Below are 72,089 nucleotides of genomic sequence, written 5' to 3' on the forward strand. Positions count from 1 at the left end.
TAGAAACACACAACCTGTGGAAATTTGTTCTCCCCATTGTGCAAAAGTTTACGTGACTGTTTCGGCATATTATTTTCAAAATTACTACTAAAACAATGAAAGATCTCTATCTGAAAATATTTCAGTTTCTAACTAGTTGCTTATTTCAATGAATAAAATGGGCAAAATAAGATTGTCAACCCGCAGACCCCATTTATATCTTATTAGCAAGAACTAGAACTATTTTTAAAAGTTCATATTTTCTTTTTAAATATAATAAAAATATTGAAGGAATACATAGTTTCATGAGTGCCAAGTCCAACCATTAGATTAGTAATTGTATCATCATCAGTTCTTTCTTGAACCGCAAAGGATCCTGCTTCATACAATCATACCAATTGTCAAATCTTCAGCAGATATATAGTGGCATTACCAGCAAGTTGAAGAATCTCTTTGTGGGATATAGATGTTCATTAAACCTTTAAGGAAAAATTTAGTATTTTTTGTTAACTTCTTATCCTGAGTTAGTTGATATGGAGAACTCTGGTTATTAATAGCTAACCAAGATAAATAAGCATAATTTCTCAAGGTTCTTTTTAATATATCTGAAGACTAGTACCGAAAAGTGAAAACTTGTCAATATCCATAGTATTCATGTATAGTCAATCTAATGTACAGCTCATAGGGTCTTGCTTGTATCATTGACATGACACATATGCTCACATAGCCAACATATTTGACCTAATTGTAAGCAAATGTCAATGAATTAGCTTCTCTGACAAAACAAAAAGCACCGGCAGGCTTTATTCCTCAATCCAACTTAACCTTGAGCACTCTGACTCTAATAACTATATCCAAACACATTAATAATAATAACTTTGGTTATCTTACACACTTGAAATACTGCTAACCAGGACCATATATCAGTGGTTAACTGGTTGTTCAAATACTTAAAACCAGAACTAGATAGTTTGTCTCAGTCAACAGATGGACATGTCATGTCATGGTATGTCTTTTGGAACTGCAACAGTTTCTTTATTCTCTTCTTCTGCCTTAAGCAAGGGGTTTGTTAGTGATGGCTCAGTCACTTTTTTTTCATTGGTTTTGCCCCAAAGGACCAAGTATAGACCAAGCACAATGAGAACTGCACCAATAAGCCTGCAATAAAAATTTAGTAACTCAATTAGGAAATTTCTGTACTTCAGCCAACTTCATTTATAAATGTAAAATTGATAGAGAAAATATTCCACAAATGATTAGCAAATTTGGCGCGTACCCTCCAGGGTATAGCTGATCACCAAGAATTAGGGCTGCCATGACAGCAACTAGAATAGTTTGCACTGGCTGGAAGACAGCAACAAACACAGGACCACCCTTTTGAATACACCATGTTTGGAGAGATATGACAACACCAGATGCTATAATTCCCTGCAATTATCATCATGCAATAGTGAATTGAATTAATTTCCAACACTAGGGACTAGATGTGTCGCGTAAATCAAATTTAATGTTATTTGAGAATTAAGTAGCGAATATTACAGCATATAGAATGATAAAAAGCTCCTCTAGTGATTGTATCTTCCAATTTTCCAAGTCATTTTCTGCAAAGGCTGCTATGATCAAGAATTGGATCAATCCAAAGAAGCATGTAAAAGAGGTGAGGGTTAGTTTTGCTGGATACTTCTTCACCACTGGAGCCTGCACCAAATTTTTACTTTACCATTCACGTCATAAAATTGGTGATATTAAACAAGTAATTTTCACAAACATGTGTCTGGTCAGAAACCCTGCCAATTATACTATAATATATTTGTATGGATACGTTTATGTTAAGTATGAAGCAACATAATGGTTATCTGAATTCTGAAATTTCAGTTTATATAATCTGCTTATGTCATGATTATTGACAAAACCTGAAAAACTATCCAGCCAGCCCATGATAGACAATGTCCAAGCAAGTATATGCAACCCCAAGTCCAATTTTGCACTTTTGTTGACTGATCTACTTCTAAAGTGTCTCCTTGTATTTGGTCCATCTGCAGGTGAAGAAGAGGAGGACCTTTGTAAAGAGTTATTACTGAGGCACCCCCCACACTGGCAATGGTTCCTAGAACTTTTGCCAATCCATGTCTCCTTCTGATGTTGACTTCCTCAAGCCTGGTACAAATCAAATGAACTTATCAAGTCTTAACAAGATTAAATCATAAAATAATAAAGAATGTTACAAGGAGATGAGGTTACCTTAAAGCTAAGGCCAAGACAAAAGTGATCGCAGGAACCGAGTTTTGCAAGGCAGAAGCAAAAGTTGGAGAAGCATAGTATAATCCCAACAAGTAAAACCCTTGGTTTGCAGTGATCCTACATTGCCAATGAAAATTTTGGAAAGAAGAAAATATTAGAACTCATAGGAAGGAAATGTTAGTATGGAAATCAGCAACTTCTATACATTCTTACCCCAGCAATGCAAGTAGGAAGAACTGAGCCAGTAAAGATAAAGTGAGGGGTGGTCTTTGATTCCTGATTATAAAGATATTGACATTGCTCCATGTTAAAATTATGAGTAAATAATATATGCATTGACACTATTAAGGGTTTTCATACTATCAACTAATTAGAAATCACTATGTAAGGTAAGTTCATTAACTTTTACAATAACTACCTCAAAACTCATGCCTAGCATGATTTCTAATTGATCGAGACCATGCATAGAAATTAAACTAAAAATATGTATAGCTTTAAGGAAAACAAATTCAAAGGAAATAACAGAAAGATTTTGTTAGGAAAAGTGAAAAGTGAAAACAAGCTTCATCTGGAAACTCACTTCTCTAACACATAAGCAAATGGGCTCAACAAAAGCACGGCAATCAAATTTCGGTAAACTGGGTAAACGACTTGGCTGACACCAATATTTAGTGCAAGTCTAGACACGATGTGATATCCTGCAAAGCACAACTGCAGGGTAAGCAATGCCACAAGAAGCTTCACTTTCTTTGTCACAACACTAGCCATTCTTGTTTAACTTGTTGGTGAGGGGCTATAAGAGTGAAAGGTGCTTATATAGAGAGAAAAATGTTGAAGAAATATTAAATTATATAGCCCTTGTTATTGTTAACATCAGTAGTTAGTTATGTTGTTTGATGTATCGGAATAGCTGCTACTAAGATATGTAAACGTTTAAAATACACGCTAAGTTATTCATGCACTACAAAATCTTGGATATAATACAATTTAGTTTGCTCTCGTTGACTATGAATTGAATAATTTAGTGAGACAGAGTCAAGGTGCATCACGTTACTCTGGTAGATAGAGAGTAACCAACCTCTATCATTTGAATGAACATGTTGCCTCCATCCCTTTTTCATACTATGTTTATTAGTACGCTGTCCCCAACTCTCTATCTTTTTTAGAGATTAACCATTGCATTTTTTTATGTTAATCTATTCATTTAGTTCATATAGTTGTCCTCATTTTAACTTTTAATTCCCATATAAGAAAATCATGCATTTTAGTCCAGTTTTTTATAGCAGTTTATCACTGCCAAAAAGTTTTATAGTTGTTCTGATGTCAGTGTTAAGGACCAAAACTTAACTTTTATGCATATATAGAGACAAAAACTAACCATTTTCAAGTATAGAGGCTAAAACTTAAAATAAATATAATTTAACCTTTTATTTTATTATTCTCATAAATCTAATCCAACCGGGATTTGATTATTTTTCTTACATAAAATTTGAAGCCACATATCAACCATGATAACGATGATGATTGGCTGCTCCAGACTCAATGATTCTTTTGAATGCTTTTAAATGAGGGGAATAATGAAAATATGAATCAAAGATGCATGTGCTACTGTTTACAACTAGGCATATTTTATGATTAAACTTACCATATTGCACTGAAAATTGGCATAAATTACTACTGAGTTTTTCTTTTGGTCTTCTTTGTTGAGGCAATTTTTTCCATGAATTGATGTTTTTTATTAAGTCTTTATCAGATGTAATGCGGTTTTCTAAAGAATGAAATTATGAATCCTGATACTTATTTTTTATTTCTACGCATAAAAAAAAGAATGAAGCTATGCATTATATTCATCCTAGACAAATAGCTTAGTTAGCCTTGAGATAATTCAGTGTTGTGAGACATGAAAGAAAATGTGTGGGTTCAATCCTTAAGAGGTACTCCAACCCTTTCTTTTTCTTTTTAAGACCTTTCAGTGAGCTTTCTCAGAGTTCTTCAGTGGTTGGTACTCCCTTGAATAAAAAATAATATCTTAATCATTGCATCAACTAGATCATGAGAGGAACATTATTGACTCGATGTACTTATTCATGAACCTAAGGTTGGATTGGTTCATACAAATGTCAAGCAAGAAAAGAAAATGAAAACAAACATGTAATTGGAGAAGTGGGAGAATATTCGGGATTGAGAGGCTACTTGTGGATGATACATTATGTATCAGCTGCACCGCATAGGAGAGAGGCAACAAGATTTGTTTAATAAAAGTATAAAATCACTTATTAATATGCGGTTCGTTGGTAGCAAACCTCATCATTTGTTTTGATTGCATACTTTAATATAGTATTGCGTTATGATTGGCTACATCTATCTCTACCAAAATTTCAATCTTTTACCGAAATTTAATACAAGTGCTTCCACATTTGGATCCTTTAATCAAGGTCTACGGTTTGATCTCCAGTTTGGACATAGAATCATAACTAGAGATATCACTGTACTTCAAAATGAGTTTATCCGATGAAAATAAGATTAGCTAAATGTCAAATAAGAAGTCTTAAATACCTACTGATTAAAAAAATGTCAATCTTTTAAAATCAATTTCACCGTGGATGAGTCTTGTCCTACTCAAATTTAGCCCGTTGTTTTTCATCTTGTTGCATTAATCTACTGCTTGAATAGAAGGCATAGACCATCAGTTTTTACTTTTCAACATTCAAATTGTATCGTGTCTTTCTGCACAACAGTGGTGAAGAGGATTGGTAGGGCCACAAGCACAAGCACTTACATTAAAATTTTATATTCAAATTAGAAACTACTTGCAACAATTACTTGAATGTTCTAAGAATTTCATTTTAATTAGACACTAACTTGAAGAAAAAGAAACAAGTGACTGACATAACTGCTAGTGCTAATCGGAATCAAATTTCAGTTTAGAAAACCATATATGGCCACATGCTGTGTCCAAATCACAGCTTACTCGATTTGTTATTAAATTAAATGTTTGTCCTACTCATTTTTAAAATAAAATAATAATTCGATGGTGATTGGCATATGTTAATTTTGTCTCTATCACGAAAAGTTGAGACTGCATTCTTAACTAGGTTGTTGATCCATCATTAATCACATAAGAACTTGTATTTAAGGACTTTGTTTACTTTTTTCATTTCAAGAGTTTGTTTTAATTTTATTAACCCACAATATATTCAAGTCGAATGAACATGTGGGGTAGCAGAGCTTCAGGTGTAATGGCCTGAAATTTCTCAGAAATTGTCAATATCTCCTTTCGGAGTTCAAATTTAGATGCCTTGTAAAGCAAGTTGATCTTCACTACACTTCAACATGTATTACAAAAAGTTAACAACAACAATCAGTTTTATAAGAGTAAAAGACTAGTTGGTATGCGTTTAGTGCCACCATTTAGTTTGCAGTGAGAAGTAATGCACATATTTTACATTGCTTTTGAAAGCAGAAACTGAAAACAAATCACATCTCTATTGGTACCCCACCTGGTATTACACACACATGGAGATGGTGCCTCAGGGATTAATTGTGCTTGAATACAATGATAATGGCAGAGCAGTTATCTTTACAGCGACGCTCACGAACAGCCTCCCTTACAAGACGACGGCTCACTGTGGCAACAGGTAGCCCCTCCTACAAAGTTTCAATTCAATTTCTCATGTAAGGAAGACAGCATCCTCAGTAAATGAAAAAATAAACATAAGAAAAGAAAAGAAAATCCAGAAAAGAAGGTGAGCCTATTTTGTGTTTCACTAAATAAGAAGTCCATAGGATGTCAATAGTTGTAAACCCTTCATTGAATGGAAATTGGAAAATTATATTAAGATATTATGCCGATTGCAATAGTTCTTGATTCGTACTCCTTTACTTGTGATAATTTTATCGACATTTTTAACAACTTTTTAGCAAGAATAATAATAACTTCAGGTATAAATATTGCAAATTATAAGTGCGGCAGTTGACAAGTCATCAATCAAATCAAGTCCAGTGGTAAAAGTTTAACCAGTCACTACAAGTACCACCTTACATCACCCCTATTGTAGGGACACAGATGTAAATTGCAAAACAAAAACACCTTTTTAGTAACATTAAATTGACTAAAGCAATGCATTTAAATGGAACCAAAAATGCACTAGAATAATTCAACAGAGGTGAAAATGCTGTTAAGAGATTCCCAAATACCAATGATGTTAGTTGCAAGTTAATTACAGTAGAGTATCAATAGTTAGAACAATTAGCTGGTTAGTTGTTGGAAGGAGACATAAGTTTAGCCTTAATATGAGAGATAGAAGGGTGTGGCCTTGGAGTTTTTTAGCTTTGTGAATTATGCAGGTAGCTAGCTCGATTGTAAAAAGGGCTCACACAGTCACACTTTGTAAAAAGGGAAACCCTTGAAAGATTTGTCTCCTTTTTCTGTTCAGATTTCATTCAGCAATAATAGATTCATTCTTTTCCTTTCTACCTCTCATTATTCAATTTTGGTTTTTAACAATTGTATTCTTCTTTGTTCGGGTTGCAAGATAGAAAAAGATGTAACAAGCTCTTACATTCAATAACTTCTGAACAAAATCAACAGCATCACTGGGACCAAATACCTGACACATAACCAAAACGCCATGTTCATCTCAAAACAGTAAAGTAAATTCAAACCAGCAAAAACGAGTAAAGCAATGTTTATGGATACAAGAGACATACCCCCCACAAACCATCACAGCCAAGAATGATGAAATGCTCTGTATTATTAACTTCAAAATTATATATATCTGGGGTTGCAACAACACCCACCTGCAAACAGAATTATTCCTCAAGATTACAAACATTTTTGGGCCCATAAATGCTCTTTTTCAGGTCTAGTTGATGCTATAAAGAAATTATCTTTGGATAACTAACAAAAATAACGAGTAGCCTTGAATCAGGCAAACCTTTTTGAATTGGCGATCTCCAAAAGCCCTAGAAATTTCTAGACGTGCTAGTAATCGTCCATCTGGGCACACAAAACCACCTGCCTGTAAGTAGAAAATATCATGTTAGAAAATGAATCACGTATCTGTGGAGATAAGTTCACTCTCCAATCACTGATTCTAAACTAAAATGAATCACAAAGAATGAATACTTCCACCAATTCTGATAGTTCTTCAAAGCACAATCCCTAACAAGCAATATAAATAAACCGGGGCTATTCAAGATAATTATCAACAGTACATCAAGGTTGGGCTGTTTAATAATTCATTTTAAAGCTAGCCTGAACTTGGCACCTTACTAGTTAAAACTGGTCCTTGTAGGTCCTGAGTAATTTGAGCCATGTTTGGATTAGTTTATTTTGAAGAAATAAATTCACTTTTTTTCATATTGAAAGAGCTTTAGAAAAAAAAGTGATTCTTTTCCCATAAATAATCCCAACCAAACATGCACTCAATCTGTTGGCAACAAAAAACGATGATTCACGCAACAAATCATAATACAGGTGCTCAATCTCAAAATGCTCCATTTTAATGCAGCAGCAAAGCTCTGTAAAAAGAGGTGGTAATGGTAACTTTGATGTATTACAGATGGAAGTCAGGGTCTTATTTGCCAACTGCATGAATTAAGTATTATCAAATAATTCTGGTGATCTAATCAAATCATTATTGAGGAGTTTCATACCTTCTCAATGCGTGCACGCTCCAGTGGGAAGATAGGTTTGTGTTCTCTAGTCAAAACAATGGCCTTCAGCTGTGTCTGGACACCATCTGGGTGGTTTTGGGATCCATCAGTTGACCGAGCTAATACTGCCTTGGCATCTCCTAAATTTGCAACCACAACCTAACAAATACTCATCAAACAGGAAAGGCCAAAACAAGTTACGACTAACTTGAAAAACACTGAAACAAACCAAGAGCTGAATTCATCAAAAGAATACAATATCAATAGGGAACAGCACATTGACTTTCCCAATTTTGTTGCAAGATTGCTCAACAAAATACCCATAATTATACTACCTATGAAGTTTATCTGCAGTTAGCATCAGAAAGCAGCAGTGTAAACTACTAATACGGTAAAAGGAAAATAAATAACAGGAAACTTACTCTTTGTCCCAATACCCAAACACATACAGCTGTAGCACCATCCTGCCATCCCCCTGGAAACAGTAATTAAAAGTCAGCAAGATATAAATAACATCAAAATATCTCTCATAATTATTATTAGTACAGGAATTGAGACTGCAATGCTAAAATCAGAATAAAGAGTGCAAATGACCTTAAGCACATTGTGCGGTACATTGTTGCCAAAGCACAAAAAAAGAAATTAGAAGGACTTGAAACCAGTAAATTTTAAAATGGAAATAAACACTTCATTTATCCACTTATATAAACGAAGTTTACACTAGGTTTAACATTTGTATAACAGCATATCAACAAATTTAAAGCATTGAATTTGAAACTGCACCTTCAGCACTTTCTTGAAGAAGAGACTCATCAGTTTTAAGGAAACCTAAATCAGAATAAAAATATCAAATGAAAACTTATTATGACCAAAAAGAAAAATAGAATAGAAAAATTCCATGAAGATCCAACATAGCAACTTACAAAAATGGGGAAGCAATAGTGAAATTGTAAACTGAATGCTTACCATTCAAAATAGCTCGTCTAGCTTCCTTTGCATCAAACTGAAATATACACAGAAAGGAAAGAAGAGGAGCGAAATTTATAAGATAGTAAGAGAGATAGATGAAAAAAGATCATAAAGAAAATTGTTCACATTTTTAAACAAATATCCCCAGAGAAGGACACAAGAATTAATTTCAAACATTTGATTTTTCAAATGATCAGGTCATCATCTGCTTCATCTGTAAATTGGGCTATTTTTTTCCTTATTAGTTTATTGAGACTCATTGCATCAACTTAATTGTGGGGATCTTTAGACTAATTTGTCTAACAGACAAAATTCAGAACCTACAATATCCTACCCACTTCACACCATTATCTGAGATTGATAACTATGTTCTCAATTCTCCATCATATACATTTATGTCTTATTTCCTGGTGCCTCAACCAACCAAGAGATAACTAAATCTGTGTTCCAAACCATACTACTTCAGTTAAGAATGGCTGCACAGTTGTCCTTAATTGGTTCTTATTATGAACTAACAGGTAAACAGAGAACAACCAAAATCAAGCAATAGATTTTTCAGTTTGCCACAGCCTTAAGAGCCTAATTGATCAAGTATACATGAAATTAGACCAAGTAAACACACCAACTCACGTGGTAATCCTGCTGAAAGAACATTCCGATGCAAATGCTTTTGAGCATATTCTGCAGCTAACCGGCCTCCATGTCCATCATAAATAGCAAAGTGTGCACATCTGAAAACCAAGCAGCCAGAGTTACCAAGAGAATAAGTACATCATAAGTCCAGAACCACACACCTCCACTAAATGAAGAGCGATTCTTGCATGAGGACATGAAAAGCTAAAACGTTAGAAATAACTTCAGCAAGGGCTTTGCTGTCTTCTTCAATTATAATTTTAATGCATCTAGAGTTTTTTTTTTTTATTGTTTGTGCATACATGCTTGCACATTCACGTGTCTTTCACTCATGAATTGCACACTACTAAGATATATTGCAAATCCTGAAATTGCTAAAATTCACTCGGTTACTCAATTGACATAACTTAGTATCTTTTTCAATTTTAAATAAGCCACTAACTTTTGAAGTGACAATGTCAAATCCTAATCCTAAAAACATGAACATTGCAAAAAGTCGTTGACAGTATGATACAATAAATTTGATAAACACATGGCAGCTCACATCAATTTTTTGCTTTTTTTTCAAAAAATAAGAAACTTTAGCAATAATAAAAACTAAATCATTATAAACAAAAAAAGAACCTCAAATTTCCAGGGTAATCTAAACTTGCGTCAAGAAGCATGACGGACGCATCCTCCATGGTGTGCCTGGCGCCCTTATCTTCAGCTGCATCAGCTTCAATGAGGAAAGATGGTTTCTTTACGGCATTACCATCGGTACCCGTTCCACAAGATTCGACCTTTGGTTTCTTGGAAGCAACAGCATTCTCCTTGCTCTCTGAATCAGCAGCTTGGCGCTTCTGGGTCTCTGTGCTTTCGCTCATTTTTCTTCCCTTGTTTTCCAGCCACGACTTGGGGAAGTGCTTCAAACCCTAGAAATCAAGTACTCTCTCTGGTGTATTATTGTTCCACCTTCTCTCCTTTAATTATAAGAAGAAAAAATGGTTTAATTTGAATTTTTAGTTATAAGTTATATATCTGTAATTTTGATTTTTCTTTTTTACAAACCTGAAAGTCCACATCTCAACGATACATCCTATTATACACTTCATCATATATTTTACAAAACTTGTTGGTTTGTACTCTTCTTAGTAGGTAATTATTTTCGAGACAATTAATTATGTATGGCAACACTAGTAATGTTTGACTATTTTTAAGAGTGATGATTGTTCTCACAAATCAATACAAGATTTTAACTTGTTTTATCATTATTTATGCTTTATGATAAACTTTTAAAAGATAACGCATCATGAAATTATTTTAAGTCAAATATATTTAACGGTAAAATTCTTATTAAATCTAGTGAATTAGTATTGGTATGATTACATCCTACTCAATTAACTAGTCTAAGGATCAGAGACAGAAATCAAATGCATGATACAACTCACATGCTTTACTCCAGTAGGAGATCTCATTGATGTGTAATTTTGATTTTTAAGTTTGAGTTTAACAACTCTTCTTTTTACACTTTACAATATTAATCAATAAAAAATCATTGTTGATATGACCATAGTTATGAAACTTAGCCTGGTTTGTGAACCGGTTGAGGTAATGAGTTAGTGGCCCAACTGGTGGGTCAGTAATTGACTCGGTTTGACTTGGTGTATATTAAAAAATTTAAAATTATATATGTATTTATTATATATAAATATATAACTAACATTATTTGATTAAGAAAAGTTCATTCATACTTCAAAATTTAAAATAACAATTGAAGTATTAAAGTTAATAACATAACTTCACAAATAATAATTCAATAACACAATTACACAAGTTCCATGTTTTTTTGGAGCATTTTTTTTTTGTATTTTTTTACGCGAAACGAGTTTTAAAAATTAGTCCAGATAGCCAGGTTTATCCCAAACCGCTCGAGTCATCTTAGCCCAAAAGCATGGTCGATCCAATAACCAAAATGGTCTGGTTATGTCACCAAGTCCCGATTGAACCCGTTTGACCCGGTTGATCAGACCAGGTTTTTAAACTATGGATATGACTTTTATAGTTACTGTAATAATATAATCATATATTGCAGTTTCTAGATTTTACTTAAATGTCAATACAAAATTGATTTACATTTTACAAGGTTGATATATAACCTATTTTCTCATATTAATATATATTTTAAGAGAGTTTAACTCAATTGATTGAGTAAGGTGTATGAGTATTGTAAACTCTCTGATACTAATATATAGGTTATTTGCACTTTTTTAAAGTTGGGCAGTGTAAAATTCATAATTTGATGGCAAAATTTATTAATATGTGAATGATGAGTGGCAAAAGATGCATTTAAGCCTAATATATAATATGCAAGAACAAAGACTTTAGTCTTTTTGAAAAATAGGCGGGGCTAGATTTTTCACACAATCATGGGATATGAAAGAAATGATGATTCCGAAACCAAACAATATAGTTATTTTATTTTCTTTAATAGAAACCATACCTTGAATAAACTCATTAGACTCATTCACAATTTTCCCTTGTTGATTTGTAATACTTTGACATATTAGAAAATGTCAAGTGCGACATAGATGTTGAACTAGTATAAATCCTAATGCATTCTCTTTTATCCCTAAACTTCTTAGGACTATGTATGTTGTGTTTTAAGCTGTCATATTTCGTTCATGCATCAATCACGATGGTTATAGGTTGAGTTATATTTTGGCGCACCATTAATAGGGGACATTTGTTTAGGTAACGAATTTGATAGACATATACAACATTCCTTGTTAGAGAAATGTTAAAGTCCCCGAAACGCATAAGCCAATTAATCGTCCGTCCCACTCAAAGTTTGACAAGTGTCAACTGATTTCATTATAAAATATTCATTTAATTTAATCTAATATAAAAAACTCTTTTCAAACTTCCCTTTTTTTTTCTCTCACCAACACACCTACCCGGAGTCCACCGAAAAAAACTTGCTTTCCATGCCATCTCTTCTTAAACTCACTATCCAAGGACACTCTCTCACCATCAAATTGTATAGGGGTTATGTTTTGGGACACGAATCTCAACCACAAAAGTTGATTTTCATGCAATAACAAATTAAGGTTGTGTTGTTGCTAAGACAACACATGACTGAGACTAGAAGCCCCATAAACACCACATCATCACTCCCATTCATCTTCTGTCTTTGCTCCGTCTTCTTCGATCTCTAAGTTGTTCTCCGCATGCATGCCTTCTTGTTCCGTACCGGCAACAACTTCAATGCCTTAGAGCCCATCATGTTCCACCGCTAGAGCATCATAAAGCCCTCGTGGACGTGGGTCTTAAGGGGTGTGTGGCCATGTGTGAGCAGAGGTACTTTTGAAAACAAATGAAAACTTAAACTATCAAATTAAATAAATATTTTAAAGTAAAAATAATTGACAGGTGTCAACTTTTAACAGGTTGGAGGATTATCCCACCTCTATGTTTCGGGCTCTATAGCATTTCTCTCCTTTTGTTACTATATTTGTTTTTTGTGTCACTAGATTTTCCTTAAATTACAATGATCCTTTGCATTATTATCATCGTAATGATCCATGCCATTGTGCTATTAATTTGTTCTTCTAATAGATGGAATGAAATTTGACATCCATCCTTGGGAATGATATAATAATAAAAGTAATTTTTAACTGGTTATCACTTTACTTCCTTTTAAGAGACTTTTTTTTATCGAATCGAAAATAAATACTAAAAGATTTATAACAATTTGTATTCACTCAATTAAGTTCAATTTCTTCTGTGCCAGGAGTTTTGTTGGCAACAAAGTGTGTTGAAAACACCTTGCCCTAACTCGAAACTAGTGTTTTTAATGACATAAGAATTTGGTAATAGAGAAATACTATTCAATCATAAAAAAATTTCAAAAATGTTAGTTTATGAATAAGTGAGAATAAAATTTTCTCAAAAAAACTTTATCGTAATATTATTATCAAGAAAGTTAAATAATAACCAAATAAATATTATATTTTTTTTCTTAAAATTCTTATTCCTAAAAATCTCATTTAAAAAAAAAAAACTAAGGTCCGTTCAAAGTGACTTTGAGTTACCTTTTTTCAGTTTCGAAATGCTATTTTTAACCCAAAATTTGTTCAGGTAAATGTATTGTGAGTTTATGTTTTACTAATTTTTAAAACACTTTTTACCATATTTACAAAATAATAAAAATAGGTTTTAGAATTTGGGAGGTGAATTTTAAACAGAAAGAAAAAAAATTGTGGTCTCTCTCTGGCGTTTTCGACCTAGTTCTCCACTAGTACTCTTGCGTGTTGCCATTTTGCCGCGTTGCCCATGACTTCCTCTCTCTTTTACTTGTGGGTCTTTCCTTTTATTATGTTTTCACCCAATGTTGTGTATGTACCACTTAGATGTTGTCGCCTCCCACTTATTTGTTTTAGCCTGAACATAGGTAGGTTTGTGTAAATATGAGTGTGCTACATTGGGTTTAGGGTACTTCTTTGGAAAACCAACGTACTCTCTATTTCAATGAATTGGTACTCTATGGTTTTTCTTTTCTACTATGGACCTTCTATAGCTTTTGGATTGTCTTGACATTAGCCTATTTTTCTGTTAATAATAATTGGTAGAATAAGTTACCATCTTGATGTTTTTATTGATGGTGGGCATGAAGAGAAAAGTTTTAGTAAGAATTGTTATTGGCAATATCTATCCTCAGCTGTCATTCTTTTTTTTATTGTTATTTTTAGTTAAAATGATTTGAGTTAAATCTGACCTTATGGTTTGGGTGGATATTTGAAATGTGAGAAATGCATTTTTAGTCAAAGAATCAACGTACCTTTCATCTTTCTCACCTTGGTCTTCTCTAATGCACTGAATTCATATATTTGATCTATAATTTGGTTGTGCATGTGTCCTTAAAATGAATTAGAGATTATAAACGAAGAATTTTTCGAAAGGGGAGGGGATAAGAGCTTTCTAAACAATTTCATTCAAATGAAGATTTAAAATTCTTATTTTTTATCATATCATTTTCAGAAAGATGACATCCTAAAGTGAAATTGGGAATAAAAAGAAATAGGTAAGAGGAGTATGTGGAAGAAAGGTGAGAAAGTATCAGGTTTTATGGACTATTAAACTGGTACTAGCTGCAGAGAAAAGAAGCAAGCAACTCTAAAAATATGGTTGAAGTTGGACCCTTTTTTTTTCTTCACTTTATTTTTTTTTTCCTGCATCAATCCTTTTTAGCATTAACTATAGTGTTCAATGTTAGGAAGGGTTTGCATTTGGGTTCTCTGTTAGGTCATATATAACTGTTCTTATATGATTCTTCTTATTTATAGATTCAAGTTCAGGTTACCTTTTATTTCGTTTGAATGAAACTGAAGTTGGAAACATGGGTATGTCTGTTGTCACTTCGTTTTTCTGGACTATATAGATGACCGAATAACAATATAGTTTTTACTTTGCAGGCTCGATACTATTTTGGCTTTACCTCATTTTATCTACTTTAGCTTGCTACCAAAATATGCCAAAGAAAATTAAGGTTGAAATAGAAATAAAAAAATTAAATGAAAACAATATGACATAACAACAAAGATCTATTAGTTCAATGATTATGAAATGCAGTTAATATAATATTGTAATTATATTATACTTAATTATTATTATTATCACTTTTTGATATATTATCCTATGTACTTTTCTACTTTACATGTGTAATTTTTTACTAAATAGCATTTATTATTAGTGTTATTTTTGTGTCATTAATTTTTTTAGTCTTAACAAAAAATATTGTTGTACAATTTTTATTTTTCAAAACTTTTTAATTATTATTATTATGTTTAATTAATTTTAATATACTTTTTATATTACATTATTTCATAATGCGATAAAATAGAATAATGGACTTATTTTATTTATTTTTAACTTATAACGGCTTCTTAAAGTTTGAAACTAAAACTGAATTTAATTTTTAATAATTTTGAAATTGAAAAAAAAAAAATCACCTCGATCGAGATGTAAGTTAATTAAGAGTATAATATTCCTAATATCAAACATCATCTTTCCTGTAAAAAAACACATCACCTTAATAGTTTTGAATAATAATAATAATAATAATAATAATAATAATAATGGATATAAACAACGTAAATAAAACAACATTTCATTTTTGAGTTTAATTTTTGTGTATTATCGATGTAATTTTTTATATTTTCTAATATTAACCAATTAAAAATAAATTTAAAAACTTATTACATATAGTAATTCATAATTAAACTTATTTCATTATTCTACATCATTGCTTGTCACCTCAAAAAAAAAAAAAAATACAATCATTGCTTGTCACCTTCAAAAAAACAAATCATTGCGTGTCTGTTGTCTCCAATTTTATTTCATTCGGACCGTAACTGATTCTGTTCGCATGACACAGACAACCATAAAATTCGCATTAACATATTAATTTTTTTTTTGTCATAAATACACATATTCATTTATAAAACTTGTAGTACTATAAAAAAAATATTCATTTATAAAACCCAATCACTTTACTTTATTCTCACTTTCTTCGCCCAACACAGCAAAACCCTAATTTCCAACTCCGATTTCGTTTCTCCTCCGAAAACACCCTAATTTCCCCTTCGCTCTTCCCCATGACCACCGCGTAGTTTGCTTCCCCCACTCCGAAAATGTCGCTCCAGGGAAGCGACCGCCGCGATGCACCATCTTCGGGCAGCGCCGGCGGAAACGGCGCCGTGGCGGCGGCAGCGGCGAGCCTGAGGCTGCGGCTGAACCCTAACAAGGAGCACAAGCCCGACGGGTACGAGGACATGCAATTGGATTTCAGCCCTAACATTTTCAGCTCGCTGGAGAGGTACCTGCCTCCGAGCATGCTCAACGTGCCGCGTGACGAGAAGGCCAATTTCATGCGCGAGATTCTCCTCAAGTATCTGCCCCTCGGGGAACGCAACAGAGTGTGTTTTCTGATTTTTTCCCCTAAAGTGTTCCTTCACTGTTAATCGCTGTTCTGTGTGTTTGACTTGTTTTTCGGTTTTAAATGTTTGTTTATTTGGAAGATGGAAGAAAATTAGGTGATAGATTGCGTTTTTAGTTTTGGTTGGGTGAATTTCGTAACTTGTTTGTCAAGTTAGCCTAGTTGCATGAATGGGAAGAAATGTTGATAGTTTGTGTTAGCAGTAGAATGGTTTTCTTACCAATGGGTGTGGGGTTTAGTGAAAGAGGCTAGCTCCTTTCGACATGGATTGCTTCTACATGAGGATATACGTGGAAAACAAAAAAAAAGTAGAATGATTTCTTAGGCCAGTGATTTAATTTGACTCAAAATGACTCATTTACCCCTGTTGCAAGTATGTTTTGTTAGAGACAGTGTTATCAAAACTGGCTTGGACTTGTTGGTCAAACTAGGAACCGGACATATCTCGGGTTTGAGTAGCTAGTTAGATTTGAAATGTAATGGCCCAGTAGAAATCAGTTTGACTCAGCTGGTTTAGCAGGAAACCGGCAACTTGATGGTTTGCAATAAACTGGGCGTTTCTGTAAAATTTTTTTAAAAAACATATACTTGCTGCAACTGTGTGCACTTCCTTGTTGGAAGTGCACCACCGCATAGAGAGCAACAGCAGAGAGAGAAAAGAAACAGATAACAGGAGGGAGACAGTGAAATGTAATGGCCCAGTAGAAATCAGTTTGACTCAGCTGGTTTAAGAGGAAACCGGCAACTTGATGGTTCACAATAAACTGGGCGTTCCTGTAAATTTTTTTTAAAAAAATATCCTTGCTGTAACTGTGTGCTCTTCCTTGTTGGAAGTTTGCCGCCGCAAAGAGAGCAACAGCAGAGACAGAAAAGAAACAGATAACAGGAGGGAGACAGTGAAAATAGATAGAGGAAGACAATACACTCTAATAATGCATGTTTTCTCTCTGTAAATGACTTGACTGTGAGCAATAGTGAGGAAGAATGGAAGGGAGACAGTGAAAATAGGAAGAGACAGTGAGACGTGAAAAGGGAGAAAGGGAAACGCGAGGCTAGTGAGCATTGTGGATGGAGCCTTTTTCTTTACATAAGTAAAAGTAACCCTTTGCATTAGTCTTTTAAGGTTTCTCAAGCAAATGTGCTGCTTCATGACCCCAAGCCCACAATGACTAAATTATTCTATTCATTTGGGCTCCCTTATTCGACTACTTAATTATTATAAATCTCTCTATTCAGATAAATATTTTCTTATATTATTAATCACATGATTATAAAAATTCTCTATATGTTTTTTTTCTAAACAATCATTGGTTCCCTAGGCTTGGAATTCTAATTCTTGTGTGCTAGAAATAATTTGAGACAGGAAGCTTCAGGGGGAATAAAAATATTTGTGCTATTCTGTGACATTTTGGTTGTCAGTTTTTCTATAGTGTCACTAAATGATCTATGTCTGGTTAGTGAGCTGGACATGGCTTTACAAAGTGTAAAACCCTGCCAAATTTCCAATGTTGGGGATGATATCAATGTTTTAGATACTTTTCTATGTTAGTGAAAAACAAAATGAAATTCTGAATATTATTGAGGTTAGGATGATGGGGAGGAAGAGAGCAACTCATGCTGAGAATGAGAAGTTTTAATAACATTTGCAAGCTGTAGTGGTTTAGTAACTTTCCTTTTGTTATATTTATGGACAGGGAAGTTGAAGTGCCTTTGGAAAATTTTCCATTTCTGTTAATAACTGTATATTTGGTTCAACTTATTTTGAAAAATAAATGCATATTTTTGCCAGCTGTCTGAGAGAATTTTTGAAAAATAAGTGATTACTTCTGAAAAAATAATCTTTGTCATCATCATTATTACCACACTCTTGTGGCTTTTTGTTATTTTACTACATAGTTATATGATAGTTTCTATGTTATTTTGGCAGGCTCAAAAGCATAGAGAATATAGAGAGAGGATAATAGCAAATTATCAGGTATGTAGTAAGTAGTAACCGAATATTAACGTGTTTTACAGTTCATCTTGGCTGCTTTTTTGGCCCGAAATTACTTTATGAGACCACTCATCCTAAGAGAGAATGAGTAATCTCATAAAGTAATTTCTTAAATAAAAAAAGCATATATAATAACTGTAATAGCTAAATCTAATGATGAATCCAACTTCCTAATTTAGACAACCTTTAATGTTAGCAGATCTTCAATACTCGAAATATAGAACATCCTGAACTGTAGTTATCAATCATGTACAGTGTCCATCCAATGCTGTTTACACCACTATTGCCTCATGAAGGGTAAAGCCCCATTTTGCCCCCATTTTTCACCTCTTCCAACCCTAATTATATAATGGTCTCGTCATTTCCTCAACTTATGTTTTTATCAGAAAATTGTAAATTCTCCATTGTTCGTTTCCAATCATTATTCACTTCGAAGCAAGCCTCAGTAACCCTTTTGTTGCCATTGATCCCTGCTACTCAATCTCTACCATACACACTTTACCCTGTCCACATCCCTCTGTCCAGCTTGCAATTCTTATTCATTTGTTTTACCCTCTGTTCTGCTACTCAATACCCACCTTTCTATTTTTTTTTTTTTCCTTTTAATAATGAGATTGTGTTTTAAGTTTTGATATTTTTATTTTTCATTTATACGTACATAGTATAAATTATGTATATTGAATTTATAATCCTTGGAATGACAGCCTTCCTGCTACCCACTATGATGTTTTTGGTGCCATCCGCTCCATGCTGCTATTTGGGATTGATAACAAGGCCCTGAACCAAACTAAAACTTTCAATCCTCATAATGAGATTAACATTAATCTTTCTCTTGCTGTATATGCTTGCCATTGATATGATGCAATTCTCTCCAGTGTAAGGATTAAATTTCTATCAAGAAAGTAAACAGAAAATGTCAGCGCGTAAATAATCTAATGAACACTTGTCACTTTTGCATGTGCTAGAGACTTGGCCCCTTCCCCCAGCCCCTGATGTCATGCCACTCCCTTAATGAAACACATTAGGGAACCTGCAGTTTAAAGAATATCTAGACATAGGTTAATTATTACTTGTTGAGATCCATCCAAATTTGTGCAAAAAGAAATATAATAGTAATTAAATCTCCTTCATTTGTGTTTCTGCTGTTGGGAAGGTGCTCAATATTCATTCAAAGGAAATAAGAAATATTAATCTTAAAACATTGTGTTTATATTTCTGATGTGAAGTATGATAATCAATAGCACTCTTTCCCTGGTCTCTTCTACCTCCTTTCTCGTATTTTTATAGCGAAACTTACAGTTTTTTGAACACAATTTTGCAGCCTCTACATCGGGAGTTGTACTCTGTGGATCCTGCTACATTCTTTGTCCCCACATTTCTGAGAGCAATTAATGATAATACGGAACAAAGTATTAGAAGTATAGTGTCTGAGCCCTCTCCAGGCATTTTTATATTTGACATATTTCAGACCCACTTTTGTGAGTTATTGCTATCTGAGGTACTTCATCATTTTAACTATCATTACCTATGATACAAGCAGTATCTCATCTTTTAAATTGGAAATTGTAAGCAGATGGCTGTTTGTATACTTATGTTTTGTGTATGTTAAAATGTATTTGTGGTCTCCCTAGATTGAAAATTTTGAGAAGTGGGTGAATGAAACTAAATTTCGGATCATGCGTCCGAATACAATGAATAAATTTGGTGCTGTACTTGATGACTTTGGACTTGAAACAATGCTTGACAAGCTTATGGAAGGTTTTATCCGTCCTTTATCTAGAGGTAAATGAAGACTGGATTATAATATCATGGTGATTTGACTGAATCTATTTGTACTTTAGAAATGATTAGCTATTTTTTTCATTCTTACAAGGCATGTTCAGTCACTTAATTGTTTGTTATACAGTCTTCTTTGCAGAAGTTGGCGGGTCAACCCTGGATTCTCATCATGGTTTTGTTGTAGAATATGGTAAAGATAGAGATGTTGACTTGGGTATGACTTCTGCTGGATCTGTATTTGTTTTATCATTCCATAGGTCATGTGCATAATATTTAGTAAGTGAACCTACATCATGGTATTATTATAACTATGGAGCTTTGTGGTTAATAATAATTCAGACAACTTAATACTTCTTTTGAATTTTCAAATTCATACTAAGCTTGGATAGAGACCATAAATGCTTTATTATTGGTGACATATTTTGATGGTGCTGGGTTCATATTATATGCTGGTTAATACAGCTGCATTTCTGATGTTAATATGTCTGATATTGTACAACTAAGAGTCTTGCATCTGCAGGTTTCCATGTGGATGACTCAGAAGTAACCTTAAATGTTTGTTTGGGTAAGCAATTTTCTGGAGGGGAATTGTTTTTTCGGGGCATACGATGTGAGAAACATGTAAATACTGGAACTCATTCAGAGGTAAGTCATGGTGATTGAATAATAAAGTTAGATAGGTTTTAGGAAGATTTCGTGCTTATATATTTTTTTCATCACTGTAAGTGTATGTTGGTTTACTGTAAATCAGCAAGAAGCATTGACACCTTCTGTGCCTCAAGTAGCAAGTTGTCCTCCGTGCTTTAGGTGTTACCTTTGGGCACCTTTTACTATACTGGCCATTTATCTATTTTGAAATATGTATGCTTGCTAAATACTAATATGTTATTGCCCTAGGTACAGTCATATGTGCATGAGAAGAAAATAATCAAATTTAAAATTTTTGGGAGATTATATATTGATCCTTATGAAGTGTGGGATTGGTTTAGTTTACAACCTGAGCCCTTACAACAATAACTTGTGAATTAAAAAATAATGCTCTTCATGTCGTGTGTTATACAAGTAGGACTGAGAATTGGTGCATATGTAATTGTATGTTTTTTCTTTTGAGGAGTGCTAGGATCACACTCTCCAACACACTTTTTCTAACACGTTGGTTAAAATTTCTTGAACATTAAATAAGCTGTGGGACCCACATTTTAAAAATGATTTTCAATAAATTTCAACCAATAAGAGTGTGTTCCTAGCATTTCTCGTTTCTGTTTAGCTTTAGTGGTATATATTTGTTTTTAATTGTGAAAGCAAATCCAAATGATTGTTTATTTTGGGTTCATATTTTGTTCCAATGAAGTTAGTTAGTGTTGTCTGTTTACTATTGTAAGGAAGTTTATGGACCATTGCTTCTTGCTATTTCTCATAGGTGGTTGTACACTTTTTTTATGGAGTCCGTTATTTGAAAGCAGGAGATCTTTGATTATTCTCATGTCCTTGGACGAGCTGTCCTTCATCGTGGTCGTCATCGCCATGGAGCTAGAGCTACAACATCTGGTAATCGGGTCAACCTACTTCTATGGTGCAGAAGGTGATTTCACTTGTTGCTTGATTTCATTGCTTCTTCAATTTGTCTAATGATTTTTGGAGTTGTTTGCTTCATATTAAATTACTCTGGCCTATCCACTAGTTTCAGAAGTCACAACCGTCACTATTTCTCTGTTCATTTCTTCCCTGACTAAATTAATATGAATTTGTATTATGTCATTGTAGTTCTGTCTTTAGAGAGATGAAAAGGTATCAAAAAGATTTCTCCAACTGGTGTGGCGAGTGCAATCGTGAGAAAAAGGAAAGGCAGCGCTCCACAGTTGCTGCTACCAAATTGGTAAGTTTTTATGTTATCTGAATGTTTCATGCATGTGCATTACATTCTGGGAAGATGATGTAAGTTTGATGTATGAACACTTGTTCACTTGACTTCCAACCTTGTCATCAATATCGACAGTCTTGGCAAATTGCTCCTAGCCTGCTAGCTGCTACCAAAAGAATAATACTTTTGAATTACTAGAAATACAGAGGAACTCTAAACTGTGTGAAACTTGTGTTGAAATTTAGGAGTATAAAAGAACAACTGAATAAGAATTCAAATTCATAAAGTCGAAATTGTGTTCCTATGGTAATGTGGGGTTTAGTCAGATATTTGAAGTTTACGGAGTCAAGAAAATTGGACTTTGCAAGTTTTCATGGCGAGAAGGCGATGGAGTATATATGGAGTGGTGAATTGGTAGAGCTAGAGCCAGATGTGACATTTGCAAGCACGATCTCTGTTATCATGTGGCTGTTGCAGTGTGCGGTTTTTGAATAAATATGATTGTGTGAATTCAAAGTCGGGATTTTGTGTAATTGGCTTGTGTGAAATGTACCACGTTACCCAAGAATAAGTTATTTTAAAGGTCAATTAGCAGTACACCAATATTTATATTATTTTTCATCCTCTTGATAGAAGCTATGCTGACTTAAGTTTGTTCTTGTACAGTATATACTTGGAAATACATAGCTGAGGTTGCAGAATATAAGTATATAACTCTGATCTTGTGGTATTACAGGATTTGTTCAGGAGGCAAGGTGAATCCACTGCATAATCTGTTTTGCTCAGTGGATGATTGTAAAATGTACCTGCAATCATTTGTCAATACAAATAAGCTATGATTCCTGATCCAGGTGTATGTACAAGGTGCTCTATTGAGATAGTTTTCTTCAAGTAAGCTTTGGATTTTTCGTTAAAAACTGTGCTGTTTGTTCGATGCCTATTTATTGTATTTGAATAAGGGGGGAGCTGGTTGTGTTATGTAAGCTGGTTTAATGCTCAGACATTTATTTTTTTGGCATAAAACCGCGGAATCATGTCATGAAATGTAGGTTTAGACTGTAATTAATGTATGCTGAAATCTTAGGTTCATTGACTATTGTAGCATATTGTTTCCTTTCCAATATGTAAGTACTGCATTTTCCGTTCTTTTAAAAAAATAATGTCTGAGGGTGAGCTGGTTGTGTTATGTAAGCTGGTTTAATGCTCAGACATTTATTTTTTTGGCATAAAACCGCGGAATCATGTCATGAAATGTAGGTTTAGACTGTAATTAATGTATGCTGGAATCTTAGGTTCATTGACTATTGTAGCATATAGTTTCCTTTCCAATATGTAAGTGCTGCATTTTCCGTTCTTTAAAAATAAATAATGGCAGAGGGTGAGCCATGGATAAATGGTAAGGTTGTTCTTGTCCTTTAACCTGTTTGTTTTAGCTTTTAAAAAAGGTGATTTCTTGTTTAGAGACATTAAGTAAAGTTATTTTTGTTTAGTTTTAAAATTATGAAATGACTCATTTTAAAATATAATTACAAATGCATTATAAATAAGTATTTAAAGTGTTTTTTTTTCTTTTAAAATGATTATAAATTTGGTTGTTTTTAAATTTTTGTTTTTTAAATTTTAGTTAAATCAATTAAAAATTCATTACAACGGAGGAAAAAACTTTATTGTTTGGTTTGATTTTAGGAAGATAAAGCAGTCTACCCAAAATAAGTAAAGATCATTACAACGAACCTTTTTTTCTCTGAACTAAATCACTTTCGATATTGATCATTAGTTTAAGAGATAAAGGTTTATGCCAAAAAAGAGATAAATGATTTGTTTATTTATTATTCTTGAAAACCATTTTGTTTTTTGCTATTTGTTTTTGGTTTTAAATAAGAAAACAAAAATTTGTTGAATAAGAATAATAATCTATCGTTTTCAGTTTTTTAAATAAAACAACACGACATATTTAAGGTTTTTTTAGTTTTTATTTTTTGTTATTTATATTCTTTTTTTATACTATCTTATTTTCTTCCGCCACTTTTACTATCTATTGTGTAAAAATTAATTTTTAAAAACTAAAAGTCAAAAGTGCAATCAAACACGCACAAATTATCAGTGACGTGTGTAGGCTTTGTCGGTTGCATGTTTATTCATATGTAATTCTATATCTTTTACAATTTTAATATATTAGTAATCATTTATTAAGAAAATAAAGAATTAAGTATTTTAGTCCTATTAACGAGAGTCCTAAATCAATATATAAAGTTATTTTTTATTTATTAAAAATGACAGTGAGAGTATATTAAAAAACTGAATAATATTATTTTCTGTAAAAATTTTATTCTTTTAGCTGAATAACATTATTTCCTGTAAAAATTTTATTCTTTTAGTTCCTTAATCTGGGTTCAAGTTTTATATTTTTAACATTTACAATTTTTATTTATTTAAAATTAAGAGAGTAAATAAAAATTTATTTATTATTTGTTATTTGTTTAATATTACCATTTAGAAAATATTAAATAATAAAATAAAAAATTAAATTTTTTATATATAATATACAGTAATATTTAATTATAATTAGAATTATTAATTTATATACCCGCTTTTATTGATATCTGTAATGTTGATGTGGCTGTCGTCGGTTCACTGCTTCCTAACTTGTTCCTCTTCAGTCTTCACTTCTCAACCATTTCCATTTCTTTATTCTTCCCATGTGCTAGCTCTGTCCCTTTTTTTAAAATGTATTATTTCTATCTTTTAAACTACTGTATTTATTTAATTGATAAAAACTACTGTATTTTTTTTTTTCTCTTTTAGTAAAGCATAAATGTTCTTTAACACCAACATTCAACTCCACGAGACAAACGGTTACTAACCACTAATGCATTCTTTTAATAATACAATAACAATAATTCTCGCACATTTATTTATTACTACTGCCTTTTATATAGCCACTGGAGTCGGTTATAAAGTACTAACACGTGGATATAAGGTAGGAATGTAGGACTAAATACATTTTTTTTAGAGAAGGACTAGGATACATGACTTTGTAAAGAAAAAAGAACAAATTTATGAACCATCATTGTTCTTTAATCTTTAGAACCGAAAACTAATGATGAGTTGCAAATTTGGTTGACTTTAATTATCAATCTTTCAAGATAATTTTTTTTTGTCATAATACATTAAAATTATATTAAAAATTTATATTAGAAAATATGTTTTCTATAAACTTTACAAGAGAGAAATTTCATGGATGGATGTTGAATACCTCATTGTTTGGTTATTGTTCATTAGGATGACTTTTTATTTCTTCCTTTTTTTCCTTATTTAATTTTTTCATTGCTTAAATATAATAAAAATAAGTTAATTTTTTGAAAATATTTTCTTTTATCTTGATTTAATTTTTAGCACTATTCAAACTTTACATATAAAGAATTATATTTTTCAACATTTTGTGTTCAATTATAATAAAAATAGAATAAATAATGTAAAATATTTTTTACATTATTATCTAATCACACAATTTGTGAATCGGGAATGATAAATCTTCTTTTACAATAATTAGTTTTTTCATAATATATGAAATATTTGTTGATTTTTTAAAAAAATTTCGATTGGCTTCTTTAATGAACTTTATCCTTTTAATTACACATTTTTTTTAAGTGAACATACTTGTATTATTTCATAAGAAATGCGATCAACAATACAATGAGGAACACCATAATAAAAGTGATTAGTTGATCCTCTGTTGCTCTAACTAGATTATGAGCAATAGAGTTTTGCTTGTCTCCTTACATGACAAACTTTAAAGTTTGATAAATCCTGAAGAAATTAGCGACATTGACTAATGATTACATGATCCCTTGCACTTGTACTAACACCGTTAATCACAAGCTCACAATCTGTTTCTATTATTAATTCATCAACGTCCAAATCCTTTAGCCACAACAAAGCTATAGTTTCACCTTCATGTGGTTGTGCCTCCCAATTACACTTAAATTTATAAAACCTTTGTTTCGTTTGACCTAAAGTATATGGAGTAAAAACATTTTTTTTTTCCTAAAAAAAAGAATTTTTTGAAACATAAATTAAGAAACTATAAAGAATTATTTATTTTTATTAGAATACACAAAATTAAATTAATTATAACTTTTTCTACATTCTCCTATAATTTTGATAATAGATATTTTTCATCTGCAAAAAAATAATAATAAATATTTTTATTTTTTAATTCCCTGACAATCCACGAATGGAAGTGATTAGGAGCAAGACGAATAAAACAATACAGTTGTAAATTGTAATGCAATCAAAAACTTGCTGATGACATAACACAGAGTCGTTGGTTCCATGCCGCTGTACTTTACTAAAAAATACAACATGTGTCACATTCAACCTCAAATCTCCAGTTGTCCAGATTCTCCCTTCCAGTGCATAAATCATCATTAATAATCTCACTTCATTAGTTCATTCAGACACGCATGTGCAACCATTAGCCAATAACCAAACCCCCCAACACACATATCAGAACACACAGCACAACACAGTTCAAGTTTCTCGTTTCCCTAAACAGATCCTAACAACACAACACAAACACGGAGAAACAAAAATGCACGCAAAGACAGACTCAGAGGTAACAAGCCTCGCCGCGTCTTCCCCCACGCGCTCCCCTCCACGCCGTCCTCTTTACTACGTTCAGTCTCCCTCGCGAGATTCTCACGACGGCGAGAAAACCGCAACGACGTCGTTTCACTCCACGCCCGTTCTCAGCCCCTCTGCTTCCCCTCCTCACTCGCGCCACTCCTCTTCCACGCGCTTCTCGAAGAAGGACCATAGCCATAGTCTTAAGCCGTGGAAGCAAATCGATGTTATTGAAGAAGAAGGGCTTCTTCAAGGGGATGATCGCCGCAACGGGCTTCCACGTCGGTGCTACTTTCTTGCTTTCGTTGTTGGGTTTTTGGTTCTCTTCTCGTTCTTCTCGCTTATCCTTTGGGGGGCTAGTAGACCCATGAAGCCCAAGATCACCATCAGGGTACGTGTTTTTCTTTCTTTCTTTTTTCTTAGCTTCACGATCCTTGGTTTGAGTTTTTCAGGATGGGAAGTGAGGTGGGTGTTGATCAAGTTTGAGTTTTTAGGATGGAATCTAAGATGGGTCGTGTTTGAGTTTTCGTTTTTCGGGTGAAATATGAACCGGGGCTTGATTGGTTTTTCGATTTTGGGATGAATTATGAAGTAGGTCCTGATCAATTTGGCGTTTTTAGGATGAAATCTGAATTGGCTCTTGATCGTTTTTTCGTTTTTAGGATGAAATCTGAACTGGGTCTTGTTCGATTTTTCGTTTTTAGAATGAGATATGAACCGAGTCTTGATCAATTTTGAATTTTTAGGATGAAATCTGAACTGGGTTTTGATTTATCTTTTCATTTTTACAATGAAAAGATATGAGCTGAGTTTTAATAGTTCTTAATTAATTTCAGATTAAAATGAACTGGGTCTTTAGATCAATTTCGTGTTTTTGAAATGAAATCCAAAGTGGACCTAGTTCGATTTGCCATTTTTGGAAGGAAATATGAACTAGTTCTTGATTAATCTCATTTTTTCAGGATGAAATTTTAAGTGGGTCTACACGATGATTTATTTGATTTTTTGGGCATTTTGCAGAGCATAACGTTTGATCATGTAAGGGTCCAAGCTGGTTCGGATGCAACAGGGGTAGCCACCGATATGATCACATTGAATTCCACTTTGAAATTCACATACCGCAACACAGGCACATTTTTTGGGGTCCATGTCACATCCACACCCGTGGAACTTTCTTATTCAGACATTGTAATTGCTGCGGGAAATGTAAGATCCATGAACAACAACACACACTACACATCCTAGTGTAGTAAGTAGTATAGTACAATACAAACATGTTAGATGTTTCGCTTTTTTTCTAACATTGGAATTGGTTGTTGCAGTTGAAGAAGTTTTATCAATCTAGGAGGAGCCAAAGATTGCTGAGTGTATCAGTGATGGGTAACAAGATCCCTCTATATGGAAGTGGTGCTAGCCTAAGTAGCACAACGGGTGTGCCAACACTGCCTGTGCCATTGAACCTCAACTTTGTGCTACGATCTAGGGCTTATGTGCTTGGGAAATTGGTGAAGCCTAAGTACTACAAAACCATTAAATGTTCCATCACATTGGATCCCAAAAAGCTCAATGCTGCTATTTCCCTCAAGAAATCTTGCACATATGATTAATATGCATATGATGGAGAACAAGTGGAATGCACATGTAAAAGAATTATTTGAAGAAAAAAAATTAATAAAAATATTATTTTATGATTAATGTGTTCTTTTGATGTGAGGAAAGAAATGGTACAGCTCAGAGGGAAGTGTGACAAGGACGCGTTTTTGGAAATGTTTTGCTGCCCAAGTTGCCTCAAATTGCGGAAAGACAAAGACATGCATGTTGGGTTCGGTAGAGAAATGTAATCTTCTGATTGATCATTTCATGAAGACTTTTTTTGTGTTGATTTAATTATTTGTGCGATTTTAATTTATTAATTGTAAAAGTGACAGGTAATTTGAATTCATTCAGTTTCAAAGTTGTAATTGCATCTTTCTCCATGTAATTATGGTGTAATTATAGCCATATAAATTTCGCTTTTTGTAATTTAGTTCCATGGTGAGGGTGCATGTTCAGGATCAAGTCAACGGGTCGGGTCAGGAATTGATTTCTTTCACTATGCTTTTCAAAATTAACATTATTCTTACGTTAATTTGTAGAAAAAAATTGAAAACAAAAATATTAAACACAAGTGATGGTTGGATAGATCGGTAAGTGTATCAAATTGTTCAAAGTAGTAAAGTAAAATAGAAATAAGTGTTGACACTTTATTTGTACTTAGATTGATGTATATTCAAATTTCAAGTCTTTAATGAATTGATTTAAAGAGATGAAAAATTAAAAGTAAAATGATATAAAATTAAACTAATTTTCTAAAGAAAAACAAACACTTTGAGGGTTGTGATGTAAAGGTTGATTTATTGTGCAAATATGTTGGAGTCTAGCTTACCAAAACTATTCTCGATGTAATGTTAATGATTTTTCTCTATTTAATATTATTTCAATTTTTTAATACACCTATTCACATACTCTAGCCATGATCCCTCAAGTGAAAGAGCCTAATTTATGTAATCTTTCTCCTAATTCATTAAGAGAATAAATTAAGTAAATTGCGTTAGAATTAGAGATGCATAAAATAGGTTAAACAATATCATTCTATCCTTATATATGAATCATTTAAATGTTCTTTCTCAATTCTTAGAAGATAAACATTTCTCAATGTCTAAATCCTAGAACAGATACACAAATATGAGTGATTAGACCACAATCAATAATATTAAGCACAAAAAAGGCAATAAAAATTAAAATTGCATTAAATAGATAATAGAAAAGAAATTACATCATGAGCGTTTGGTTGCTAGGCTCCCAACAATAGGGGGTTTAGCTTCTCATTATAATGAGAGACTTTACACTTGCGAGAGATTGATGGGGATGGAAGAAGATAGAGAGGGATGGAGATGAAGGGTATAAATGGCTCCTAAAGGTTGGTTTTCCCTATTTGGGAAACTCTAATTTCGTGGTTATTCAATGTGAAGCTTTATGTCTCGGTGTGTCTTTTTCCTTTGCCTCTTCTTCTTTTTATAGGTGAAGTCACTTAAAATATACGCAACCTCGCGCAAAGCGCGATTGCCGTGCTTAGCGGGTGAGTTAGTGGTCACGCGCATAGCACACTACTCACGCTATGCGCACCTTCATGTGATATTTGGTTTTTCCATGTGACTTCTGTGCGCCAGGAGAGTGCTGTGCGCTTAGCGAAACTTTTCAGATCTTTAACTTTTCTTCCAAGCTTTATTCCTTAGCAAATATAACACCAAAACACTATAAATTTCCCAATTTAAACACTTGCTAGTCAAGAATTTGAATGATGTTAAAAATTTTCATTATTCACACAAAAAATAAGCAATAAAAGAGAGGAAATCTAACAATTTTTGTATGATTTAATCATCAAATATACCTATGTACAATAGTTATCAAACTCCCCCAAATTTAAAGTTTTATTTGTCCTTAAGCAAAAGTAAACTAATTACACTAAGAATAAGTTCAAAGTTTACCAATCACATTTCATGAGATAACTGTATAACATTCCAAAAAGCTTCATTGGTCAATTCTTAAGTTCACAATTGTCATAAGTTCATGAAAGGAGCACGAAAAGGATGCACTTCGAGATGAATCAGTTAGCAAGTATGACAAATCACACAGAGGATTCACCAAATTTCATTCCTCACAAGGCTAGTATTTCTCTCAATATCACAAGTATTTTGGATATGAGTGTTTCAATTACAACAACTAAATAGTAAAATACCCAACTTTGCACATCATCTCAGTCAATGCAATCATACACACACAATGTGGATCACTAAGGACTTTATCAGGTTTGTAATGTGGTTGGGCTAACAAATAAATCATGATTTTTCTTGGATTCAAAGTTTAGGATCTAGGAGAGTATTCGCTTCCCCAATTCTTGACAAACCATAACTCAATTTTTTTTTCACTACACCAACCTTATTGTTTTGCTACTCTTTTCAGCACAACCACTTTTCTTTGATTATGGTTACCTCTAACTTTTATTCCTCAAAATAACAATTTTTTTTTTAATTTTTGAACGCTTTATCAAACACACTCTAAAGCTGACAAGTCTAGAATATTACATTTAACCTAGTTATAAAAATTGTCTCTAATGAGAATCAGTAGTTTGGCTAGTTCAAGCCTTATGTTAGATAGAGTATGTTATATATTAACCCATGTGATCGATATGAATTGAATGATTTTCCAGTTAACTCGTCAATTTTGTGACTCATCCCAGTTTACGTGATATTTGTGTTTATTGTGTGTTGTCCAAGACATCGAACTTGTTGCCTTGCTTGACCCAATATATTGTCAAAGCTGCAAAGGTGCAAGGAACCTACTTTGTGCGTTATTCAAGGACCATGTCAATTGTTGCTTCAATAATGAAAAGAAACATAAACAAATACAATTGTTGGGTCAATCTTGTGCCCTTAGAGCTTAGACTTAATACCTAACAACATATGTGGAGAAAGAAATGAAACAATTTTTGCTAATAACTATCCTTTCATTATCCCTGGTAAATATAGTATTGGTGTCCTTGTTGAAAACATTTGTCGAGCCATTCAATACAGGTATCATGTGGTCTCCCCCACCCTCAAGATGGATAAAAATTAGCACATATTTAGATGCAAATTCGAATGAGCAACTTGCAAGTTTGCAGTTCCAAATTGGGAGGGTAAGGCTATAAAGAGTGAATCTAGAATACCTCAATCAAAAGAATCATCTTTAGCCAAAACACTATAGGTTAGAGCCAAATCCAAAAGAGTGTTTGTAAACACCTTTATATAAGGAGCCTTAATAGAAGATATCCCAAAAGATGTAGTGTCGATTCATTTAGGATAAAGGGAAGAACTTAGAAGATTAATCAAGGGATTACTGCTTTTGAATTTTTAAGTGAACACAAGTGTTGTGAGTCTAGTAGCAATTGCTACTGATGGTGTGAAGCCTAAAAAGACTTTTTGAAAGAATACTTGGGTAAAGCTTAGAGAGGCTTTTTGAAAGAGTACTTGGAAGAACATGTAGAAGCTTAAAGAATATTGAGTGAAACCTGCAGAGGTTTAGAATACTTACTGTGGTGTTGCATGTCGAGGCAAACAAAGAATATTGAGTGAAACTTGCAAAGGTTTAGAATACTAGGGGCAGGAGTCTCCGAAGGCTTCAAAAGAAAGAATACCATAGTTGCTGCTTAGTCTTAGTGGAAAAAATTTATAGGTGCAGGTATTGAACATAACACAAGTTGGGATAAATGGGTATAATTTCACCGTGTGTTGTATCCTTGTATCCTTCTTTACTACTTCTTATTTATTTTTAACCATTTTATACTTGTCTTTAGTTTTGAAAAACCTTGTTTTACAAAAGCTTAATTTTGATGTTTTATATATCCAAAGGTTTTTACAAAACAATTTTAAAGCTTAGAAGCAACATCTATCTTGTATGAGAAAAGTGAAAACTAGAATGTGTTAGAAAGCAAAATCTGTGATCTTAAAGGTAACTTTTGAAGCAATATCTTAAAGTTTTAACTTGGAGTTCAAACATTAGATTATCATTTTATCCAAGAGTTCAAGAAAAAAAATCCTTGCTCTAAAAAAAACTTCATATTTTCAAACAAGAAGCTTGAGAATGAAAAATCAAAAGCAAGTGTTTGTGTGTAGAAAAAAATATAATAAATTCGAATATCTATTCAATCTTCTTTTAGTAATCAATTGATCTACTTTAATGTTCAATATCTAAATAATTGAATAAGAACTTAAAAAAATAATAATATAATCTCTAACATTTTTGTACATACAAATGTACACGTCTGGATAAGATTATGACTTATGTTTTTACTTGTGACAATGCTATTTTCAAACTAAAGGAACAAAAATTTATAATTTGATAATAAATAATTACCATACTAATAAAACGTGCCATGCCAATGATCTGAATTTATTAAATGTTGATTGCCCCAACACCATTAGAGAAAAAATAAATAAAGAATTGTATTTATATTTGAACATTGATTTGTTTTATATATATATATATATATATATATATATATATATATATATATATATATATATATATATATATATATATATATATGTCCTTGCGTACCTAACTGAAAAATTTATAGTTTAATTGTGTTTCATGATTTTACACTTTATCCTAAACCCAAAATTTACTTTCATGGACGTATTATTTTCTCAAGAATCAAGATTGATTGATCAATCAGGTTACAAAAATTATTGATTAATAATACATTTATAATTGTGAAGCTTCCTAATGCCATCTCCATATGGCAATGACATTAGTGGAGATGCCATTATGTTACACTGGCATTAGGGGAGTCATAAAGGAATAAACTTAGGTCAGTGGTGGCGGTAGTCGAGTTTAGCAAGTGATTTTTGTTTATGCTTGTTGAAAGAGAACTGAGATTGACATGCATTTATACTGTTTCAATTTTTAATTTCATCCTTTTGATTCATCCAACAATTCATATTCTTACTGGAAAAAGGATGAAGATGAAATCTTCAGTAGATGATCGAGTTGCATCTTGAAGTATCAAACATAAAAAGAAGAGGACCGATAAACGTGCACCCCAAATTGAGTTGGTTTGAGATTTAAGAAGAAAAAAAAAAAAAACGAGAGATGAGGTTAATTTGGTGTTAAATGGTGTAGAGATGAAAGGATAGGTAATCTAAATGGTGTTAAATGGTTGAAATCTCTCATTAATAAAATTAACAAATTAATTATTAATATTTATCAATAAAAAAGAAAAAAAAACTTAGAAAAAGAAAATAATATATTTAATATGTAATCTAAAACAATCTTAATATGATCACATGTTCGACTGTCAACAAACATCAATCTAAAATATCAAACTTAATTATTAAGAAAACTAAAAAAAGGCCAAATATCAAGATTTATTAAATTTACTCCTTTTTTTTTTATCATTATAGTCATTATATTTTAAATTCTCTATGAATTCTAAATTCTATTTCTATTTGTATTAATTTCATTAAATATAAATAAATAAAAATCAAATATTTTTTTTTTTGAAAATTCAACTGATATTTTCAATTATTTTATTTTCCATTTTTTCTATCTTATTAAAAAAAAGAAAAAAAAATTCTTACACAAAGTAATAGAAAAAAAATATTTATTATATTATTCTTTTTATCTTCATAAATTATATTTAAAAAAGAATATGTAACCAATGCATGCAACAGAAAAATCTCTGTATCTTCATCATTGTCCAAAGCGTTTCACCAACACCAAGCTGTTACCGAAACCACATCCACGCTTTCTCTTTCTCTCCGTAAGTCTTCTCCTCTCTCTCTCTCTCTCTCTCTCTCTCTCTCTAATCTTTATCTCTATCTATCTTTCTGAAATGTTTATTCATTTATTTAATTAACTCTATAGGTTTATGAATAATAATTGAATATATATATTCTGCAATTGAAGCTTTTGAGGTTCAATTAGACTATGGTGGGAGTGGTGCACCCTCAACAATTCATCAAGTTGAAGCTTTTTCAGTTCTGATTCATCTGGGTCTCGCGATTGCTCGGTGCTGATTTAGTATTTTAGGGTTTCAAATTTAGAGAAGCCCCATAGAAGCTTTGTACTCTGTCTATGTTCTCTTTTGCAATGAAATGCTTCTGGGTGGCCTTGTAATTTCTTGTTTCGTGTTTTTGTGGTCTAAGTTCACTGCTTTGAACGTTTCCCCCAAATAGTGTACAATCGACAATTATCATGGCGTTGCTATAGTGTTCTTTTTTTTTTTTTTCCTTTTAATTTTTTCCTCTTCTTGTACTATCATCTTGTTTTTATTTGATTTTGTTGGGAAAAAAAATGAAAAATATGATCAATAACTGATAACTCTCACAGCTGCTCCCTATCGTTGAAAAAAAAAGAAGATATTATACTATAAAAAAAGGAAAAAAAAACTTTGTCAATTGTTTGTTCATGGGGATCCCTGGATTGAGCAATCAGAATAATGGGCAGCAAAGATTAGGCATAACTGAGCCCATTTCATTGGCTGGACCAACTGAGGATGATGTGATCAAGACGCGTGAACTTGAGAAGGTTCTGTTTGTACTTAATTGTGAATTCATATATGTATATTTTGGAGTTTTTCTAAGTGTTACATTATGCTGATTCTGGAATCTGGGTGTTCAGTACTTGCAAGGTGTTGGATTGTACGAGAGTCAGGAGGAGGCTGTGGGAAGGGAGGAAGTGCTTGGCAGGCTGGACCAGGTTGAATTTGTTTGTGTTTAATGCAATTTCAAATAACGACTTGGAAATGTAGTCCTAGGACTGGGAGAGCCTCCCTTCATCATAACAAAAAAAAGTACTTGGAATTGTAGTATACATCCTTATGAATATTTTTGTTTTGATTGTACTGTTGTGATATGAATTAGATTGTGAAGATTTGGGTTAAGAACATCAGCCGGGCAAAGGGGTTCAATGAACAACTAGTGCATGAAGCAAACGCCAAGATTTTTACCTTCGGCTCTTATCGGTTAGGGGTATGGATCTGTTCTTATCTTCCAATCTTTCTCATTTTGTGCATATACACACTTTAAGTTTTCCTTGCATTTTTATTGTATCCTAGCATATAGTGCCTATTGGAGAAAGCATGTATCTCGGAGAGTTAGGATAGCATTGTCTTCAGATGGCATGTTTTTTCTTTAGATGATATCTTCTTTTCTTTGTTTACATCTGATAAAACCTCGTAAAGTTCAAAATAGTAGATTTTTTCAAACATATGCTGTTGTGTAATGTAATCAAATCATGCTATATGAACTTTTCCTTTGTGTTTATTATTTTACTGAACTTTTCACTCCAAATCTTGTAGGTGCATGGTCCTGGAGCTGATATAGATACCCTTTGTGTGGGACCTAGACATGCATCCAGAGATGTATGATAATTCTTGCCATTTTATTTTTTAAATATAGGTTTTTCTGGTCATATCTCCTATCAGCTAAAGTTGTTATTAAATGTGCCTCAGGAAGATTTCTTTGGTGAGCTACAGAAGATGCTATCTGAGATGCAAGAAGTAACAGAATTGCACCCTGTGCCTGATGCTCATGTGCCTGTGATGAAATTCAAGTTTAATGGAGTTTCTGTTGATCTCCTGTATGCAAGATTAGCGTTGTGGGTTATTCCTGATGTAAGCGATTTATATTTTAAGCAGAAACAAACAACTTTGTTTTAGATACAATTCTTGTTCCTTTTGTTCCTGTTTATGTCCTCTCTCCATATCTCCTTTCCTGGTGTTGGGGATATGTGGTTTTTTAGACAATTTGACAGCATTCTAATTTAAAGATATTATATGAGAGATGCTTGGAGTTTTAAATGTCATTTTGATAGCCATCCTATTTTGCTCCCTGAACTGTTACTGGATTAAAGATTAGTAGGTTCTTCATCAGTGAGGTATTATAGAAACAGTTTTTGACTCAATTGTAGAACATTTAGGGTGTGTCTGATTGTGTTTATGTTTTCTAGTTTGTAAAAACTATTTTATAAAACAATTTTTGAAATCTAACTTTTAGAAAGTAGAAGTAGGGGAAGTAGATTTGAGGGTGCAAGGAGCAACTTGAGTCATAGAAAACTTGAGTAAAAAACCAAAACAACTTAGAGATATTATGGTTTTTTATCTTAAAAACTGAGAGTTTTGATAACAATTTTCAAAAACTACTCTTATCATTTTTTTTTGTTCGCTTTTGTTTTCAAAAAGAGAAAATAGTTTTCATAAACAGGAAACAAATAGATCCTTAGGGTCTATTTACTTTGAGAAAAAAATTTGTTTTCACTTTAATTAAAAAAAAGTCTCCTTGTTTCACTTTGTTCCCTGTTCTTAAAAGTTTTTACAGGAAACAGTGAAACCAATTTTTTTTTATTGTTTTCGCTAAGTCATATGCAAACTTTTAAAAACTGGAAACTGAAAACATTTTCTGAAACCAAACAGCCCCTTAGTTTCCTTTGCATATTAAACTTCTACAGTTTTGTATTCATCTCCTTTGCCCCATTTGTTTTGTTCAGGCTTTATGAATCTAAAGTGTAAATTGTTTCTTACCTTTTGTTTACCATTTAGTAATGCTGGATTTTTTGTGCAGGATTTAGATATATCACAGGAATCAATATTACAAAATGTTGACGAACAAACTGTTCTTAGTCTAAATGGTTGTAGAGTAACTGATCAGGTCCTGCGATTGGTTCCAAATATTCAGGTGATGGATATAAAGTTTATGCTTCCATAGATTGTTGTGTTCAGATTTTCTATGACATTCTTATCATTGATTGCATTCTTTTTCTGAAGTGCAGACCTTTCGCACGACATTGAGATGCATGAGGTTTTGGGCCAAGCGTCGTGGTGTATATTCCAATGTATGACATATCTGCATGGGATGGCTTATTCGCTGTTCTAAATTTGTTCTCTATTACTTGATATGTTCTGCTGATTTTCCTAATTCATCTATTGCTATTACTTGGGCAGGTTGCAGGTTTTCTTGGTGGTATAAACCTGGCATTGCTTGTTGCTCGAATATGCCAGTTATATCCTAATGCACTTCCTAATATGTTAGTATCTCGATTCTTTAGGGTATATACTCAATGGCGATGGCCAAATCCAGTCATGCTTTGTGCTATTGAAGAAGGATCTCTTGGACTATCAGTTTGGGATCCAAGAAGAAATCCTAAGGATAGATATCATCTAATGCCTATAATTACTCCTGCTTATCCTTGTATGAACTCCACTTACAATGTGACATCAAGTACATTGCGTGTTATGTCAGATGAGTTTCGAAGGGGAAGTGAAATATGTGAGGTATGATTTGATGATTTAAAAATGTTTTCATTTTGGAAAATTCTGGAAAATCTCTATCAAGTTGTCTAGTTTGGTGTATATGAAGTTTGAAAATTGAAATATTTTTGGTTAAAGGTTGTCCTTTTCTTGTTTTATCCCATGATCAGATGATTTGGCAGTGGGGCCGTATATTGAAGTTATGCTAGATATCTTAGGTTAATTTTACTTGTTTAGTAGGTTTGCCTCGTCTTTTGACAAAATGATAATTTCCTAGTTGTAACTTCTGTCATAATGCACTTGTGTTCTTCCTCTGTTTTTTTGTGTTCCATGACAGAAAATTTTGGTTCTTATAGGTAAATAGATGGGTTTACATTTCTACCAAAATGAAATACTTTTACGAGTATTGAAGTTTTTATTAAACGAGTGATTGTTAGATGAAATAAGGCTTGGATGTTGGTTGGTTAAAGTTTTCATAAATGGATTGCATGACATTATGGGGGAAGCAACTATTTCCTATAGGAATTTTGATATGTTTCTGGCTTTGATTCTTGTTAATGATAATTTTTTTTGTTGTATTTTGTATTTCTTACTTTGATATTTGGTTCGCTTCAATTTTATGTTTCTGGTATTTGTAGGCTATGGAGGCTAGCAAGGCTGATTGGGATACTCTTTTTGAGCCTTATCCCTTTTTTGAATCATACAAGAATTATCTACAGATAGATATAACAGCAGAGAATGCAGATGACCTTAGACAATGGAAAGGTTGGGTTGAGTCTCGTCTCCGCCAGTTGACATTGAAGGTATAGCACTGTATAATTTATATTTTATTGTTTGTTATGTCACATTTTCTCTTCCCCCCCACCTTTTTGAATTTAGGAGGTTGCATGCGACCTTTTTGTATTTTCTGACTTTCTGTTTCTAATTCGTATATAACTAATTTGGTTGTCCTTTAAACTTCTAGATTGAGAGGCACACTTATGGTATGCTTCAATGTCATCCACATCCTGGTGAATTCTCAGACAATTCTAGACCCTTTCACCACTGTTACTTTATGGGTCTGCAGCGTAAGCAAGGAGTTCCAGTGAATGAAGGTGAACAGTTTGATATAAGGCTAACTGTTGAAGAATTTAAACATTCTGTCAATGCTTACACTCTATGGAAACCTGGAATGAATATCCATGTGTCCCATGTGAAACGCCGTAACATTCCTAACTACATATTTCCTGGTGGTGTCCGACCTACCTTCCCATCAAAAGTAACTGCCGAGAATAAACAAAGTTCCAAATCAAGGGTTCCTGGCCATGGTCAAGCTGAAAAGCCTCAAGGAGGTAAAACAGTTGTAGTTGGAGCAGATGATGTAAGGAAGAGAAAGAGATCAGAGGACATAATGGATAATAACCCAAGGAATTCCAAGTCCCCTGTATCTTTAGCTCCCCCCAGCAGGGAAGTTAATGAGGATATATCTCCTATTAGTGCTTCAAGTTCTTGTTCTATGAAATTTGATGAATCAGAAGTCAATAGTATTGGTGGACAAAAGAGCGAGAAACCTTGTCTGAATTCTCCAGGGGAGATTCCTTCTGGGGATAGTGGGACCAATGGATCAGTGACAAACAACCAACAAGTGAACCCCGTACTTGCAGCTGCTGATACATCTAATTCTAAAGAAGAAGAAAAGCTAGCCATTGAAAAGATTATGTCCGGTCCGTATGATGCACATCAAGCCTTTCCAGAAGAACCTGAAGAGCTTGAAGACGATACTCAGTATAAAAATCAAGACAAAGATTCTGGTGGGAACATGAAAAACAACATGGAATCTTTACTCTCAAAGCCTGCAGTGGCAGAAGAGCCAGTTATTTCTAAGGAAATTACTTGTTCAACTCATTTATTCTCCAATGAGATCTTGGAGGAGCTTGAGGTTAGCCTCTTTTTATCCTTAAATTCGGAAAAAATATCCTTGCAGATTCTTCAATAAAATGTTATGCAGCCATTGTATATTGTAGATATCAGACTTCCCTAAATTGCTTGTTATTATCTGTGCTGTGCTAATGTTGCTCAAAACTCGGTCCAATCTACATAGGAGCTGCAATTTCTTGGACTTGTTTTCAGTCTCCGCCCCCTGTAGTACATGTGCATGCACAATGTCTGGTTGTCTCTGTTGGCTGTTTTTTCGTTTTTATTACTATATTTTAGAGGGAATTTGGTTGAAATTTTCTTCAATGGTGTGCAGTACAAGTATGGTAAGAAAGCAGCAATATGTTAATACACAAATATATGTTGAGGTTATCTGGACTTCATATAGATCATATGACCTATCACATAAATCTGACAGGTTCCTTTATGAATTTTTAGACGACGGTGCTAAATTGGCATATGTTCCTGTTACTTTATCCAAGCTATAACATAATAAGCTGGATTATATTTCTCGGCTTCTGTTTTCTTGCTCCCTCTCATCCCGAATATGCATTTGTTATTACTTAGATTTTTTCTGGATCAATCCTATACATTACAGTAGCATGTTTATCAATATTTCAAAGTTATTTTTACCATACACTAGTATTAAGAAATTGATGTGGTTCTGACTATTCTTGTTCTCTTCCTTTTGACAAAAGCCTGCTGAGCTATCAGCACCATTGTTAAGTGGGCCTCCTGCACCTTTACCAATGAAGAAGCCGCTTATCAGGTAAGACAATATCAAGGATTAATATTGTACTTGTCATGGTTTTCATATTCCTAATTTTGCCTGAGACTTGTTTTGGTGTTTTGGTTAACGTGTTTAATTTGGTTTGTTCTTGTTGACTCATTATTTGCAGGTTGAACTTCACCTCCTTAGGCAAAGCTGCTGACAAAAGTGCTTAAGCTGCAACTAGCTGATTTATGTAAAATTGACATTTCTAGTTCCTTGTTTATTTATGTAATAATTATGATGCAGTAAATAAACCTGAGCTAGAAAAGCCATCAATTTTCATTGATATGTACATGAGAATATGTTGCACCGGCAAAATAAAACAGATTTTGATGAGTTATGTGGGGTCTATATTAGCATAAAGTTCTGGGAAATGTTTCTTTTCTTTCACATTAACAACTGAATCATTAAAATTTGACAGATTTTATGATTGATTGGTTATTTCTTATGTTTAAATACATTTTTGGTCTATCTAGTCTATCTTAGTCTCGGTTTTGGTTCTTATACTTTTTAAAAAGTGTGGATTTTGGTTCTTGTATTTTACAAGTTTAGGTTTTGGTCTTTATATTTTTGTTTTATTTTTGGCTTTTATAACTTTATTTTATTCAAAGTTTCACTCTTTAAAATATACCAAATATTAATTGAAGTATGTTCTAAGAAAGAATGTCTATTAAATCTGTTTCTTACTATCTCTGCAAGTGGTTGATTATTAGTAGTTAAGCACTTTAGTCCTCTTAACAAAAAGTAAAAAATTATAGGGACCAAAAATTAAGAGGACCAAAATAAAAAAAGTCAAAATTCAGAGATCTAAATGAAAATAACTTGATATATTATAGGCACTAAATAACTATTTAAGATGACTTTATAAAACGTTTACTTCTATTTACTTTTGTTTTGATAATTTTTTTGTTGGTTACTAGAGTATTTCATTACTTGTTTAATTTTTTTTACTCCCCATTAGTGTATTTGAAGTGTTTTTGAATGCTTAAATTTTATAAATTTGATTTAAATAGGTTAATAATATAAGTGTTTTGTTTATCCTCTTAATTTTTGGTTCTTATAATTTTTAATTTTGATCTGTTTTGGTCCTTGTAATTTTTTTCGTTAGACTTGATAGGCAAATTTAACCGCAGGGACCAAAATCAAACAATTTTTTTACAGGGAAAAAAATAAAAACAAAAACATAAATGATTAAAATCAAAGAGCCCCTATTTTATATGGCCTAAAATGTTATTTAAGTCATTATTTAATTATATGTTTATTAATATAATTTAGACTATATGATTTTTTTAATCTTTTATATTTTAATTAAGCATTTTTAAAATTATAGAAATTTAGTCTTATTGTATATTTTGTTTATATAAAATTCTCAAATTATTATTATCATCATCTTAATATTAAGAATTTATCGTGGATTTCATATATGAAATAGCTTTAAAAATTTAAAATTAATAATTTAGTGAAAATTTGAAGATTTTATAGGATGTGAAATTAGAAATTAAAGAGGATCTAATGCAACGTAAGACAAACTTCATCATCCAGAAGTTTTCCACACAACCATACAGGCTCTCCCTACGAACATGAATTTTTCAAGATTAACCGCATAACTAAGTAGATCACTCAATCCTTCTACCACTAATAAGAATAGCAAAGGACTAAGAAGGTTTCCTTCCTTCAGACCTTTCTGATTATTGATGTTTATGCGGGACAACCATTAATAAGTATCCAAAGAACACACAGGCTTGAATCCAAACCCTTCTTTTGTCATTTTACCTAAATTGCCCCAAAATATAACTTAGGAGAAACTTCAATTTATTGAGTCATAAGTCTTCAATTAAACACTTTTTAATTAGATAATTTCTTTACTAGATCGATCACCTTATTAATCGCCATTGCATGTTTACAATATGCCTCTTTGAGACAAATTAAGATGTGTAGACTACTTCCTAGAAGTAATAGAGTACATTATCAATCTTAGCCCAGATGCTATAACTTTTGCAACAATCCAACATATGCTTCTCAAGTTGCTACTTGGAAAGGGTATGAAAATGAATACCTTGTAGTTGAGGCCAAGCCAAAAAAGAACCCAAATAGAGGGCTAAAAAGTAAGTCTTCACTCTTGATACTCAACACACCTTTCACCCATTTTCATCAACTAGCAAGGTTGAAATTTGATTTGTCTTTTTCTTCGATTTGATACATGCATGGAAGAACTTTGTATTATCATCTCCTTTTAGCCACCTGTCTTTTCTTATTTTTTTGAAGTAGGAGAATTTATACTTCTTTAGTTCAACTTTCTCAGTTGAAAGACCTTCTTTTTCGTTGTTCAAATATGATCATTTTCTCAGTTGGTAACTATTTTTTTTTTTTTATCCATATCATCAAATGGGAATGGAGTTTTTCTCGTGACATTACTATCAGGCCGGTGAAATTCTAACTCTTCGATAAATTTTATTAATATAATATGCCTTTATTTTAAAGTGGGGACTTAAAAGAACTAGGACAAAAAAATAAATTAATGTGAAATCTTCACACTTGAAATGAACAAGAAAAAAAAAGGATAGTCACATAAAATGAAAAAAAAAATACTTTCATACACATATTTCCTTGCATTCAAGTGTGGGTGATGATGTGGGTTCCACACATTTTTTGGAAATTTACTCGCCACTTTCTGCATTTGTAACAAACAATGGAACTTTGTATTGTTCCTCTCATTTCTTTTCTTCTAATTTCTACGTTACTTAACTCCTGTCAAACAAAGCATAAATTAATCCTCCTCTTACTAATCTTTCTATATTAGTTATATGGTAAATATCAAATAGATTCTAAATTTTAAAGATATTAAATGTTTTACTTTTTTTATTTTATATTTTCTATAAGATAGTAGAAAGATTTATTGGAGAATTAATACGATTATAATCTCTTTCAATTTAGTTTTTTCAATTGCTATAAAATCTAAAATCTATTAGGTACCTCAACTTGGGATTTTATATTTTCTTTTACCACCCCCACCCAGCGCCCATATATTAAAAGCAGATATTCATTTCAGATTTCAGAACATTTTCTTTCGCTCTCTGGAAGATATAAAGAATAATATATATGAGGGTCAATGATTGAGGGAGGTAATAATTTGATTGGAGAATGGCCAAAACACTTTTTTACTTTTGTTTGATTGGCTTCAATGTTAATCACCATGTCAGTACTGTAATGGGGCCAAGCGATGTTAAACCAGTAGAATCCTGTACCATTGGCAATTTCCATGGCTGTTAGTGAAAATAAAGTCTATATATGCCAATTGTATATTCCAAATAATTAGATACCCTTATGATCATTATAGTTCGCCATATACACACACAGTGACTTCCGTGTCCTTGTTTTGAAACTTGATCCAAAGTGAATTTTTCTGTCCAAGTCTTTAATTTATTTGCCCTAGAATATGGTCGCATTCATAATGGCCTATCAATTAAGTTGACACAGATGACTAAAATGTGGGGAACCAGAAAATTGCACCAATTCTTCGAAGCTTATTTTTTCGAAGGGCAAACGATAACCAGTGTTTTTACAATATTGATTAAAGAATGAAAATGATTTTTTTTTATTGGGATACATAAAATTATCGTACTTATAATTTTTTTATGTTTTTCTATTATTTTTATAAAAAATACTTTTTTCTTTTAGTTTCTTAAATAATATCTTAAATATGATTTAGCAAGACCCTTTCTGGAATTGCGCAAAAATATTTTATTAGCTAAAACTACTTAATAATTTCTCATAATGATGAGACTTTTTACATATAAATTAAGCTTGGCCAATAATTCTGAGCAATGCAAGAATTCTCCTATACTGACCATTATTTTGGAAATCTTTTCATAGTTGATGCATGCGAATAATATAGTTGCATAAAAAACTGATGAGTCATGCTAAATAAATTTAGACTCGCTTTTCCAAATAAAAAAAATTAGACTCAAAATTAGAAATAACCCTATAATTTAGGAGAAACGATAAGCTTCAGTCTAAAGTAATAATTCCGAAGGATGGAACTTGTATATTTTAACTTGTTAGTAGGGGTGAGAATAGGCCAGACCAAACTAGGTTTTAAAAGGCCTGAGCCTAGCCTACGATTAATTTTTGAGGCCTGTGCCTGGCCTATAGCCTATCAAAGACTTTTATTTTGACTCGGCCTGACCTTTTTAAAAGTCTAGCCTGACCTGGTAGTCTATTTAAAAGCCTATTTAAAAATCTTTTTCACATTAAATCTGTAATATTCCTGGTTATTTTTACCCAAAAAAAACATAACACACCTTCTATAATAGGCTAAACAAGGCCTTAATATATAATTTGCCTTAATTTTTAATCTAACGTTAATTTAGTTGATAGTCCTAAAAATATATTAATAATATAAACAAAAATCACCAAATGATATAAAATAATCTAAAACAAAAGAAAACCTCATACTTGAGGTAGTATCATCCAAGTCTATCAAACCAACATATTAATTATTACAACAAAAAAATAAAGCCTACATCTCCATTCTATTTGAACAGAACCGGTGCATATGATAGGATATGATTTTTATTTGCTCTAGAATATAGTAACGTAATAAAAGAAAAAGGAAACCTAATAGGAATAGAAAAAGGAATTATTAACAGAAATAAGAAAACTAATAAAAATAATGAGAAATATAAAGAAACTCACACCTTGTAATTAAAATTTTACTTAATTATAAGAATGAAATCTGCTAGTTTTTTTAAAAAATAATATTAATTGTACCCAAAAAATAATATATATATATAGGCCGACCTATCAGGCTTATAAAGCTTTTTAATAAGTCTAAGCCTGACCTATTTAATTTAATAGGCTTTTAAAAAAGTCTGAGCCTAACCTTTTAATTAAATAGGCCAGACCAGGTCATAGGTCCTTGTAGGCCGGCCTAGCCTATTCCCACCCCGACTTGTTAGGATTGACCTAGTGGTTAGGAATTTAAATAATATACATATGGGTAATGTTTGAAGTGTACGTGTATATGAAACTCCAAAATTTGGCTTTAGACCTCCTAATCCTAATAACAAGTTTTTTAGTATTAATAGTTATATGACTTTTATTATTAGTTACTAATTTAGTGTACTGACAACTAAAGTATATTTTTTTCCTTAACAATTGGAATATTCAAATCTTGGTGAAGGAAAGTTTTGTTTTAAGAAGGCCCAGCTTTTCTATTAATTACTTTTCTTAGTTTAAAAAAGGCTTCTTTTCAAATTAAGTTCGTCTTATAAATATAAAATTATGCTTTTTTGATAATATATGTAAAAATATATTGAACCAACCCTAAAACAAGATCATTTATAAACCAGATATTAGGGGATTATCTTATAACTAGATAGAAGAATATCGGAGAAAATATGAAATATTCTTCAAAATAAATAAAAAAATATTGAAGTCGTTGATGAGGATGAAGAAGCATTACTGGTACATGTTTCTGCTCTGAGAAAACATGATGACAGAAATGATAACGAGTTTTGAACCGCGCGTGTACTTTATTCAACTCAAAGACACCTGCACATGATAATGGGCCACTTACCATGCTAGCCACCCAGCCACTTCAATTCGCAGCCGAAGAAAGGTACAAATTCTTTCAAATGTATGGTCATATAAACTATCAACTCATATATTGCCACATAATAAAGAAATGAGCTTATAATTGGTAGACAGACACCCATAATTGGTAGACAGACACCCATGTAATATTCATCGGCACATGAAGAAAGATGAAAAAATGAAATAAAGGATAGAAGCTAAGATATATATATATATATATATATATATATATAATATGTGATGATAGAAAGAAAATAGCGGGGGAAACATCTTATATACTTATTTCGTCTTTAATTATAAGATTATTTTTAAAAATTTATTTGTTTATTTTTATAAGATTTTTTTATAATTTTTAGATGAATTAATTATTTTTTTATACATTTTTATTTAATTATTTTTTCTCTAAATATTAATGAGAAACAAGTAAGTAGATATGGAGAAAAATTTAAAAATGAATAATTTTAAAATTATAGTATAAATAATTTATAAATTTAATATTATAATTACTTTTCTTAAGAAATATGAATTAATTAAAACGATTTTAAAATTAGGAACGGAATGAGTAATAAAAATTGACTTGTAACCCCAAAACTCCCCGTCCTATTCTTTTTTGGTGAAATGAGGTAAAAATAAATACCTTTGTAAATATTTATAATTATTTTTCTCAAGAAACGTAAATTAATTAAAAATATGTTATAATTAAAGACAAAGAAAATAATAAAAATTAGCTTGTAATCCAAGATTCAAACTCCCAGTCCTATTCCTTTTCATGAAATGAGGTAAAAATAAATAATTTATAAGTATTTTTTGAGTTTCAAGACTTTTCTTATCTTAGACTAAGCCTACATCTTCTCTAAATTTTACTCTGAAGTAAAAGTTGATTCACTTGTTAATTCATTTGCAAAATTAAAAAAAGGGGATAATTCTTAATTAAATTAAAGTAATCATTTAGTATTTATGCATTAATATGTTTATAACTTTTTTCCTTAATACTAACTGTTATTATTTTAACACATTTTATTTTTATTTCTTTGAAAGATTTCTATTAGTATATAAGTTTTGAAATATCCTTATACTCCTTAGACAAACTTGTTTGACTTTTGTTTCAATTTTTTTTTCTTACAATGATGACAGCAAGATTTAAACCTATAACTTTGTACAAACTACCCCAATCTCCACCATTAGGTTCACCCCAGTGACTTCATTTGCTTCAACCATTTGATTGAATTAACATGCACCAACTAATATGAAAACAATGATGATATTGTAGTGTTTAATGTACGTATTTCATTCCTCACTGTTGATTAGCCGGCCACATTTAATATGAAAAAGATCTCTCCTAATATTTCGTATAGTCACCACTGATTAGACAGAGATTCGATCTTTATCAAGATGTTCGTTTTGCTGGCTAGAAACATGGATCCCACTAACATTAATTTCTGGGAAATATTTGTTGAGTTCATCCAACAAGATGCTTCCACGTCCAAAGTTATATTTACTTTTTATGTTACATTTTTCATCTCCTCCTGTGATGTATACTTTCTTTCTACTTTGGTAAAGAATGGTATAATTAGCTTTGAAATTAAAAAGCAATCTTCCTTCCACTTAATTTGTTATTTCATTTCCAAAGAAATATGCATTATAAGCATCGAAAGCTAAAAGCTAATATTATTTCTTCTTATTGGATCGAGCTAAACTGCATGAGAATAGGCTCAAATAGCCAAGCACATGAAAACTCTGTATTGGCTAATTTGGCTAATATGCTTAGTCATACATACCTCAACAAGGTCAACCGTGAAAGCAAGTGAAATTAAAAAAGAGAACGTGTCGCAATCATTTTTATTATTTTTAATCCTAAATGGAAAACATAAAGCTGTAAAAACTTGAAAATCATGGGGGCTGATGCCGAGATGAATTGTTTAATTACTTTTGCATTTTTTTTCGTGTTATATATCGACAATGTGAATGTTATTTTGAATTGATTTTTCATGTTATATATAACCACTGAATTAATTTAGTTAAATTTTAAAAAATTAATATATGTTTACAAGTCTCATTTTACGCATCCTAGATACATGAACCTAGAGTAATAATTGACCTTCTCCACTCTTCTCTTGCTAGTTGATAGTGATAGGATGAGAACTACCCAACAGTAACATTATTACTAGAACTAACCCTCGTATTTCAGGTAATAATATTTTATTGGCATATCCCAAAAATAAGAAAAACAAGTAATGATAATAATTTGCCCTGCGCCATTTGATTATATCATCATGTCCTTAGGGTAATTTTCAACAAAAAAAATTATAAAATGTACATAAAAGTTTGAATATGTATATTTTTATCTTTAGTTACCTTGAAATTATCATATCAAACAAAATGTTACTATCATTATATATATATATTGTTGTCAATGCATCAATACCACAACCGTCTATACCAGATAAATTGAGTCAAGTTATATATTGTCATCAATCCCGAAAGTGTAGGTCATAAACATTGCTTTTCCATTTTAAGGCTATAGTATATATAATAAGAAAAGTCAAATTCTCATTAAGCTTTCATTCCTTTGAAAATTTTAAATAGCACCTTATTTGTTGAATTGAATATTTAGAGATTAAAATATTGCGGAACACACTCTAACACCTCTTCCCCCCTTTTTTGGGTTACACACATGACACATCACAATCCTTTTGAATATGGGCACAAGAGATACTCAACAAGATAAAAGTTTGATACTCAAGACAAGATAAGCACAATCCTATATGAATCGCTGGATGATTTATTAAGGGTTGAATGCGTGGGTTGTTGTGTATTAATTTAATCGTCATTTTTCATCTATTAAATGCAACAAAGAGTCCTGATAATTTCAAATCAAATTTTATTGCATTAATTTTACTCGTAGCATAATTTTCTTTTTCAATAAAAAGAAGATTCTCGCTCAACGTTTTTAATTGAATATTACTATGTCGAAGGAATATTACTCATGTAACAAATACTAATATTTTTTATTTTTTTTTACGTTTGTAACAAATACTATTGCTCTTGCATAATTTGAGTAGTGCACCGATTTTAGGCAAGAATTAATGAATACAAACGTTCAGACGCATAGAAAAAAAAAACAGGAATATGGGTTAGGTGTCGTGTATGTGTATTTCCGTTTTTATTTTACTATAGTTTCAACTATCCAAACGGCAGTAGAACTTCTTTAGGGATTATTATCTGTTAAATGAACATTTAATTTGTTTATAATGTAAATAATATATAGAACTTAAACAGTAGTCTCACATTTAAGTTCTAATAATATATCACTGTATTAAATATTTTTAAAAAAATATTTTTCTTCTAAAAAAGTATTTTTACCTGCTGAAATTTTCATTAGATTTATAATCAATTTTGACCTCTCAGTATGTTACTTTTCAGTACAATGTTATTTCTGGTTTACTAATACTATTAACAACATGTTGAATATGAAAGGCAGTGACATGAATCTTTTTGAAAAGGGTCATTTTCATTTACAGATATGCTGTGACCTTGAAGACAATACAGACAAATAAAAATTTAATACCTGAGCCTTAGGCTTAAGACAGGCTTTATAAATGATGTCCCAACTTGCGACCTGGTAAGGGTTCATCTGAATACAGTACACGAGCTAGCTACAGATAGAGCTAAGAGCTAGGATTACAAAAATGGTCGAAAAGATTATTATATTTTAATTACTAATTCTTCTCCTTCTTTTGAAAAGAATTAATTCTTATTCTTTTTGGCATATGCATATGTCAAATTGGGAAATGATATAACTTCTCTAGATGTGGTTCACATTGTTTACGACAAATGGTGTCTATATATCTTGGATTGCAAAACAGAAAATGAAATGTTTATATAACTAATGGAATATATTAATTGCCTATGACAGTTGGAATATGTAATGTCGCATAATGGGGTCATTTCATATAATTTTAATTTATACTGTACTACTATATATATATATATATATATATATATATATATATTAACGACAAACTTTTTGACAGTTAATTGACAGACTAGATTATATGTTAGCTAGCTTGTTTAAAAAATATTAATGGATCCACTTTGTTGAGAAAAATGAAGAATTTTAGCTTTACGTACATTAAAAAAACATGAGAGTTGAAATTTGAATAATTATATAATTTATTTTATATATATATATATATATATAATTATAATCTTAAATATTGATTTTGATATTTTAACCGTATATATATATAGATGTGCGGTATTTGTGAACTTGTTATTATAAACGTTTTCACTAATTAGTTGAATAAACTGCATTAGTCACTGCCAATTTATCATACACGTGCAAAAATTATATAAATAGCAATAACAAAAGTAAAATCCCATTTTTTGGGGGTATGGATATATAATTGAAAGAAAAGATATAGAAAAAAAGGAGAAAAATTGATAAATATGATAAATGATGTAATGAAAAATAAAAATAAAGATAAAAAAGGTGAAAATGAGATAGAAGAGAAATTGTGGACGATAACAATGACATAAATAATTAAATTAGGTTGGTTTTGTTGGTGACTAGATATATTTGATCACATCAAATCTGGAATTAGGAAGCCTGATCCCTTTGTAATCCGTACGTCGTCCATTGACTGATGATACAGAGGCCACATTTGCGAATCAGTGAACAATTGTGGCGTACTGATCACTTGGAAAATTCTGCAAAGTATATGCCCTACAATATGTCATGTCCATTTTGGATCCGTACATTATTAGTTTAACTCGCTGGCTTCCATAATTTTTCAATGTAGAAAATTCCCATTTTCATTTTGCCCTTTAATTTTCCACAATGCAAGTGGTAGTAGTAGACCAGTCCTTAGGTGCGAATCACTGTTTGACTGATTTTTTTTTTTTCATGAAAGAAGAAAAATAATGAGAATATATTACCTTAATTAAGGTGTCATAAGTATCCCCAAACTCTAAAAAGTATATATGCTTTAGATAGGAAAAAGATTAGAGGACACCAAATGTTATTTAGAGGACACCAAGATGGAAAAGAGTGAAACAAGGAAAAAAAATGTGATAGGTGTGATATGATATGATAAGAAAAGAATAATAGATGTTGATAAAGTGTTTGCTATATAGAGGTGTTTATATATTATCACTTCTTTAGTTATAAGAAAAAGAAGAAAACAAAAACCAATTTCTATCTAGTCTTTGATCATTGAAGACATTATTATGTTATGATTACTTAATACTCAAGTAGAGCAAAATATAATCAAGCTTCCTAAAAGAAGAGGTATATGGAAAGAGAATTACAGCACTTGCTCAGGCTAACTCATTTGTTCATCTTCTCAGTTTAAATAGCTTTTACCCATACCATCAACGAACAAATTCATGATCTTCAAAAGCCACAACTGGTGCCCGTCTAACTGCAAAATGCAAAGGCACATGGTCATTATTATTAAATGCCTAAATATTTATCTAAGAAGCTGATGGTTATGAATAATAACTGAAATTTTCAGAGGTGAAAATCAAGCTGGTTAAATCATGAAGAAGGAAAAGAGAAGTTTCACGCAAGTTATATGTGTATGTGTGTAAACATTTATATGACGATGATCATCATCATATATATATATATATATATATATATATATATATATATACTAATTAATTATGAATTTAACTTTAGAGGACTAATGATTACACTGTTTGAGTAATGGAAGATTGAGTTGTGAGAAATGGAGGGGCAGTGAAGGTGTGGATGACAGAAGCCTAGAGAGCACAAAGGAGTGAGATGCAATTGCTTTCCCGTTCCATATTTTTATGCATATCACTATCTGTGCTCTCTATCTTCTGTCAACAACCCTATCAACTAGATCCTCCCTTCCTCTTCTCCCCAATATTCCTTCTTCACATACTGTTCATAAAAAAAAAGAAAAAGAAAATCACATAACAAGAAAAGAATAGTCAATTAGTCATATATATGCGGTGATGAGAGGGGATAAGAAGTGATATATATAAAAATGTAGGATAGTTGGGTTTTGAGTTTTTGGAACTGGGGAGTGTGTTGGATTTCTCACCAGCCAAGAGCACCTATTTATAGAAAAAAATGAAAAGGAGAAGATTGGTTCCAACTCACTAGAGAGAATGGGTGAAAGAGGCATAATACTATTCCACTAGCTAGTACCACGTCCAATGACCCTTTTCCATGTACTCAAAATTTTGTAACCGCTTTCATGAAAAAAAAAATGTATATATCCTCCAAAAAGGACACCTTTGGTAACTTCCCAATCTATTCACGTACTCAATGTAAAACCATGCATGCCAAATTGGCTTGTCAAAGATTTTAATCTCTAGCTCCATGCCACACCCTAGCAATTAAGCTAATTCTTATAATATGGTTGTGTTGTGGTATATGATTTTTGAGGCACAGTAATGGTGTGACCTATTCAAAATATATTCAGTGCAGTATTACGTGATGTACCACAGGGTCCATTCTTCACTCCAATTAGGACAGTTACTGATATGATATGTACCCATGTGCAATGGGATTTCTGTAAATCTTGTGAGATCATCATCATATATTTTTCCAAGAGCTACTATAACAGAAATCCAAATTCTATAGAGTTGTTGTGATTTCTGTCTTCTCCTTCACTTACTATGAGTGGCCTGTGGGGCCCACTATTCAAACACTCCATTGTTCGTAGGGACCTTGGCAAGTGAAGCTGTCTAGTGGTTCAGAAAATTGTTCAATATGTAAGTTAATATATGGTGACAAAATACTCTCTCTCATAAATATAGAAGTATACTAATTCTTTTAAGTTAAGGCACTCTTTTTTATTATTGGTAAAAATTACTAAAAAAGATGAGATTTATTTTTATTTATAATTTTGAATAAATTTTAACTAATAATTAAGACGGATCCATGAATAAATTAACTAAATATTTATTATTAGTATTTGAAAAATTATAGATGAACACCCAATATGATAATGAATACCTACTGAGAGAAAGATAAAAAATGAAAAAAAATATAAGTTTTATAAGTAATATGATTTGATATAAAGAGATAGAGAAAAATATTTTTTTTTGTTAGGTGTATAAAAAATATGAATGGTCATGTATCATCACTCTTAATTAGTATTTATAAATAAAAAAATCATATATTGTGACAAAAATATAACATCTGTTAGCAAAAAAAGTCCAATATATTTTAAATATATATATTTAAAAAAAAAATTGGGGTTCACTCACTTGAACCAATCTTGCTAATAATATATATATATATATATATATATATATATATATATATATATATATATATATATATTCCTAGACTTGGAACCTGAGGATTGCTGTGGCTTGTGTCAATTGATTTACCCTATTTGGAGCTATATATGGCTCTTAGAAGAAACCTAACCACACAATCCTTAAACGTCGTGGACGATGCTTTATATACGCATGGTTGGGAAGTCACCATCAACAAGCAGATTCATAAATTCAGGCTACTAGGTGTGGAAAGTTTTCTGGGTGTTCTTGTCTATCTTCTTGCCCATCCTGTTTCTTGTAATATTATGTCTCACCAATAATTTTTAACATTGAATACATTAAAAAAATTGTCATTTTCCAAGGGACAAAAGTGTTAGAATTACTTTCACTATATATATTGTTTTCAAATCAACCAAAAGTTAAATTCGTCATTATACATAATGAATTTATACTAATGATATCACACATTATACTAATTAATATTTGATTTATTAATAGTACGGGTAAATAGCCAATTTCTTTTTTTATTTACACTCACTATTAATTTAGTCTTTGTACTATAAAAATGATTAATTTAATCCACAATTTTATAAATTACTAACAATTTAGTTATATTGTTAAGTATTTTTCTTTTTCGTTAACGTTTTTGATGACGTGACATGTGAAATACAACATGACAAATGCACGTGATGAAAGTGAAAGTCACACACTAAGCAAGTATGTGTAAACCAAATTGTTAGTTGGAGTATGTGTGTTTTTTTTTTATCTTTTATTAAGTCCCAAAAAAATTGGTCATTCATTTATTCTCTTTCTTTTTACCTTTTGAGAAAGAGGTTGAACTGTGAGTACTAGGTTTGCTCTACTTCTGGCCTTTGCATTGCCAGTGCCCATGATGACATGGCGGCAGACAATGACATTTGGTTTGTTATCGCCATTTTTGTTCACCTATGCATTGGAAACTAACTTGATGAATGTTTGGATTTCTCATAACCTTGTAAGGCCTGCAGTTGATATAAAGTTAGTTTTGAAAGGTATTTTATTTGGTACCGCAAAAAGGGTTGATGATGGTTTAACTTCATTTGATGATAATAAAGATGTATTAGTTATGTGTATTGAACAAAATTTACAGTTTAATGGTACATGTTGCATTTTAATATTCATAATATTATTGATGATTATTTTGTTATTAAATTATATTTGTTAGGGATCATTTTATTGTTAATGAAAAAAGTATTATAAAAAAATTAAGAAGTGCCTTTGTCTCAAATAGCCATTCCCTTTTGTAAATTTTAAAATCAAAATAAAAAAAATTCACTAACACTTTAGTTTAAAATACTATTGACTAACGTCCCTGCATAAGTTGGAACTTTGCATCCGCTGCCGTGTACTCCCTTACTCCCCAATTCATTTTTCTCAGCTACAACCATGCTATTTGAAAAGTAGTAACTGCACTTTATACTTGAAAGTATGTGAACGGTAAATAACAAATTGCTATTGTCATATATTTCTATACCTTTTTTCTTAATTTTGAGAAAGGTAGTGATATTTTTTTTGTCTTTTCCTCTCTCTACCTCTCTCTCTCAAACTAATTAAAATAGTAAAAAAATGAGATATATATGTAAAACCAATTACAAATAACATTATTTATGATAATTATAAGGTTCACTTGATATTTTTAGTTCTATAGTTGTCATAAACTTATATTTTCCCTCCAAATGAAAAATTGATAGCAATACTGCAGTTGAGGAGGCCCACCCACCTCAATGATTTCATGTGAATCAAGTTTAGGATAAGGACAAGGTTGTTGAGCTGTTGAATATTTCTTCTTGCACTATAGTAGTTGGTTATAACAAACCTAAGATGTTTGCTGCATTTTGTTTTGCTTTATTTCCTGCAATTTGTATCCTCATGCAACTGGCCCATTGATTGGCAATGCTTATCTTTCTGTTGTAACCTTATAAATACCACCAAAAATGAATAAAACAATGAAGAGAATTATCATCCATTTCCTTATTTTATCTTAGCATAGTAATAGATCCTAACAATTTGGTCTGACTTGCCTCCTGCAATGCCCGAACACAACACCCGTCAGGCCACCACAGACCGCCTCGAATAGGCTGTCAACCGTCTTACTCAAGGTCAGCACACCCTCACCTAGAATCTATCCACCATGACTACCAAGTCTCAGGAGTTGGCCGTTAAGCTCGACTCCATCTTTGACCAGTTATCAACTCTTACAACCACTCCATCATCTCCCAAATCACCCCCGTTTCACTCCTACGTCAACCACATTGATCTGCAAACTGTGGAAACCATGAAGTCACCACCAACAACCAAATCTCAAAGGTCACCTATGGTTTTCGCAATGCCAACAACAACGATGGAGCAACAAAGCACAACAACCATGCTGACTACGCCTCCCATGGCTGCTTCCCACCTCCCTTCATGGTGGCCACCACAATCGCCATTGCATCCACTCAGCTATCCACCACACCCTTGCATTTATACTACTCTCCACAGGCCCTTTTCCCTTTGTTACCATGCCCATACCCATCACCACCATCTCCATTCAACGCTTACTGTGACCCTACAACTGTCCAACATCTATTTGATGGTTAGGTAGTTGATGCATGCCAACTATTTAATGATACAGGTTGGGTAATAGATGCGACATATGTGCGCACCTTTAACAAGAGTTTCTATTCTGGTACGACATCTGTGATGCATATCAACTATTTGATACTTTATTCGTTCCATTTGAATTTGTGTAAACACAAGAAACAAATGGATCAATTCAAAGGACAACCTTGTTTTCTAAAATTCTTCGTTCCAAAATGCTACAACATTAGGCTCAAGATCAACCTCATCGCGCACCGTTTTGCAAGTTTCGCCATCGTCAACCCCGACATTGTCATTGCCACCTCTTTCATCGTTCTCAATACTACCAAACTCTCTGTTAGCAACGACGCCATTTCATTCACCAACCAAGGTTCCTCCAAGGTTATTAAACCTTCTCGAGTTAAGTTGTTTGAAAATGATGAGATTATGGTTTTAGAGTTCACAGAGGAATTACCTATTGGCTTCAGTGTCTTGTCCATTCGCTCTAAAGTAATCTTGAATGATAGAGTGAAAGGCTTCTATCGAAGTACCTATGAGCACAATGGTGAGAAAAAGAGTATGGCAGTTAGACAGTTTGAACCAATTGATGCCAAGCAATGCATCCCTTGTTGGGATGAAGCTGCTTGCAAGGCTACTTTCAAGATCACGTTGGATGTGACTTCAGAGCTCGTTGCTCTTTCCAACATGCCAATTGTTGAAGAAATAACAGATGGAAATCTCAAAACAGTCTCATATCAAGAATCACCAATTATGTGGTCAAAGTTCGAGTGTATTATCAAGTTGGTAAGGCAAACCAAGGGAAATTTTCATTTGATGTAGTTGTGAAAACTTTGGAACTATACTAGGGTTACTTTGCGACTCCTTACTCGTTGCCAAAATTGGATATAATTGTAATCCCTGATTTCGGTGTTGGAGCCATAAAGAACTATGGTTTAGTTACATATCGAGAGCCTACTTTGCTATATGATGACCAACATTTTGTTGCTGCAAATCAATAGAGGGTTGCAATTGTAGTAGCTCATGAACTAGCACACCAGTGGTTTGGCAGACACATTTGTGGCTGAATGAGGGGTTTGCAACATGGGTGAGCTATTTATCCACTGATAGTAGTTTTCCTGAGTGGAAAATATGGTCTTAATTTCTTCATGAATCTGCTAATGGTCTTTAGTTGGATGGACTTGTGTTAACTCATCAGCAAGTGCATCAATTCGTCCAAGTAGTATTTTAAAATGAAAGTCCGAGTGTCAAGTCCATAGAAACTTTGACTATAGTCAGAGTTTGTGTATTTCCAATTTTCAAGTAATTAATGAATTGATTCGAATATTTGTAACATGTGACATTAAAAGTAAATTGACATAAATTTAAACTAATAAGCTAGCATGTACAAGGGTGAGAAAAATAAACACTTGAAGCAGTAAAGTGACGGTCGATGCAGAATTACGAGCATGTTGGGGCTTAGCCTACGAAAACCACCTTTGATGCAATATTAATAATTTTTCTCTATTCAATATTATTTCAATTATCACCTACATCTACTCATATACTCTAACCATGATTCCTCACACAAAAAACCTAATCTACCTAATTTCTCCCCTAAACCCTTAAGAGATAAACTAGACAAATTGCATTATACACATAGATGCATAAAATAGGCTAAATAACATCATTCTATCCTTGGAAATGAATTATTTAGATGTTATTTTTCAGTTCTTTAGAGATAAACATTTCTCAATGCTTAAACCCTAAAACATAACATGAGCATGGATGATCAAGCTACAAATATGAAAATAAGCACAAAAAAGAGACAATAAAACTGAAATAACATTAAATAGATAGTAAGAATCATTACATCAAGAATGTTTGGTTGCTAAACTCCCAACAATGGGTGGTTTAGTCTCTCATTGTCATGAGAAGCTTACAAATACAAAATGGGATGAAGATGGTGAAAGAGAATGGAGGAAATGGAAAGGAAATGAAAGCAAGGCTCCCAATGGTTGATTCTCCCTCCAAAATGGACGTGCCCTAGCTCTGGTTTTATGGGAAAATTTGAATGAATGCATTCCTTTTTTTCCACTTAAAACGCATCACCGTCATGTTTTTTGACATTCTGTGCGCTAAGCAAGGAGTAAGTGGTCATGCACTAAGCGAGCTTGCACGTGATATTTGACTTCCCCATGTGGCTTCTTCGCGCTAAGGGAGGGTTGCATACTGAACGACCGTGACGCATTGAGCTAGTGTGACGCGCTGAGTGAGACTCTCCAGATCTTCAACTTCTCTTCCATGCCTTCTTTTGCATTTCTACAAAAAAAAAATACCACCAAAATACTATAAATCTACCAGTTTGAGTACCTACTGGATAAAAACTGAGAAGATGCCAAAATCCTAACATTTAACACAAAAAGAAGCAATAAAAGAGGAGGAAATCATGCTTGTGAGATTGATGAAATATTTGATACAATAAGTTATAGAAAAGGTACATCTGTAATTAGGATGCTGCATAGATATCTTGGTGCCGAATGCTTTCAGAGGTCTCTAGCTTCATATATAAAAAGACATGCTTGCTCAAATGCTAAGACTGAGGATCCATGGGTTGCACTTGAGGAAGGATCTGGTGAACCTGTGAACAAGTCAATGGCCTTATGGACAAAGCAGAAGGGATATCCTGCTGTATCTGTTAAAGTCAATGATTGAAAATTGGAATTTAATCGGTCACAATTCTTGTCAAGTGGTGTTATAAAGAACAAAAATTTGATACGTGGCCAACCAAATCCACATGAAATACATCAACATCATCCTGCATTTCATGATTCTACATTTCCCAAAGGAAGTTGGATAAGAGGCTTCATATGTTTTTAGTGAAGACAACATCCTTGACTGGAAATGGGACATCGCCACCTCTCCTCCTGCCATACTAGTTCTGCTGCAATGGTTTGGATTGGCTACTCCAGAAGACATGGCCTGGGAGCAATAAAATACTTTGCGTGCGACTTACAACCTTGAGGGCAAGGTTGTTTTTTCAGCAGAGGGTGATGATAACAACATTGCAGTTGATGACAACAATGCTGCAATTCCCACCAGGCCCAAGAGGACAACAAGTAGGCCCACTCACCTTAATGATTTTGTGTGAATCAAGTTCTGGATAAGGACAAACCTAGGATATTTGTTCAATTCTGTTATGCTTTATTCTTTTGCAATTTGTATCCTTGTGCAGCTGACCCATTGATTGATAATGCTTATTCTCCTGTTATATCCTTATAAATACCACCAAAAATGAATAAAACAGTGAAGAGAACATTTCCTTATTCTATCTTAGCATAATAATAGCTCCTAACAAAAACGGTAAATTTTAGTCCATTCACATGTTTATTAGTTAAGTTTTTTTTCATGTTGCTAATATTATTGCTACAAAATTTGTTCTGAGGATGTAAAATCACTACAAGATTTTTTAGTGTAAAATCATTAAAAAGTTTCTTTCATATATGACAGAAAAGAGAGAGAAATAATGATTGACCTATACCTATTGCATTCCTTGTCATCATCTTCCAATGCTACATTGGATGAAAGTGATGAATTTGAAACTACCACCTTCGAAAGTTCTTTGAAGGGCACGCCCTGTCCTTATATGTAGGCTTTCCATGTCAATAATTGCATTGCATCTGGGTCAAGGAGTAGTGGTAATAGTTCAACCATTAACCTACCCGAATATGAATATAGTTCATCTAAATCATTAGAGAATCTAATAATCCAAAAATGATGAGTGTTTTTCGGCAACTTTAAACAAATCATGGTTTCAGTTATTCACTACTGGAACTGCAGGTGATACTTTTCGATCACATTGATTGTTTTGGGAATTTTACATCGGTTTATTGAATTGATAGACTCACCAGTGTAGAAAAGAAAACTTTTTTTAAATCGGTTACAAAAACAATTGGTGCAGAAAATTCCAAACAAATCAACATCAATTTGCTTAGCTCCAAACTGTCTCGAATAATCTTCATTCCAATCTCTCACCCCTTAATCTAGTTGCCATGAATTCAACAAACCTCAATGTTCAACAACCCTAAACCCAATCAACATCAATATGCTCAACAACCAAAAATTCAAACTCCCATACTGTGAATCAAACAAGCTAACGCGCCTAGTTAGCGTGCTTCCAACAAAGCAAATTCCAAAGAAGAGAAACTCTGAATCGTACAAAATCTCTAACCTCTCCCAGTGTTTGCAATCAAATAAGAATATATATATATATATATATATATAAGTGGAAATCCTAATATAATTGAAAATTGGGATTTGAATTGAATTGAATGGAAAGAAGAATTAAGGAAGTAGGCAAAACTCGTTGCATTCTCGCTCCTCCTAGATTTGCTTGCAAAACTCTTGCTACGCTTCATGTTTATGTTTCTCCTTCCACACGTTCTCTATGTTCCTCCGACTCTAGTGTGTCATTAATTGCTTCTTGTTCAAAAACGTTAGCACCATTCCTGTCTCTGAGTCTTATTTGATTTCAGGAACAAAAGCAACAACACAAACTCAAAACCCTAATTTGTAGATTCTAACTATTTGGAAAAAAAAGGAGACGAGAAGAAAATGAAGATGGGCATGCATATCCACGCGAAGCATAAGGGGCTAACGTTTGAAAATGAAATCTTTTTACATTGCTTACAATTTTAATCAATGTAAAAAAACAACTTTCTATATTGCCTAAAATTTTAATTGATGTAAAAACACTTTTTCATTAGTTAAAATTAAACCCATGAAAAAAATTATTTGCAAATTGTCACCACATATTTTCAACATCGATTCTCATATAATAGTGAAAAACAGTGAGGTCGATAAAATGCATTTTTCACAAGTGAGTTTTTTTTATGCGAAAGAAATTTCTTGCAGTTTAAGACTTGCTAGAAATTTTGTAGCAATTTTATATTGCGAGGAAAATTTTGTAGCAATGTTAACAACGGCCACATCAATCACATCAGTAACAATGTTAACCATAGTGACCAAAACTTAACTTAATTATATACATGTGTAAGGTCTAACACAAGTCTTTCATATAATAAGAAAAAAAATCATAAAATAAGGACAACTGTAGGGATCAAAATATCAATTAAACATAAATGTAAACTGCGAAAAAAAATGAAGAAGTGATAAAAATAAAAGAAAAATAATAAAAATGAAATAAAAGAAAAGTAAAAACACATAAAGAGGACAAGTCAAAGTAAATGAATTTTAAGTATGATTAGATGGAGATTACTTTGTTATCTACTTTTATATTATATTATAATATAAATGATTTATTATAATTTAAAATATAATTTATATATTCAAAGTTATTTATTTATTATAAATTTAATTAATAGTATATTTTATGTATTAAAAATTAATTATTATTAATTTTAGTTATACAAAAATCAATATTTATCATGTGTAAAACCAACTTATACAAATTCACGATCAACAAGTTAACCTCGTTTTCTGAAACAGTAAAGAACAAAAGAAGATATAGTGCAAAACTTACTTTCTTGTTAGATTCTAGATATATCCTTCCATTGACATATACCTTTCTTAATTTAGAAGTTTATCAAATGCATTTTAAAGTATATAACATATCATTAGATCCTAAGCTATCAAAAAAAGATTCTAACCTACCAAAAAAATTATATTTTTTTCTTAAATTATTAACATTTTTGTTCATTTTGTTTTTGAAATGTAAAGTGTAAACATGTACTATTGTCAAGTAAATGGTGGTATTAATTTGTCGGCTCTTCCCAACATTTCCGTCAAATAATTGCACTGTACATGTTTGTCGTATTCACTTTAATTATATATCAATATCATTTTTTTAAAATGCACCAATTTTCTTTCCAGTACCTATATAATGGTGATTTATCAGTGACCATCTTTATGAAAGGTATTTTTCAATTGATAAACTAATAGGAGAGTAAAAAAATTTAGCACAAGAAATTAAATAGTTAAATTTTAGATTAAATTACTAACTATTTTTAAAGTGGTTACTAATGTAAACTAATGTTATGGTCAAATTATTAAAATAAAAAGTTATTAGCTACTAAAGAGTGGCAGGAAATTGGACACACACACATATGCATGGTATGCGAGTCGTGATTATTTAATAAATTTCAAATGTAATTTATTAAAAGTATTATTAATAATCCTTTTAAAACAATAATATTATAATGATACGAGTTTTCTTAATGAAAATAAGTATGAATCGTTGACATTTATGTTTCTTTTTCGTTTTAACACATTTAAAACATTTGGGTCTATTTGCTTAAAGAATTTTTTGTGTCACATAATTATATAAATATCTTCTTTTTATTTTCAGCAATGTAAAAAAAATGGAAACATAATTTTTGTTGTTTGCATTTGTTTTTTTATATAAATGTTTAGAAACGGAAATAAAATAAAAATAAGATAATAATATTTTTTTGAAATTATGCTTAAAAATAGAAAATGAAATTGGATTGTTTTTTAAATGAATCCAGTTTTGTTTGTTAAAACTTTTCTCATAATTTTGTTAACAAACTTTTTATAAAAATACTTCCGTATCAAATATACTATTGCTCCAGCTTAAACTATTCATCTGAGCTTAATTGCTCGTGTTTACTTCTTATGTGATTATTTTAATTGAACTGAATGACTTAGCTTGCATGTTTAAATATTGTGATTAATTGACTTTTGTTTAACGTTCAGATTTGTGCACTTCAACCGTGTGTATTTTAAAAAATGATCATTAATTTCTGATGTGTGGACCGGTGATCTTCTGAGCTATCAAATTATAATGGGTAGAGTACGACTGTCTTGCTGCAAGTGAAAGAAAGGAGTTGGTTCTAAAGGCATTAACTATTATTATAAAGATTAGGACATGTCTTGAATTTGAAAAGAGTGCAACATTTATCAATCATGCGTGACAGAGAAGAGGGTGTGTGTTAATTGCCAATTGGACAAGGATATTCCCACAACATATTGCAACATGCCAGGAAGCATGGAGAGAAGAGGAAAATCAAGAGCATCCCTCAACACACATTTCTTATCTTTTCTTGTGCACAATTCCATTAGCAAACGGAAGAAAAACTTGAAGGGCTACGTAGATATGAAAAATACAATAAAATAAAACTGAGCATATCATTGCATTATTTAAAGTAAGACACATCTAACGTCATTTATGCTCAACACATGTCAGCACCCCATACCTTCTTTCCACATTAGGTCCTCACTTGGCCCACTTCAGTGGCTGGGAATCAGAGACTATATAAGCTGCCACAGAATGTGGACACTGTTGGTCTGCCATTGGAGAAATCAGCTTATATCTCTTAGGAACCTATTGGACTTTCCCTTTTTGGGTTTAGGACGGTTCTTCATGTGTGGTCATTTCTTAGGGCTTTATTGGATTTTTTTTTCCATCTGGGTACCACATGCATGCTCAACTTGATTGGCCAATTAAAGGTTCTCCATGGAAAAAGTTGGGACGAGTCAGGGAAATTAGGCAAAGTTAACCAAACAGCATCACATTATTGTTGCCAATATCTTGATGGCTTTTTGTGGAATTATGGTTGGTATCTTTGAAAACTACTAGTCATACGTACATAGCTAGTGTTTAGACCACGAATTGAAGACCCCTAGCTTTGAGATTTATATGAATCGTAATATAAAGGGCATTCAGAATATTAAAAGCACTTTTCAGTGGTGACTTCTACTGAACTAGCAGAGAACAGAACATTTGCATGTGCAACAATTGTAGGGTAGGGCACAGAATGAGAATGACGGAAAGGGATCTGAAAATGATGATTAATTATGGGATATATGAAACAGTAGAGTTTAATTAAGCCACTTTGCATGTTTTAGACAAATACTAATTAGGGAAATAAACTGTTCATACCAATAACAAGAAACTTAGACCAATACTAATAGTGGGTCACCAGCCACCATCTAAATTCCATTGCATGTATTGTGGTGGCTATGCGCTATTATAAATTTATAGACAAACTAGGATTCTTGGGTGTTTTTGGCGTTATTATTCATTTAGAATTAAAATTTCATTTCAATAATTTGTAAATAAAGATTTTCATTAATGCTCAACAAAATTTATAAGTAAAACTCCAATTCTAATTGAAAATAGCATAAAAAATACTTATAGACTATATCTAAGTTTTGTCGTATTATTATATATTTATATTTTTTGAATGGCATCAGCAAGTGCAGCCGCAGGGCGCGCTTGTCCCTTCCGATTTCTTTATTGAAGTTACAGTATGGCTCTAGAGAATATGGTTCTTTATTGGAGTAACAGGGAGTTGTGACTTTTATCGAATTTTTTACCCTAAAAATAAAAAATAAAATAAATATTTATTCAAATAATATATGTGAAAACATACTTAAATGAATGCTACGAAATATAGTGAAAGGTGAGAAATTGATTCCCCCAAATCAATTTCTCACTTGCACAGTTTTATTTTTTATTTCTTTTAAAAAAACTCAGTTCAAAAAATGATTTAAGTTTTTTTTTCTGGTTTTTATTTTTTTGTTATTTCTTTTAGTTTTTTTTTAAATTTCTTTTTTCCTTTTTAATTATCTATATGCTGATACAAAAAAATTATCATAAATTGTTAAATGAAATTTTGTATAATTTTTACACTTTTTCTTAATACTACATTGTTATTTTATTACCTTGGATAATTCAAATCATTTTTTTATTTTCACTAAATAACTCTAATTATTTTAAATAAATTATTTTTTTAATTTATTTTACTACATTGTAATTATTCATGCATTAAAAGTGTAATTATTCATTATATATGAAATTTAATTAGTTATTTTTTTGTTTGTTTTATCTTGGTCTTTTTATTATTTTAGGTTTGCTTAATTTTTATATTATAGACATATTTAGGCACAAAAGAATAATAGAAATAAAAGTAGAAGTTAAAACAACATCATTCACCAAGTTTCTTTAAGAAAAAAAGTGCAAGATTTATGAATTGAAAATGTTAATTTTATCATTATGTTCATTCTATATAATATAATATGGCTAAAGTTATAATATGCATATAGATAAAGAAAAGTCATAAAATGTATATTATACCAACAAAATATTTTTTATATAATTAATTAAATATAAAATAAGTCACACACACACAATCTTTTTATGTATAATTAAATATAAAATAAATTATGATTATTTATTTTAAACATTAATTAAGAATATAAAATAGCAAGTAAACTATTAAGAACACTTACACATATTTTGTTGAACACATTCCTTTCATATATTTTATTTTAAAATATTTTACTAAAATAGAATAAAGTTGATTTAAAAATCATTTAGTTAAAAATAGCAATATGTATTCAATTAATTTTACATTTTTAAAATAAAAAATATTGGACAATAGCTCACCCTAACATACATTTCAATTCCTTTGTATTTTCATTTTATTTGATTATTAAAATACATATTTGGAATAAAAAAAAACATATGCAACCGACAAATTGAATTAAACATGTTTTATTTATTTATTTTGTTTAGGAGAAAGAATTAGATCACTTAAGTATAATGTATTTTTCTTAAATTCTATTCTAGATAAGATATGTATTTTTTATAAATACTTAAGTAAATTATATTTATATTGAGTTTTAAATATATGCATTTTTCTTAAATACTATTCTAGATAAATTATACTTTTATAAATATTTAACTAAATTATATTTATATTGAGTATTTAAATATATATTTTTTTATTAAATAATATTACAGATAAATTATATTTTTTATAAATTAATATATATAAATTAGTAAAATAAATTTTTTTATAAAAAAACAGTGAATTTTTTAACAAAAACTGTAAGAGAAAAATAGAAAAATAATTTAAAAAATACTAAGAGAAATAACAAAAACAAAACCTTGTTTACAAATCGGTTCCTGGAGAACCGAATCCTAAAGTGCATTTTTTTAAAAACAAAATCGTGCAAGTGAGAAATTAGTTTGAGAGAAACTGGTTTCTCATATTGTACAGTATTTTATATCATTCATGTAAATTTATTTTCACATATATTATTTAGATAAATATTTATTTTTTGTATTTTTGGAGTGAAAAATTCAACTTTGGTCGCTCATTTGTTAATTACTGTATATGAAATACATTAAACTGCAATTGAAAATCGTACTTTTAGTCCCCACAAAATCACGACGGAGAGATTATGGAAGAAAGCTACTATTAAACTTATCATGCATGTTTATCTAAAACCTATAAAAACCGCTCAAATTTCATAATGTGTTGATCCGAGTGAAGGGAATTTATATTCCATTTTCATCTGATTATATTCCGTGAGATTAGCTCCGATCACTAAGCGTGGCCGGGTGAGTGAGAGAATATTCTCAGAAACTACAAAAACGTCTCTAAATTAAAACTAATAACAATCTATCAAAAGTTGAACAAGTCTTTCTTGTATCCAATCCCAGATATATACAATTTAGGTGCAAATATATAGAATTTATTCGGAATGTTCCAACTAAATTTGAACTTAATATCATATACTTTTCTATCAAAAGCTAGAACAAGTCCCCTTCATTAAATTTTTTCTTTTCTTTTGATGGTATACTAAAAATGATAATATTAAGATGTTTTTTCTAATAACATATAAAGTAAGACATTTTTTGTTTGCTAAAATCATAAACATTTTGAAACGATCGGCATCCAATTTTAGATAAATATTTTGAGATAAAATAAAAATGGAAACGGAAAAAGGGTCTAAGGACGATGCATTTCGTGGGTCTAGCTAGAATCTAAACTGCAATATTTTGTAAGTGGGTGAGTGGTCCAGACATATCATTATACTGAGATTGGGGATTGACTGGTTCATTCATGTACTCTTTGCTAGAACATGCAGTTGATGCTTGGTAACGAAGAAATTGCATGTTAAGATTTGTAATCACCATCTTTAAGTTGATGTTCGATCTCTCTTGGAATACCATATATTATACTCGAGTCAAACTTAATTAAGGCGGATACACACATACATATAAAACTTAAAGTGGAGTACCATGACGTGGTGTATAGTCCACGCATGGAACAAAAATAACATGAAAATTTTCTGGGGCATGGTCTCCATCCTTTATTTTGGAGGAATTGGTAAGACACCCACATCTGCAAATTAAAACAGCTAGCTAGATGTTGTCAACAGTTTCCAGATATTCAACTAATTTTTTTTTTCAGATCATACACGATCACTTGATGATAATTGTCTACTAAAAAACTAAGAGAAGTGTTAAGCCAAGAAAGTGTTAACATATGTCAAATATTCTATTAGCTAATATTAGACAATCAAATATTATATTAGTTGTACGGTAATTCGTACAGCTGCCATTCATTTAATAGATATAGAACCCTCATTTTTAGATTAAAGCAAAACCTCTCTAATCTCTAGTAGCAATAGAAAACGTACTACATAAGCTATTATTGATCATTATTTTTGAATCTCTCTGTTCTTTTCAAAGAACACTGGTTTCTTATGGTAGAAGAAAGAAAAACTACAAGTGAATGATCAAGTACAATGCTCTAACCTACACCATTCTCTAACTATGCTATTTTATAGAAGAACTATAAAAAAATACCAGACATAACTAACTTAAACAAAATTCGGTTAAGTTGGTTATGTTAGCACAACAATTCTCCACCTTGGTTCATTAACACACTAAAATCAATCTCCCTTTAGTTGGATTAGGTTGAGGTAGTGGAAAAACTCTGTACTTAGGAGTGGCTTTATGATCATATCAGCAAGGTTGTGCTCAGTTGAAATATTCACCACTTTCATTAACCCTCGATCAACAACCTCCTTGACAAAATGAAGCTTAATGTCAATGCGCTTTGTCCTCTCATGGTGTACTGAGTTCTTAGACAATTGAATAACACTTTGATTGTCACAATGGATTGAAGTGACCTGGTTTTGTATCTTCAATTCTCTTGCAATGCTTTCTAGCCATAAGGATTCTTTCACTGCCTTAGTTAGAGCATTGTATTCAGCCTCAGTGGTTGATACCACTTTCTACAAGGTAGCTTTCCAAATCATTGTAGTACCAAAAGCAGTAAAAACAAACCCAGTAAGTGACTTCTTTGTGTCTAAGTAGTCAACATAATCAGAATCTGCAAAACCCTCAATTGCAGTTTCATTCCTTCTCTCCCTGGCTCCACCATAAAGCAACATCCTTTCATTGAACCTTTAATGTATCTTAGTATCCATTTCATAGTCTGCCAATGAGATTTACCAGGATTTGCCATGTATCTGCTGACAAGACTTACATGTTGGAATTTTAGGGGATTCTTATAAAATATCAATAACCACCAGGAACACATCACGTTAAATTATCAAGAAGAGTTTTGGGAATACATGGATCCATAATGATTGATGAAGCAGACGCAGCGAAATCCGAAGAACAATCACGAACAATTGGTTTGATGACCTTCCTCAACCAAATCTCTTTATTCCTTTTGGGACCTTCGTTTTCTCTTCAGATGGGGAGAGGAGAAAACTGTTTATGATTTGATGTCTTGGGGACCATAACCATGCCTGAGGTTTTAAATCTATTAGGATTTTCACTATCCCCTAATGGGCCAAATCGGTTTCTACTCATTAAGCCAATATTAATTTTCTGTTGATAGTCTAATAGGATTACCATATTAGATCACTTATATTAAGCCCATAAAAAATGTAAATAACTAATATAAATGTTATAATGTAATATGTAGCCCACATTAATTAATTAATTAAGAATTATAAAATTTTTAACAATCTCCCACTTGGGCTTCATATTAACTTTAGTCATTTATACTACAAAAGTCTTTAGGCGCACAACTTATGCTATTTACTTTTAGACTTCCCTTAAACAATCCGGTCCATCTTATATAATAACAAGGAACCACTACGGTTTTTATCACAATCTAACATGATTAAGCCACAATGATCACCATTGTCACTTATACTTGATGACATAGATCAAATATGGATAAGCGACATGAAAATAACATGTAATGTGATCTTATTCATGTTCATTTTCAACTAATCCAAACTTTATTCTTTATAGAGATCAATCCAAAACACAACACAAATATTACAAACAAAACAAGCTCAGAATGAAATGATAAACTTTAACTTTATTTCTGCAGAAAATCCACATAATACAAATATACGAAAAGTATAAGATATAGAACACAAATGAGACTCTCACTAAACTAAGGTACTATTAGGAATTATACCCATATGAACAATGTGCTCATGAAAAACTTTAGGTACCAAAACATTAGTAAGTGGGTCGGCTAGCATGGAATCAGTTTCTATGTGTTCTATGAAAATCTGTTTATTCTGAACTCTTTCCTTAACATCCAGAAACACGATGTCAATGAATTTTGACTTCGTTGTACTCCTATTGTTGTTGGAGTATTGAACTGCTGATTCATTATCACAATAAATTCTCAATGGTCTTTCAATGCCATCGACCACACACAAATCAATGACAAAATTTCTCAGCCAAATCCCATGGTTGGATGCCTCAAAACAAGCAATGAATTTCGCAGTCATGGTTAAAGAAGCTACAAGAGTCTGTTTAGTAGACTTCCAAGAGATAGCTCTCCCAACCAACATAAATATGTAACCAGATGTGGAGCGTTTGCTGTCTTGACATCCAACAATATCAGAGTTTGAGTACCCAATGATCTCTAAATTCTCAGACTTCTTATAAGTGAGCATGTATTCTTTTGTTCACTTCAGTTAACATATCACACGTTTTGCTGCTTTCCAATGCTGCATTCCAAGATTAATCAAATATCTACCCAGAACTCCTACCACAAATGCTATATCGGGACGAGTGCAAATTTGAGCATACATTAGACTTCCTACTGCTGACACATAAGGAATCTTTTGCATCTATGTTCTTTCAATGTCATTATTGGGGCATTGTTTAAGACTAAATTTGTCTCCATTGGCTATCGGGGTATCTCCTGGTTTACTATCTTTCATGCCGAATTTATCTAAGACCTTATTGATATAACTCTCTTGTGACAACCTTAGGATAACTTGAGAGTGATCTCCTAGTATCTTAATACCTAACACAAAAGAGGCTTCCCCAAGATCTTTCATTTCAAAAAATTTCATTAGAAATTTTTTAGTCTCTTATAAGAAGCCTATATCGCAACTAGAAGCAGTATATCATCAACATATAATACCAAGAATAAGTATTTATTCCCACTAAACTTGTGATATACACAATCATCAATTGCATTTGCCTTAAAACCATATGAGGTAATGACTTGATGGAACTTGTAATACCATTAACGGGAAGTCTGTTTCAAACTATAGATGGATTTGTTTAGTTTGCATATCATAGACGTTGAGTCACCTGATACAAAGTTTTCTGGTTGCACCATATAAATCGTTTCTTCAATGTCACCATTTAGAAACACAATCTTAACATCCATCTGATATATCTCTAAATCATAATGAGCTATGTTTCACGGACAGAACTTGTTTGGAAAATAATAATCTGTGAATGCTAATTAGCAAGTGTACTGAGTCGCACAAGTAATATAAAACGGTAAGAACCGAGTATCGAATCACAGTGAACTTGTTTCATTTAGAAAATATACATTCAATAAGTAAACATTTGTGTAAAACAAGTAAATAATCAAAAGAGGGTTTTTTGTTTACAATTCTAATTAACTACAAACTAAAGTATCTAACAGTGAGAGGTGAAAATAGTTGAATAAAAGCGTTGGGTCATTCTACTGAACCAACTTTGATGTTACTAAATATTTTTCTCTATTTAACGCTCTTTTAGTGTTCTTATGCTGAAAACAACTACCCAAACCAAGATTCCTCAAGTGAATGGGCCTAACTCTATTTAAACTTCATCCTTGATCCCTCATCAAACTTGGTTTAAACGAGTTGCATTAAGATTACATAATAATATAAACTAAATCACTGCACTCCGTCCCCAAACATATAGTTTTCTAGCTTGCACTCCGTCCCCAACCATGGCATACATTAGTGATCCAACTGCATTTGCATAAGGGATTCCTTCCATGTAGATTTCTTCTTCATGCGTCTTAGGAGCTTGATCAACACTTAATTTAAATTGCTGAGACATAAGAGTGATAACAGGTTTGCAATTAGACATGCCAAACCTTTCAAGGACCTATCTGAGGTATGATTCTTGTGATACAAGCAACACCTTCATTTTTATGTGCTTTCTTATCTCTATACCCAATATCCTTTTACCTGGCCCCAAGTTTTTCATTTCAAATTCCTTTTCGAGTTCAGACTTCACTTTAGCTAACTTATCCTTGTTATTGCTAGCTATCAAAATGTCATCAACATACAGTAGAAAACTACAAATATGCCCTGCTCAAGGAACTTAAAGTATACACAATTGTCATAGTGACTTCTATGGAAATTTATTTGAGCCATAAATTCATCAAACCTCTTATTCCATTGTCTGGGAGACTGTTTCAAGCCATAGAAGGACTTGTTTAGCTTGCACACATAGTCTTCTTTACCCTTGACCTCAAATCTCTTAAGTTGACTCATTAGAATCTCTTCATCTACATTTCCATACAGAAATGAAGATTTAACATCCAATACTCAAGTTCAAGGTCAAATTCTACCACCATGACCAATATGATTCTTATTGACCTATATATGTTTCACCACAGGTGAGAAGACTTCATTAAAGTCTATTCTTTTCTTTTGAGTGAAGCCTTTGGCATCTAATCTTGCCTTGAATCTGTCTGGCTCTATTCTAGGTATCCCTTCCTTCTTCTTAAACAACAATTTGCAACTCACCACCCTTGAAGCAAGGGGCTTCTTGACCAATTTCTAGGTTTGATTCAAATATAAGGACTTCATTTATTCTTCCATTACTTTTAGCCACTTCTGCCCTTCTTGTCTAGCTAAGGAAACATCAACACTTTTTGGATCCTCCTCTAAAACCTCACTAGCAATCACTAAGGCAAAGGTAATTAAGTCAACATAGCCATACCTTTGAGGAGCTTTTATTTCCCTTCTTGTCCTATCTCTAGCCAACAAGTAATTGCCTTCTAATGTTTGATCCTCTTCAGATTCATCAGCATCTTGTGGTTTGTCTAGACCTTGTAATTTAGAGGAAGTCATCTCAGTCTCCTCCTTAAGGTTTATCTTTTTAGGAGGAAGGCCCTCATTCTGATTAGCACTTGGTTGATTCATAATGCATTTGGCTTGTAAGCCATCTCAGTCTCATTAAAGACTACATCTTTATTGATTAAACACTTCCTATAGCCATCCTCAAGACACCACAACTTATATCCCTTGACACTTTCTAGACGTCCCAAGAAAATACACTTGACTGCT

At 32.0% G+C, this 72,089-nt stretch overlaps 5 protein-coding genes, 1 long non-coding RNA gene and 1 pseudogene across 9 annotated transcripts; 4 read left to right on the plus strand and 3 right to left on the minus strand.

Annotated features, from left to right (window-relative positions):
* Positions 1-599: 599 nt before the first annotated feature.
* LOC114367471 (WAT1-related protein At3g18200-like) lies at positions 600-3,028 on the minus strand. Its single transcript, XM_028324659.1, has 7 exons — positions 2,801-3,028; positions 2,434-2,496; positions 2,221-2,337; positions 1,893-2,136; positions 1,519-1,677; positions 1,256-1,407; positions 600-1,137 (listed from the first exon to the last, which is right to left on the minus strand). The coding sequence occupies exons 1-7, from the start codon at positions 2,986-2,988 to the stop codon at positions 981-983; spliced, it is 1,080 nt and encodes a 359-aa protein (XP_028180460.1). The 5' UTR covers positions 2,989-3,028; the 3' UTR covers positions 600-980.
* Positions 3,029-5,470: 2,442 nt separating this feature from the next.
* On the minus strand, positions 5,471-10,452 carry LOC114425634 (probable protein phosphatase 2C 67). 2 transcript variants are annotated; one of them, XM_028392572.1, is made up of 10 exons: positions 10,105-10,452; positions 9,470-9,578; positions 8,845-8,881; positions 8,662-8,706; positions 8,301-8,353; positions 7,879-8,037; positions 7,158-7,241; positions 6,931-7,020; positions 6,783-6,830; positions 5,471-5,868 (listed from the first exon to the last, which is right to left on the minus strand). In XM_028392572.1, the coding sequence occupies exons 1-10, from the start codon at positions 10,344-10,346 to the stop codon at positions 5,758-5,760; spliced, it is 978 nt and encodes a 325-aa protein (XP_028248373.1). In that variant the 5' UTR covers positions 10,347-10,452; the 3' UTR covers positions 5,471-5,757. The 2 variants fall into 2 exon arrangements, with proteins under 2 accessions (XP_028248373.1, XP_028248374.1); XM_028392573.1 differs by having other exon boundaries at positions 9,478-9,578; positions 10,105-10,241.
* A 5,541-nt stretch (positions 10,453-15,993) lies between these two features.
* LOC114368797 (uncharacterized PKHD-type hydroxylase At1g22950-like) lies at positions 15,994-23,246 on the plus strand. 2 transcript variants are annotated; one of them, XM_028326054.1, is made up of 9 exons: positions 15,997-16,436; positions 18,384-18,431; positions 19,771-19,947; positions 20,081-20,231; positions 20,356-20,442; positions 20,749-20,873; positions 21,692-21,810; positions 21,993-22,104; positions 22,826-23,246. In XM_028326054.1, exons 1-9 carry the CDS (start codon positions 16,152-16,154, stop codon positions 22,859-22,861), a joined length of 1,140 nt encoding a protein of 379 aa, XP_028181855.1. In that variant the 5' UTR covers positions 15,997-16,151; the 3' UTR covers positions 22,862-23,246. The 2 variants fall into 2 exon arrangements, 1 of the variants encoding a protein (XP_028181855.1); XR_003657420.1 differs by lacking the exon at positions 22,826-23,246 and having other exon boundaries at positions 15,994-16,436; positions 21,649-21,810; positions 21,993-22,010.
* A 3,205-nt stretch (positions 23,247-26,451) lies between these two features.
* LOC114368798 lies at positions 26,452-28,747 on the plus strand. Its single transcript, XM_028326055.1, has 3 exons — positions 26,452-27,106; positions 27,736-27,921; positions 28,038-28,747. Exons 1-3 carry the CDS (start codon positions 26,684-26,686, stop codon positions 28,320-28,322), a joined length of 894 nt encoding a protein of 297 aa, XP_028181856.1. The 5' UTR covers positions 26,452-26,683; the 3' UTR covers positions 28,323-28,747.
* A 5,206-nt stretch (positions 28,748-33,953) lies between these two features.
* LOC114368799 (nuclear poly(A) polymerase 1) lies at positions 33,954-40,569 on the plus strand. 2 transcript variants are annotated; one of them, XM_028326056.1, is made up of 13 exons: positions 33,954-34,057; positions 34,204-34,824; positions 34,918-34,995; positions 35,160-35,267; positions 35,597-35,659; positions 35,750-35,911; positions 36,858-36,971; positions 37,066-37,128; positions 37,238-37,567; positions 38,182-38,346; positions 38,508-39,461; positions 40,156-40,226; positions 40,357-40,569. In XM_028326056.1, exons 2-13 carry the CDS (start codon positions 34,705-34,707, stop codon positions 40,400-40,402), a joined length of 2,274 nt encoding a protein of 757 aa, XP_028181857.1. In that variant the 5' UTR covers positions 33,954-34,057; positions 34,204-34,704; the 3' UTR covers positions 40,403-40,569. The 2 variants fall into 2 exon arrangements, with proteins under 2 accessions (XP_028181857.1, XP_028181858.1); XM_028326057.1 differs by having other exon boundaries at positions 33,956-34,057; positions 34,162-34,824.
* Positions 40,570-50,228: 9,659 nt separating this feature from the next.
* Positions 50,229-51,875, minus strand: LOC114367548. Its single transcript, XR_003657237.1, has 3 exons — positions 51,523-51,875; positions 51,135-51,247; positions 50,229-50,713 (listed from the first exon to the last, which is right to left on the minus strand). It is a non-coding gene; the product is annotated as an uncharacterized LOC114367548 (long non-coding RNA).
* A 3,996-nt stretch (positions 51,876-55,871) lies between these two features.
* LOC114368475 lies at positions 55,872-58,562 on the plus strand (annotated as a pseudogene).
* Positions 58,563-72,089: the final 13,527 nt, after the last annotated feature.

This window comes from Glycine soja, chromosome 9 (assembly GCF_004193775.1).
Source record: "Glycine soja cultivar W05 chromosome 9, ASM419377v2, whole genome shotgun sequence".
Classification (NCBI taxonomy): Eukaryota; Viridiplantae; Streptophyta; class Magnoliopsida; order Fabales; family Fabaceae; genus Glycine; species Glycine soja.

Excerpts from the sequence above, each read along its gene's own strand:
- LOC114367471 (XM_028324659.1), bottom strand. The coding sequence starts at position 2,988 with ATGGCTAGTGTTGTGACAAAGAAAGTGAAGCTTCTTGTGGCATTGCTT. Across the intron at positions 1,408-1,518 it reads TTTTTATCATTCTATATGCT|GGAATTATAGCATCTGGTGT; the intron begins GTAATATTCGCT and ends TGATAATTGCAG. Across the intron at positions 1,138-1,255 it reads GATCAGCTATACCCTGGAGG|GCTTATTGGTGCAGTTCTCA; the intron begins GTACGCGCCAAA and ends TTTTTATTGCAG.
- LOC114425634 (XM_028392572.1), bottom strand. The coding sequence starts at position 10,346 with ATGAGCGAAAGCACAGAGACCCAGAAGCGCCAAGCTGCTGATTCAGAG. Across the intron at positions 8,038-8,300 it reads TTTGGGTATTGGGACAAAGA|GTTGTGGTTGCAAATTTAGG; the intron begins GTAAGTTTCCTG and ends AGTATTTGTTAG. Across the intron at positions 6,831-6,930 it reads GCTGTGATGGTTTGTGGGGG|GTATTTGGTCCCAGTGATGC; the intron begins GTATGTCTCTTG and ends GTTATGTGTCAG.
- LOC114368797 (XM_028326054.1), top strand. The coding sequence starts at position 16,152 with ATGTCGCTCCAGGGAAGCGACCGCCGCGATGCACCATCTTCGGGCAGC. Across the intron at positions 16,437-18,383 it reads CCCTCGGGGAACGCAACAGA|GCTCAAAAGCATAGAGAATA; the intron begins GTGTGTTTTCTG and ends TTATTTTGGCAG. Across the intron at positions 22,105-22,825 it reads CAGTTGCTGCTACCAAATTG|GATTTGTTCAGGAGGCAAGG; the intron begins GTAAGTTTTTAT and ends GTGGTATTACAG.
- LOC114368798 (XM_028326055.1), top strand. The coding sequence starts at position 26,684 with ATGCACGCAAAGACAGACTCAGAGGTAACAAGCCTCGCCGCGTCTTCC. Across the intron at positions 27,107-27,735 it reads AGCCCAAGATCACCATCAGG|AGCATAACGTTTGATCATGT; the intron begins GTACGTGTTTTT and ends GGCATTTTGCAG. Across the intron at positions 27,922-28,037 it reads TTGTAATTGCTGCGGGAAAT|TTGAAGAAGTTTTATCAATC; the intron begins GTAAGATCCATG and ends TGGTTGTTGCAG.
- LOC114368799 (XM_028326056.1), top strand. The coding sequence starts at position 34,705 with ATGGGGATCCCTGGATTGAGCAATCAGAATAATGGGCAGCAAAGATTA. Across the intron at positions 35,912-36,857 it reads CGTTGTGGGTTATTCCTGAT|GATTTAGATATATCACAGGA; the intron begins GTAAGCGATTTA and ends TTTTTTGTGCAG. Across the intron at positions 39,462-40,155 it reads AGATCTTGGAGGAGCTTGAG|CCTGCTGAGCTATCAGCACC; the intron begins GTTAGCCTCTTT and ends TTTTGACAAAAG.